Source organism: Biomphalaria glabrata, chromosome 6 (assembly GCF_947242115.1).
Source record: "Biomphalaria glabrata chromosome 6, xgBioGlab47.1, whole genome shotgun sequence".
Lineage (NCBI taxonomy): Eukaryota > Metazoa > Mollusca > Gastropoda > Planorbidae > Biomphalaria > Biomphalaria glabrata.
The window spans coordinates 5,948,156-6,012,055 of NC_074716.1; the positions used below are offsets into that span (position 1 = coordinate 5,948,156).

Genomic DNA, 63,900 nt, shown 5'->3' on the forward strand with positions numbered 1-63,900 from the left:
GGCAAGGGACAGTACTGGCATGAACTTTGCACGTGAATAGCGCCCGTGTTATGGTCATCTGATCATAGGCCGTCGCAGACCAGAGACACAGTGTGGAAGAAAGCGGCAGTTAAAGACCTGAGAGCGTTGAGACTGGGACTGTTAGTCAGCCATAAAGTCGGTCCTGGTGCAGTCCTCCAGTGAAACGTACGAGTCCAGGAAGAGACAGTAGAGTTATGAGTTTAGTACAGTGAGATACAGTCTAACGTTGTAGCAGTTGATGGTGTTGCCAATTGTGTCGTATTGGCTGTTTGATTTGACCTTTATTAAAGTACCAGATTATTTGGAGCCTTGTTGTCAAGTTTTTGATGTGTTGATGTGTTGTGTTTAGGAGGGTTTACAGAATGCTTGATTAGGAGAGAGAATCCTAACAATACCTTGCTGTTAAGATGAGGATTGTGTTAAGTAACTAGCTTACTTAGACTCAGGTCATGGACATGGGCATATTTTGGTTTCAGACAGTTCAGAAGGTTCACGGACGACACTGTGTTATTGCATTTTGGATGGTCTGTAAGCTTTGAAATTGTATGAATATATACATTGTCGAAATACAGGTGAACCTTGATAGTCCGATACTATTTAATCCGACATCTCATTCTCTTCTCCTTGTTACATGCGTAGGTCTTGTTACTTGTTAATTATATCGTGTACACGCGTAAAAGAACCCCAGACATCTCGAGAGTAACCTGTCGAAGTCAGACAGCCATCAACAGCTACATGGGCAAGGCCTATCACACTCAGTGGACAATGACACATCATTGTTTGATAGTTAGTGACATGTATCAGACGGGAAGCAAGGATTACACGGTGTATTCATGTTCATGATGTTTCGCGTGGTAAACAAGCGTCCACAGCGGAATTGTGGGTTATAAAGCTCGTTCTAAAATTTTAACCACATGGGTAGAACAGGGCCGGCCTCAGGCTTCTGCAGCCTATGCGGTCGCAGTGGGCCCCGCGCTTTCATAGGCCCCGCGCTAATTCTAAGTATTAAATAAAACCATTATAGCGTAAATAAATTAACAGGGTTTTCGCGACCTCCTGATTTTCCAGGGCCTCCAGGAAATCTCATGAAAAGGCAAAATATGCGATAAAGTCCTGAACTTTTTTTGAATTTATTCAGATCTCCTGAAGAATAGACCAAATTGACATTTAGGGGTGCCAATAAATAAAAAGTGGCATTGCGAGCTTTCATTTGATAAATATGTATTGCAAAGACGAAAGTAGGCCTATTTTCTAATTTAAAAAAAAAAAATTGACATTATGCTTATCCTTACCCAGACTAGGCCCCGCGCGATCCGTTTTGCATAGGGCCCCGCAAATGCTAGGGCCGGCCTTGGGGTAGAATCAGTGATCGCCATGTTCTTAATTCGAATGGATGCCTTACTTAGATGATCCAAAAATTTAGTATTAATTGTGCTCTTAGAGTATTTCATTGGATTTGTGAAGTATCATATGTAATTCTGTATTGCTGGAACCGCCAGTGAACTTTTTTATTTTTTTATTTCATAGTAAATAAATCTCATCTGCTAACCAAGGTCTTATTTGATGAATTTAATATGTAGTAGCACAAAAGTTCAAAGTGTAACAAGTCATCTTTAATACGTTCCCGGTCATTTCATCCCCGGTCATTTCATCCCCTGGTCACTTCATCCCCGGTCACTTCATCCCCCGGTCACTTCATCCCCGGTCATTTCATCCCCTGGTCACTTCATCCCCGGTCATTTCAAACATGATATCACGAGGATGGGTGAACTCCGCCTTTATTAGAAAAAAAATAAAACCTTATTTTAAGGCTAAAAATGACGTGCCCATTTTCAAGAAAGAGCGATTGAAAAATAAAATAAAGTGAAACATGGTCGTACTTGCACCACACCTTGGCCTTTGATGATAAGTTATCAGCGGCACGGTCAAAATTATTCAAATCGCACTTCTATCTCTCAAATGATTTTTTACTACTTCCACCAAACCTTGGCCTTCGATCCGGATAATATTATGATATTACAACCCCCCACATCAAATAGAAGCACTATAGCTAAGTACACACCCAGATTTACAATATAATATAAGATTTCTCATTAAGAAAACAAAGTGGAAGAGGAAACACAATAAACGCATTAGTAACAAGTCATAAAATGTCAAAACGCATTCTACATAATAATATTTATGTATAAAATATTTAATTGGGGATGAAATGACCGGGGGATGAAGGGACCGGGGGATGAAATGACCAGGGGATGAAATGACCGGGGGATGAAGTGACCGGGGGATGAAATGACCGGTAACCCTTTAATTACACTAACACGCACAATCAAATGTCAACTAATAGCAGTGACAGACACGAATAAAGGGGCTTCAATTAATTTTGTTTCCTAATGAGAATTTCGATCATGACAGTGAATGAATGAATGCGTTTTTGTTTTATAATAATAATATTCTTGCTACTTGTCAGCTGTATTTATGTGCCAGATCTGGATTATGTTGCACGCCTGCTATCAGAAAGCTACTACTGTTTCTTACCGAGTAAAACTGTACAACTATTCTTAACGGATACAGCACAATTGTATTGTCAGTATTCAACGCCGCCAATAGAATATCTCTCATCGTTTTTACAATACTAATTAATGCAACGAATGGTTTCAAGTTTCAATGCGATGCGAAAGCAATGAGACAACTTATCATATGGTCATTGGAACTCAGTTCTTTTTTTCGACTCGAGGCTTATTTATACCGGAGACTTTTACCAGAGTTTACAGCTGCTGTGAAGGTTTCAACTAGAAGCTATTGTTTTACGTAAGTCTTAGTGTTTACAGACCAAATGCAACGCCGTCTATTTCGCTATTCTTTAATAATGTTTTTTTCTCAAAGTTCATTTCAAAATAATGAATTTAAAATAGTTATAATAATATAACATATATAATATTATAGCTGCCTGTTAGTGTGGCACGCGCGCTGGACTGTCGATCGATGGTTTTAGGTTCCAAACCTTCCATTCCGCGTCGTTTTTCGGGAGGTTTAGGCTAGGATGTAATTATCTTTAAATATGAACGAACCTCCGAGAGTTACATAATAAAATAATTTTATTTCTTTCTAAATATTGGTGTATTAAGAAAAGTTTATATAGTTAGTTGTGTTTCCTGTTCATGATATTGTTTTTGTAGAAATTAATGTATAAGTTATTGTTGTTTTTTTTAGAGCCATTCACTGACATTGCTGTTTATTGACACCTGAAAGGATCCAACATGTCTGTCTCAGCTTTTACGTTCCTAGTGCTTAGTGCCATAAATGTCATTTGGGCCATAGGTAAATATCTACCACTTGTGTCTTTTATATTTAGTACTAGCCAGATATTAACTATAGTCACTGATATAGTGCCATAGGTAAATATCTTCCACTTGTGTCTTTTATATTTAGTACTAGCCAGATATTAACTATAGTCACTGATATAGTGCCATAGGTAAATATCATCCACTTGTGTCTTTTATATTTAGTACTAGCCAGATTTTAACTATAGTCACTGATATAGTGCCATAGGTAAATATCTTCCACTTGTAAATTTATTGTTTAACTACGAGAAAGTTAACATTTTTAGGCGGATGTGAATTTTATGATTAAAATGTTATATACGTTTTTCTGACTATTGATTAAAAACTATTCATTTGTGTGGCGATGTCAATTGTTTTCGTTACAGATATTAAAGTGAGTCTGGACAACACTAAGGTATATACCCCAATAGCTTCCAAAAATAAACTCTATTACATCTCTAAGTCTAACTTTGTCAGTTACACCCAGGCCAGCACCTGGTGCTCACAGAATGGAGGAGGCTACCCAGCAGAGATCGATACCGCCGAAGAGCTTGGATTAATTGAACAGTACGCGTCTTCTACTAACTTGGACAGAATCTTCATCGCAGGCACTGATGCCAAGAAAGACGGCGTATTTTTTAGTCAACGAACTGGAGCATTCATACACATTTACAACTGGGCCAACGGAGAACCCAATAATGATGGTGGAGTAGAAGACTGTCTAGAGTTGTACGGCAATGGACAGGGCAGGGTGAATGATACCCCATGCAACAGAGCCTCAATCTCCCACTATGTTCTCTGCGAGCTTGATCTATTTTAGAAAAGTTCCCAAAGCAGATTGATGCAAATAAAAATAAAAAAAATCAAAGATAATCTGTGTTTCTTTTTTTTTTCTTTTCTTTTGCGAGTTTTTTAAAATATATTTTTTTAAATAAATTTCTTTTGTTTCCCAATCTTTCTGGTTGGGCCTGAGCTAAAAAGCTAGGTAGGATATTGTAGTCAGAGTGTTGTTATGGTGTGTGTGTGTGTGTTGCTATGGTGACGGTAGGAGGACGTTAGCGATTGGTTGTGAATGATGCTACATAGATGACCTTGTCGTCGTTTTAGTTAGGACAGACGACTCCAGACTGAAAGTTTGTGTTATTAGAGTGAAATAGATTTTGTTTCAAAAATATATTACTTAAGTGTCTTTTGTGTATTTTATCTCATGTTGACTTAATTTTTGTCTAAATTATACTAAAAGTGTTGTTTTTTGTTTTTTTTCAAAAAAGGAAAATACTCAAGTTATTTATTAGTTAAGATGTAATACGATTAGAACGGTTTAGTTGTCTTCCAGCAGTTTGATGCTACAAGTGAACGACTGGTAACATTATATTGGTGTCAGAAGAAAGATGGAGAATTGAACAGAATATTGTGTTAGAGTGAAGGACAACAAAATACTGGTGTCAGAAGAGAACGTCTTCTATTAAAACGTCTTCTATTAAAACGTCTTCTATTAAAACATTGTCCCTAAAGTGAACAAACACATACATACTTTTCTCTAAATAACAAATCAATGTTAAATCTGAATCTAAAACCACGCTGTTTAGCTAATTTTTTTGAATAAGTATAATGGTCAAACCAGAGTTTTCCCCGTGTGGCCAACTAGCTAGTCATTCTTTTCACAGTGATAGACATCAACTCTTAAATTTCTAGACAAATCGTTAGAGCCGTTTTTGAGATCCGTGTCCAGGTTCCACCCACCCAGAAGCTTTTCCCCGCCCAGGTTTCTCCATGACATTCTGAATTGAAAAATGTATTGCAAAAAAAAATATCAATACTTTTAGATGCCCATCTTTACAATACCTCAATTCAAATAACACTTTCCTAGTGGAAGGTGGACACGGATCTCGAAAAGGGCTCTAACGATTCTCCTAAAAATTTTACAACTGATACAAACCGTTGAGAAAAGAATATTTTTTTTTCTTCATAGACTACATTCTCCAGTTTAAATTTAGAGTTGACCTACTTACAAAAAAACTAGGCTACACTTAATGGAAAGGCATAGCACAGTTGACATTTATATATATATATATATATAATTCTCTTCGTCGCTCAAGAGTTTGGACGACAAGAAGAAGTAAAGGAAAGATCACTCTCTTATTTCTGAGGCTAGTCACCCCACGTAAAAACAAGAGGGGGGAGAACAAGTATTCACTGGTCACTACGGATGGCTGCCTGGTTTAATATAATGCTATAACGTAACTATCAATTAATTCAACAGGGTTGAAAACAAATTCGACATAGTTGTGTGGTGTGCAATTGTTTCATTTTATTTCGAACACACCCTAAAGAATGAAATAAACGGAAATGTAAAAAGTGTTGAAGACCTAATCTAAATTAAAAATGCAAAAGTAACTTTTTTCTATTTTTGGTTGAAACAAAATCTCATTATATGGGAATCCTGATCTAGATTTCATGATTCTAGAAATATTCTTTGCATGATCACGTAAAGTAGTTTTTAAAAAGTTCATTAGTAAACATAATAAAAGATGATTTCCCTTTTAAGCAATCATCTGAAATGTGGGATCCGTGGTGAAAAGGCTAAGTATTAAAGTATGCTTGAACATAGCTTGACTTGGCTACCTATTAAAGGGGCTCCAAGTTCGACACTCAACTCGAGCGGAGTTTTGTTTACTGAGCGCCTAAAGGCAGCACGGAAAACCAACTCCTACATTCCCCCTTCCCCCACTGGTCCACAAATGAGATTGGACCAAAGCGCTCTGAGCATGTTATAAGCATGAAAGTAGCGCTAAAATTTAATAGATCTAGATCTAGATTGAATCTAATTGAAAATATGAATATAATCTACTTATCTAGTCTTAAGTCTCTATCTAGATCTAAATCTAAACCATATAGATCTAACAAGTGTTCTAAATGCAACCAGTGTTAATTTTACATAGTTTATTTGACATTTCATATTACATACACAACAAAGACCAAAAAACTCCGCTGCCTTGCCGTTAAACCCAGAGATGATAAAGAACTCGGCAGACAACTGTGAGAACCCCTGGGCAGCGTACAGCAGACAGTGCTACACTCATGCAGAACAAGCGACGCAGCTGAATCAAAACGAATTGTTCCTTTGGACCCAAAAGCTGTTTTGATAAGAGAAGGGGTGGGATCTTTAACGACCATAAGCATTGCGAAGGCTCTGGTCTCATTACGAGATGATCCACTGAGATGGTCAACAACTATGTTAATAAAAAACACAATCAATCTATGTCTACCTGTGTCCTATAGAGAAGGTAAATGAGAAAACCAGACAAAACATTTATGTTAATGTTCACATTGAATTGAATGATGACTCATAAGTATAAGTCAATTCGAGACACACAATAAGCTGTGAGAGAAACAACATTAATGCTGTGTATTATCATATAATGTCATCCTATTATCTAAACAAAAATTTTCTTTTTCTTTGTCATAGCTGAACTAAAAACCGAAGTATAACAACATGATTACAGTTTTCAGGATGTCTACAAAATCAAAAACTTTTCTGGAAAGAAACGAACAAGCTTAACAAGATTATAATTTCTGATTTGATTCACAAAATAGAGATGCTCTACAACTCACGACCTACGTTGCTCTTTAATTTTAGGCTCCAGTGCTCATTCTTAAAGAATTATTTAAAGGCTACACTTTCGTTATTTTAACTGAATTAAAAGCTTTAAAAAATGACATTTCTTGAGTCGGACCGGGCAAGGTTGATTGACAACGATTCTTTTAATGCATGAGAGTGTACACTAAAGAGGTTTAAACAGGGCATACATTCAATGTTACACATAAAGGGGGAAATAGTTTAAATCTTTTGAGATCTAAACTATTTGATATTCTTACTAAACAACTGCTTGTGTTTTAAGGGTGACCGGTCATTTCATCCCCGGTCACTTAATCCCCGGTCACTTCATCCCCGGTCATTTCATCCCCGGTCACTTCATCCCCGGTCACTTCATCCCCGGTCATTTCATCCCCTGGTCACTTCATCCCCTGGTCACTTCATCCCCCGGTCACTTCATCCCCGGTCATTTCATCCCCAATTAAATATTTTATATATAAAAATGATTCTGTAGAATGCTTGTTGACATTTTATGACTTGTTACTAATGCGTTTATAGTGTTTCCTCTTCCACTTTGTTTTCTTAATGAGAAATCTTATAGTATATTGTAAATCTGGGTGTGTACTTAGCTATAGCGCTTCTATTGGATGTGGGGTTGTAATATCATAATATTATCCGGATCGAAGGCCAAGTTTAGTGGAAGTAGTAAAAAATCATTAGAATAATTATGATCATGCCGCTGATAACTTATCATCAAAGTCCAAGGTGTGGTGCAAGTACGACCATGTTTCACTTTATTTTATTTTTCAATCGCTCTTTCTTGAAAATGGGCACGTCATTTTTAGCCTTGAAATAAGGTTTTATTTTTTTCTCATAAAGGCGGAGTTCACCCATCCTCGGGATATGATGTCGCCTGTATAAGTTTTGCTTTAATTCCTTTTAAACATTAACCTGTTACAATTTTGTTATTTAAATAAAAAATGAATACATTAAATATTGCTCATTTCATAATTTTTAAAATTACAATTTGTTAGATAAAAATGATCAGAAGATGAAAATATCAGGGGATGAAATGACCGGGGATGAAGTGACCAGTTATTCTATGTTTAAAATACTATTTTGTACCACTGATATAGTGATTCGTTACCTTATTTGTTTAGTTTTTTTTAGAAACATTATAAACATGTAAAACATACACATAATATATGAGTATACACGCAAAAATGTATAGTGGACAATATCTGCACTATAATGAATCTTTAATCTTCAAACTTGTAAGTTCACATTTCAGACATTGCGATCTACAGGGCAAATGATGTTACGGTCTTCTGTTTCTTTGGCCAATGGTTAACTAGCAGGGTATCGTGACCAGCACAACGACCAACCGTCTTTCCTTTCCCCAATCCATTGGAGCTAGGTGGACTCAGGAGCGCTCTGAAAATTTCGCAATTCGATATCCCAGTCTTCACTAAGATTCGAACCCAGATTTATAAAATAAAGTATAAAGATAATGCTAAAAAGACCACTGTTCCAATTTGTTAACCGTTTCATGATCTACCATAATTGTGTTACAGTGATTCTTTTATTTTCCTCATCTTCGTGTAACGCAGGGGTACAGAGCACATGGGCCGCGACCCCCTTGGGGGTCGATTGACAATTTGCCAGGGGTCGCCTAAGACCATCGAAAATATGGATTGTCGTTGTCTATTCTTCTTTTGCTGTGTGTGTGTGTGTGTGAGGGGGGGGTCGCGGCAGAGTGGGGGATTGTAAATAGGGGTCGCCAAGCATAAAGGGTCGAGAACCGCTGGTGTAACGAGACTAGAGGATATACACGCAGACCTTTCCAAAATCTATTTCCAAGTCTTGATTCGGCTTGAACTATTTTCATTTTTTTTTATTGGTTCTTATGCAGTAAAGCAAATTAGTCTTTGAAAAAAGATGATACGAAACTCTGAGGTCTATTTAATCAAGACTCATGATTGAACAAGAGCTTCACATTGTCTGATGGTAAGTAACATTTCCTGCTAAATTGACATCATCAAAAAGTTTTTTCCTTAATAAGTATAGTGTCTCTAGAATTAAATCTACCGGGAGTGCACATTACTTGCTTAGACACTCGGCGCAATGGGGCGGCATGCTGTCTCCACAAAGATCTGTCACTAGCAATATCTAAAGCATCTTGCCACCTGGTTTCCACCGTTCTAAGGTCCTGCATGCAACTGTCCCTGTTTGCGCTTTCCTTGTATTGGCCTTCTTGTCATGGCGGGAAGCGTGATCGAGAGGTTCAGTGCGCTTGGCTTGGCTACCTAGAAGGGGGATCGAGGTTCGACACCCGACTCGGGCAGAGTTGCGTTTACAGAGCGCCTAAAGGAAGCACGGAAAACCAACTCCAAGATACCCCCCCCCACTGGTCCACAAATGAGATTGGACCAAAGCGCTCTGAGCATGCTAGAAGCATGAAAGTAGCGCTATATAAAAGCTAAAATAATAATAATGGCAACTTTTGGTATGCGTAGTTCATTCTGTCGGAGGACACGCCCCGCAAACCACAGGCGACGCCCCAATTATGTCAGATGATTTTAATGTCTCGCCTGCATAACTTGCTGTTAGTATGATGACAGTGTTAATTAGGAGGGCACACATTTAAAATTAGTTTGAAATCGTAGACAGGGGCATATATTCCTGACATCTACGCTAAATTCTCTAAAGTACAGCTAACTGTTGATAATCCGACGTTTTTGATGATCCGACACCACCCCAAGTTCAAAGTTTATAAGTTTATGGAAAACAATTATTGCATTTTGGAAAATCTGTAAGCATTGTAGGAATATATACATTGTCGAACCACCTTGATTGTCCGACACTATTTAATTCGATACACTCATTAATCCGACGCGGCACCGATTTAGCGACAATGTATGCTTTAGGTACAGGAAGGTGTTTTGACACTAAGTCTAGACTTTTCTTATATACATATTGCTTACTTAAGTTAAGTGCTGAAAACCTGTAATCAGTGTATGTATTAGAGTAATTAGACAGGTTGGATGACCTATGAGTGCTATCATTTTTTTTTTGTTTCTTGTGAGCACATTTCAGCAAAGTTGGCAAGTTTAAGCTTAAAACTTTCTCTCGTCCTGTAAACTGGGAAATTATTTCACTTCCACTGGCATTTCTTCGATTGAGGGCATCAGGCGACCTTCTGTTATATATATAACATTATATATTAGTGTCCACACATTTGATTTTCATTTTTCTCCCCACATCATTAAACTGAATATGACTATAAAAACATCTTTAAGGTCGTCATTGCGGCACAGATCAGACTGGTTTCTACTTTTTGTTTGTAAATACATAATCAATGTCGGCCGAAGTTTGGAAGGGACCGCATAGCACTGCTTCACGGGCCAGATCTGACCCATTGGACGTAGTTTTTCAACACTAGTCTGAATGTTAGAAAGTAACTTTACTGTATAAAATTACATTGTTGTTATTTACAGGCCGACTATTAAATGAATCGTCTTTCTTACAGACACAGAAGTCCTTTAGTGTGACTCAGATCAATGAACAAGACAATGCAAGTGGGCAGGGGTCAAACGGTGACGCTAGCAGTGGTTCATCTTTGAGCAACAGTGCAAGTAGGTGGTTGTCTGTGGTCATTCTTATTTCTAAGCATTCTTAATCTATATATGTTAGAAAAACATCAAGGAATATGACATCGGCGACATTAAAAAAAAAGGCTTTTGTTTAGGTCCTTTAGCATATCACACAAAAGCATGCTCATTAAGTTATGGTCGAACAATTTTGTAGACATATGGGGTAAGGGCGTGAAGTGGCCCTTCTGTTCAATTCTGTTGGGCCCCAGGAGACTCTTATTTGTACTAACTTCTGTTGATGATCTAGCGTTCCATATAAACACTGTGCTATTATTAAAGTAACAAGATTATACAGTGCATACGTTTTTAGCAGTATTCTTTTTTAGCGGCCCCCGAAAGGGGAAAAGACGCTATTAGTTTTGTGTGGTTTGTGTGTCCGTCCGTACGTCCGTACTTCCGTCAGTCTGTCTATCCATCCTTCCCGTTTAGATCTCACAAACTAGAATAGAAAATGGAAATAGGACATCATGATATTTTAGATCATTCAAAATTCTGATGCAACGGCTTCTTTTTTTCTTTTCCGAAAGTGAATCATTTATTTTTTTTTAAATATCTATGCAAGCAGATTTTTCAAACAATTACACCACTTTTCAATGAAAAACTTCAGGGGAGGTAACCTTTTTAAAAAGTCATGGACTTCTTCATTAATAACTCAAGCTTCTTTCACAGATTCGCACATTTGCATCTAAAGTCACAATGCTAAAAGTGTCAATGGATCATTATAAAATATATTTTCCATTTATCAACTAACTCATTGAATAGAATACTGATTCAAATGTTGTTGTTGTTTTTTTTATTATTTGATACGAACTTCGTTTTATTTAGGTCCTATAAGTTTAAAAAATAACGAACTACTTTTATAGCACGCAGTTTTGACATATACACATGATAGACTATAAAGGACAAAATAGAGCCCCCATCTACATATATTTATAATGTTTGCATAAGGTGAATAATTATTATTTAAAAAAAAAATATACGTGTACGCTAAATGAATATATGGAGATCCTGTGGCTGAGGGGTAGAAGTCTTCGAATCTTGGTGAAGACTCTCGGCGGACCACTTCGGAGGCCGATCTTGAGTTTGTGTTTCCACACAAACTGTCTTTGTAATCTTGTTTTCAAAGGTATACTGCATTTATAAGTTGAACCAGTATTTACACATGCATGACAATTGATTAGTTTGTTTCGGGTTTTCCCGATCTAGCCACCCTATCGTATCAAGATAATCAACCGACAGCAATAAAAAGTGAAACCGAAACTAGGTCTAGGAGAAAGAAAAAGTTGCTTCCCTTGTTCAATTGTTGTGGTTTAGGTAGGAACAGAGAGTCCGACAACAGAACTAACGGTAAGTAGCTTTCTCTGCCAATCTCTTTATAACAAAAAGACTTGTGCGTTTATTTTAAATAAGGAAAAAAAACGGTCAACTTTCCCTTTCAGACCTTGCGATCTTTAGGGCAGACGACAGGGGCGCGGTGGCTGAGTGGTTAAGCGCTTGGCTTCCGAACCTGTGATCCTGGGACGCTCTGAGTTCACTCAACTGTAATGGGTATCTGACTTTAGTTGGGGAAAAGTAAAGGCGGTTGGTCGTTCTGCTGGCCACGTGACCGATAACTTTTAATTTTTTTTACCTGACAACACAACAATACATCAATGAAAATTAACCAGTTCGTTAATTAACTATTTGGTTAATAACTACTTTGTTGAAAAAGGGAAAGAAATTTTACTTGGGTGAAGTGATGGTATAAGTTTAATTAGTCCCCTTTACAGGTCGCCGCTAAACATTGTAATAAACAATTTATAACTATACAGTCTTCTCTGGTCATGTGTACTTCACTAGCAGAGTGGTTAGCACATCGGTCCATGAAGGCGTGAGCCACGAGTTCAAATTCAGGTCATTTCTAACCCCCCCCCCTTTTTTTTTTTGTTTTGGTAAATGCTTTTAAAAACCAATTACGGAAAAATCCACCCAGATATCCCTTTCTTCCCCCCCCCCCTCCTCACCATTTTCCCAACTGATATGATAAGATCATTGCGCATTGAGAAAAGTGAAAGCTTGAAATAGCGCTAAACAAAAACAATTGGTAAAAATATTTCTAATCGCACAGATTTATTGTTGTCGGTCTACATCTATAAAAACATTAATAAAATGCCTGATCAAATTGATACAATGACACAATATATAAGCATTGTTTTTTAAAGGAATTTTTTTTTAGATCTTTCTTGTTATAATCTTTGTTTGACTATCTCTTGGTCCAGGGTTGTCCATTGGACATCTTTTTCTATCCCATCCCATGGTAATTTATGTCTTTACCATTCCTTCCCATGGGATCCCATTATAATATTAATATGGAATCCAGTTCAAATCAATTCATTAAATTTATTAAAGTTTAGATCTTGTGTCTACTAAATAGGACTAAATGTACAAAGAAACAAGCAAAACGACAAAATGTATTCGCTTTATTCACTTGAACCTTCAAAAGTATAATCTAACTATGAAAATTCAGCAATCATTCTGACCATATTGGGTTGCTACGTTTGCACAGCCTTGTACTCAGTAACAACTAAACTTGAAGTGACTGCCTTCCTGCCTTAACAAACTATTTGAAATTAGCAATTCAGAATGAAATTTATTCAGCAACGGAACAGATGGCACCAGATTAAAACTCGCTTTGTCAACAGTCAATTTCAGCCTAAATTTGTTTTGCAAAACCAAGTATCGAATACCGTTGAAATACAAATGTGTGCTGCCCCATCCCATCTCTTGGGACGTTTCTCATTGGACTTTCTCATGGAACGTTTCTCATGGGACGTTTCACGTGGGACGTTTCTCATGGGAGGTTTCGCGTGGGACGTTTCTCACGGGAATCCCAAAGTAATTACATTCCTATAGACAACACTGTCTCTGTCCCTCCAACTCTTTAAATTTCGGTGAAATCAGGAGCCAGGTATCTTCCATTTCGATTCACTCACCCACACGTTAAATCCAGAGACAAAGGTAAAGATCAGATACTCAGTTACAGCACTACATAAACCTAAGTAGGAACAGCCATTACATTTATACGTAAATACATGTAGACTTTTATGTCCAAACCACGTAGACATTTCTAAGTTGGCTTTTGTATCTTTAAATCAACGACCTCTGTACCTTTAAAGGTCTCCTTCTTTGTTCTCATTATTATGTATGATCATTCAGATGACTAGACCAATATATGAGATGAACTGCGCAGTGGTTTTCAAATCAGGGAGCTCTCCATATAGCTTTCTTTCTATAGGGGTTGTTTTGGGGCCAGCGTCTTGCTCAGCATTTTTTCAATTATTTGGTGACACTTCACAAAGGCAGATTTTGCTAGTTCCAATTTTTAGCTTCCCGAACATGTGCTGTTTCATTCTGTTTTGTCTGGTTCTGATGCAAAAGATTAAACGTTGCCATTGAAAATTTGAAAATCAAGAAAATGATAATCTACACTGTGTTTCTTGAGTGTGTTTAAATAGAGAATTACAGTCACCTTAGACTCGCACAACTTGAGAACACTACCCAACAAAACAAACTGTGACACAAGCTTATTCTATTTTTGGCCTCAATAGGCAATATTTTAAAGAATATTTTATTGTGTTTAATAAACAAACTTGCTAAGTTTTAAAGTTTGATAAAAAAATTCTTTTACTGCATTATAAGGCCTGGAACGAAATTAGTAGAGAGGATTATTTTAAACAGATCAATAGGTCAAAAAGTTTTCAGTACTCCATCAGTCAGTATTATGCAATTTGTTATATGTTTTGCTCTGAATTTATTTACAATTTTTTTTTTTTATAAATGTATTCAAATGATGTAGTAAGTAAGCTTTTGTTTGTTTGTTTATTTCAACCAGAGAAAAAAGTTCGCAGAAGAAAATCCAGATCTTTGTGTTGCCACTTTTGTTGCAGAAAGAAATCCAGGGATATAGTGAACGGTAATTGTTAATGGTGAAGTTAAGCGTCCCAATGTATTTTCCCCTACAGTTAAACAAGGCCTGAATAACACTATAACCAGATTTATATAACAACCAATGGAGACTGGCAGCTAATAATGACCTCTGACTTACTCACAATTCAATTCACACACGATTATTTTGCAAACATTTTCTGGAATTTTCTGAATTCTAAAGCTACATAAAAAATAAAACAAAAACATAGCTTAAGATAGTAAATAATGGTAATAAATCAATGACATATTTTCGGAAAAAAAAAGGTGCTGTGAGCGATTAACTGTTTATGTGAATGTGTGAAAGTTGTAGTAGAAAATATTAATACATCGGCTTTTACATTATCTTAATAATTGTAATTAGGATGTAAGCTTAACTAATAACAAGGTTACAAAGACAGTTTGTGTTGAAACACAAACTCAAAATCGGCCCCCGAAGTGGTCCACCCAGGCAGGTAAAAAGGCAGGTTTCAATATTTTCAGAAAGAACATCAGAATTAAATTCTATCAAAGACAAATGACAGAGAAGAATGGAGAAAGAAGGTTGACAGATCTTATGTGGTGCCCCAGCGATCCAGCAGACCAAAGGATAGGTGAAAGTGAATGTGAAGTTAGATGTGAACCTTGCCTAACTGATGTCTTATATTGAATATCTAATTGATCTTATTGTTTTGTAAAGGGTCATCTCAAATTCAAATGCTCAAGAAAAAACATTTCCGTAAAAGAAAATTGCTTTAGTTAAGTGTACTATTTCTGTAGTGCAACTCTGCAGTTCACACGATAGTATGAACAACTGCTTATTAATTGTTGTTTTAAATGATGTCCAAAAAAATTGTCCTTTAGCTTACTGATCTATTGGTGCTATGATAGCATTGCAATTCACACGATAATATGAAAAACTACTTATTAATTGTTTTAAATTATGTCCATACTAAATACATTTTTGCTCTTTAAAAATAAAGTAAACTTTTTTTGTGTGTAAATAAAATAAATTCCAAATAGTATTCTGGTGAACAACGGCTTCGTCTTCATCATGCATGGCAAAATATGCATGTCGAAAAGGGGCTTGCGTGTTCATTTGAAATACTGTACTCTATCTAAATCTTCTCAATCGAAGACAATTCTATATGTGTGTTATGTGTTTGTATGTATTATTTTGAGACCAAAAGACATTTTACCGCAGAGGACAGACGTAGACGGTGAAAAGATAATCTAAATCGACCACCAATGGGTATGTCTGTGCTGGATGTAGCAAAGTATGTAGGTGTAGGTGTGTCAGGGTTCAATTCTATATATTTATGTGCTTTGCTCTTGAGTTGCTTTACTTGGCTCTCTAGGGTTTTCACGTATACGAACAAATATTACTTGATTCTTAAATTCTTCAATACTCAATTACAATTACTTAATACTTGCTTAGTTACTCAAATAAGAACAGTTGCCACTAGATACACATCAACTCCAACTCTAGATCTCCAAGAATATAACAATGATATTTTAATAACCAATATAGCTCAATAATGCGCAATAAATATTACTTAAACAAACACCAGTCCAGGAACATAATACAACTTAAAAAGACTACCAAGGGACACTCCCATTCAAAAACATTATGTGTATACTGTTCACATTCATGCCTGGGAGGGGTGAGGGGGGAAGTGAAGAAATAAACAAAGGGATATAACTGTTTCATACTTAAATAGTACAAAGAAATAACACAATCACTCTCGCCATACCTGCCCCTGACAAGGTGTATTACTAGCTTTTATGTGTGTTGTGTGTTTATACGTATTATGTGAATTTTAAGTGTGTTCTGTGTATTTAATTTACGAGTTATGTATGTGTTAAATGTGGAGGTAGATTGTTAAACTGAAGAGGAATGTACTAAAATCTAATGTTTGCAAGCCTACAAATGTATCACTTCCTTGTTTTCTTCTTAACTTCAGACGCTGATGTAGTCAATGACCGAACCTCATTTCCAATTCTAACACCAATTAATCCTGTGAACGGTAATGACGTGATCATTGTTCAGGAAGTACCGGTCAGTCACGGTAGGTTACAACTATGTCTAGGGTTCTAATCGCGACCAGTCGTTTCAGAAGGCTTCAACACTGACCAGCGAAGTCGCGACCTGTGGTCAGTTTAGACTGATTGCTCTTACAGACATGTTACATGGCAATGAGCTATTGGTCTCCACTGCCCACATGTTATGACGTTGCAAGTCAGTGTTTAGACCTCCTATGGCGACTGGTCTCGTTTTAAGGAACTCACCATTTTTCCAGACGCCTCTTTTTCTCTGTCTCTCTCTCTCTCTCTCTCTGTTTATAGAAAGAGGACTTCATGTGAAGATCAATTTAGTATTCCTGTCCGACATAATGAGTTCATAATCCAGGAAAAGAATTAACTCAAGCAATGGACCTCATTCACCAATCGTAAACAAACAACATTTAGCCACGTGGCGCTCTATCTCTTCTGTATAATTTACGATCTCATGTTTAATTCATGATGGTTGTCACGTGACAGTTTTTTTTACATTGTTTTATCAATAAGATCACGTGACTAAATGTTGTTTGTTTACGATTGGTGAATGAGGTCCATTGAAAAATAATCCAAATTATCTCCTAAATTCTCATTACTTCTTTCTAACTTGTTTCAAACAAAACAGCTATCTTTACAGTTCACACTTCACCTTCGTATCTGCACGAGTTACTCACACATCCACACAAAACAAACACACAATACAGCCAGGTCATCAGGCTGGACGGGAGTGAATGTGGTCAGTAAAACAGAAAAACACATGTATACTCAAATGTTAATCAGGGGGACACTGCAGGCTCACAGACGTTATTTATGACAGCTTATGGCTGAGTTCAAGTGTTGTTAATTGTGGCCATATCTGGGATTGTAAATTGGAAAGAATTATTCTCATACCTGAAACAAACTTGTTAAAAAAAGTATTTAAGTTTAGAAGAAGTAAACGTCATGGGTACACTTACTTGGCCATCTCGCGACGGCGCTTCGGGTTGCAAGCTCTCTCCACGTAGATAATTTCCACAGCCTCTTCCCAGCTGGTGCGCCAAGCTTTTTAAAGGTAAACTACTCCTTTCGGATCTCGCGATCTTTAGAGCAGAGAATGTAAATATCATCCATTTCTATGGCTGACATGACGGTCTACGAGGGTTTCATGTAGATTTCACAACGACCAACCACCTTTACTTTCCAACTAAAGTCAGGGACCTGGGTGCTCTTAGGAGAGTTCTTAAAATCCCGAAACTTAAAATTCTTCACTGAGATTCGAACCTGGGACCTCTTAGTTTGGAAGCCAAGCGCCTTACCACTCAGTCACTTCGCCACTTCACGATTGTAGTTTCAGATCTGTCGATCTATGGGGCAGATGATGTTAAGGTCATCTGTTTCTTTGGTTGACGTATAACGAGCAAGGTGTCATGTGGCCTCCACAACGATCAACGGCCTTTACTTTCCCCTGCTAAAGTTGGTCCTAAAAATCCCGAATTTCAAAATGCCAGTCTTTACCGACTTTTAAATCCACGACCCCAGGTTTGAAAGCCAAGCGCTTAACCACTCGGCCACCCCCCCCCTCAAGGATTTTAGGTCTTTTTAAAAGTCGCTGACTCTTTTCTGCTTCCTTGTTATTACTTCTGTAAACGTGTTTCGTCTTGGCTGAGAATATCTCCCAGCTAAGATTATCTCCCAGCTGAGAATATCTCCCAGCTAAGAATATCTCCCAGCTAAGAATATTTCCGGCTAAGAATATCTCCCAGTTAATTATATCTCCCAGCTAAGAAAATATCCCAGCTAAGAATATCTCACGGCTAAGAATATCTCCCAGCTAAGAATATCTCCCGACTAAGAATTAATATCTCCCAGTTAAGAATATCTCCCAACTAAGAATATCTCCCGACTAAGGATATCTCTCGCAAATCTCACTAATTCACTCAGGGGACAAGTGCCTGTGCAAGAAAGAACTTGAAGACAGCATTTTAAAACTTTTTTTTTTTCTGTTTCATTGCCAGAAGCTGTACAGCCTTCACCTTCTGTGCAATCAACTGATTACTCGAAACCAGGTAATGCCATCGTTGTTTGAACCAAATAGTATAACATTTCTCTGATTCTATTCCTAGTCTGATCGTGAGATTTTGTTTTACGTGGAGTGTTCATTGTTATGAAATGACCATTAACCCATTACTGCCTGGATGACTTTTATGATCGAAATAACGTCATTGCGAAATCAGTTTAACCCTTTAAGAGCATTTTTACACGTTATCTTGTATATCTAAACAATTTTTTGTACCCTCTACCACAAAAGATGGTCCGGTGGCTGAGTGGTAAAGCTCTTAACTACCAAACCGAGGATCCCAGGTTCGAATCCTGGTGAAGACTGGGATTTTGTATATCAGGATCTTTAGGGAGCCTGTGAGTCCACCCAGCTCTAATGGGTACTTGACATAAGTTAAGGCAAAGTATTGGCGGTAGACCACTTCACATGTCTAGGAACAATAGTAATAAATCGCTTTCAAGGGTAGTCGATGATGTCTGGCCAGGTCTAGTAGCGCTTTAGACGCTTACAGGCCACAGTTTGGCGGAATAAATCGCTGCGTCTATTAAGCTGTGGTTCTTTATACCCTTTTATTCGGATCTGAGACATGGATACTATACACAAAGCAGCTAAGATTTCTTGGAAGCTTTCATCAAAGATGCTTGCGCTCCATCATGGACATACGGTGGCAAGACTTTACTACAAAAAACAAGGTCCTTGAGAACGCCTTATGGAGAGTACAGAGGGACTTCTTATGGTCCGACAGTAACACTAAGCAGGGCCCGTATCCTGTTAACATCAATTGTGATTTGTATTTGAAACATTATAAATTATAACTTTTGTTAATTTCAATTATGGTTCTTGCCCGTTATTGTATTGTGTAAACGTTAATTAAAATGTGGTGGCGGGATTTTGCATTCATGAACTATAACACATTATTATCTATCTATATAAAAAAAGTAACATGTCACTTTATGCATCAATGTTGAATATCAAACGTTAGTCTCACGACTATTACTTCACTATAACACTTGAGTTAACTCTTCGAATACTAAAAAAAATGTTTACATTATTACATACGTTTCAGCTATAGCTTTGACTTATCTACACGCACATGAAAAAAAAAAAAAGAAAAACATAAAAAAATTCGGCTTCCTAAATGTTTCAAAGTGTGGCCAAAGAGCTAGTAGTTCTTTACGCAACGATATATAGCAACTGTTAGATTTCTAGGAAAATCGTCATATCGAGATCCGTGTTACCAAAGTTCCACCCCCAACCACCCAGACAGAAGTTTCTACGAAGTTACAAGTTGAATAGAGGTATTGTAAAATAAGATTTGTTTTTTTATTTTTTACCAGAGAGAACAGGTCGCCGAAAAAAATCCAAATCGTCTGGCTGTTGTAATTGTCACAGAAAGAAACATAAGGATCAATTCTATGGTAATTATCTTCTTGTGTTTGGTCAATCCTCTCTGTCACTGGTCACTTACACGTTTATTACATTGTAGAATCTGTTAGAGAACATCAACATGACACGACAGAACCGTTATAGATTTAACTGACTTACTTACTTAATCCTGTGCACTCCCAGGAGAGCATAGGGCCGCAACCACACCTCTCCACCGAACTCGTTTCTAAGGAGCTTTCTTCATCTGCCCCCATGTCATTCCAGTATCCTTCAGCTTCACTGATGACTGACCTCTTCCAGGTTTGCTTGGGTCTGCCCACTTTCCTTGTGGGTTCCAGTCAAGTGCCTGCCTTGCAACATTGGTAGCTGGTTTTCGCAGGATGTGTCCTATCCAGCTTCATTTCCGTTTTGTGATGTCTTGGGCTATGGGCTTTTGTCTAGTTCTCTCCCACAAATCTTTTCTTTTCTGGCCACCTAATTCCTAATATCCAGCGTAGGCATCTGTTAACAAAAGTCTGGAGCTTTTCCATATTTCTTTTAGTGACTCTCCAAGTTAAAGAGCCTAATAATGAATGCAATTCATGTTGTTCTCAGGTTTCTTTTAGATTTTGCAAATTGGTGGCGATTTATAAACCTGCACGTCGGCATGTTATTCGTATGTTCACCTTTTTGTGTGTGCGATAGAATGTTGTTAAAAATACAGTTAACTCTTGCTAATCCGACACAATCAGCAATCTGACGAGGTATACCCGATCTATTACGTATAATAACAAATGTAGGTGGGCTATATTGTAATTTTAGTAAAAGATGCGGCAAATGAAATCACATGTTTTGAGACTTTAGATCAAGATCTTGTTACATTATAAATAGTATGTTAAATTATTGGAAGCACAGCTAAACTTTGGCACGCCGACGTTTTGTGGTCATTTGAACGAATAAGTGTCAACTGTTTCACAGGGAAATAACTCTTCTTTTATTAGTCACGTTTCGCTTTCTTTGTATTCTCCCTTTGCTGGAGTAAGTTTGCAATGGACGAGACTTAACATCCAGTTCAAAGAATGCCTATAGATTTGGTTAAAGTTATTAATTTTTTATCTAAAAATAATAAGAAGGATACGTTAATTTAAAAGAAAAGTTCAATTTTAAATTAGGTTGGAAATATTGGAACCAGTTTTACACCTATAAATAATAACTAAAATAATGTTTTTTATTATATTTATATTATTGTAACCATTCTTATTAGAAATTATTGTATAAATGATAATATATATATATATATATATATCATGGGCGTAGCCAGGAATTTTTTTCGGGGAGGGTTTTGGGGGGGGGGGGATTTCCCCCCCCCCGACCCCCCCCCCCCCCCCAGCGAAAAAAATTATATATATAAATGTGTGTGTGTGTGTGTGTACATAATTAATCTTTATTAGATTTTGACCCTTTCGGAAGACGTTTATTGTTTATTGTAGACTCCCCGCCCTTGATAGCAAGGGGGTCTGGGGGAGTTCGCAGAGCTCCCCCAGCGCGGGGCGAAGCCGCGCCGCCGAACACTATTTCTGGTATTGAAAGCCAACAAAATGCATATTCTGAGGTATCTACAGTGCATTACTTTGCTATTAAAAAGTTTTAATTCAAAAACCTAATGTGCTATTCTTACTGACTTTAAACCCTCTCGCGCCGTTAGGCGCATTAACCGGCAAGCTGTTTCCGCAACTCTTATTTTGCGTAATTCATTTTGTCGGAAAACATGTCCCGCAAAACCTCACGCGACGCTCTGTCACAACCTTACTAAGGATTCGACTCCCAGTTCGGCATATGATTTCTTTGATTTAGACCCGATCTCTATGACTGACTCCTAAAATCTGTCTTAGCCATCTTTGTTGAGACACATTTAATGATTTTCAATTTCGGCAGAAGACTATTCACACTTAATTAATGGAGCCCAAGCCACTGGTAGAAATTTGTAACCTTTCTTGACTACACTCTTGGAATTACATGCCTGTATTTCGCTTTAGATTTTATATCGAAAAACAAAGTTTTTTCGTCAAATCATCTGTTGAGGGGTTTTAAACTAAAAAATCTAAAATGTTTTTTTTTGTTTTGTTTTTAATTCAAAACCCCATTTAGCTACGATCATAGAATTTGGTGACTGTAGTTTGCTTTAAAATAATATTGAAGAGAGAGGTTTTCAACTCTAAACGCTCTGTAGGGGAATTTTAATCTCAAAACTATCTGGAGGGGTTTTAAACTTTAAAGAAAAAGCCATCTGGAGGAGGGGGATTTAAACTCAAAACCCCTTTGGCTACGCTCATAGATTTTATAGTGTGTAATTTGCTTTTTTTATATTGAAGAGGTACTTTTTAGCTTCAAACCCCAACTGGAAGGGGGAGGGGGGTTAAACTCAAAACCCCTTTGGCTACGCTCATAGAATTTTGAGTGTGTAATAAGCTTTTTTTATATTGAAGATGGGGTTATCGTAAATTTTGGATGGGGTTTTAAAATCAAAATCTTCCTCAACTGTGCTGTTGGAATTTGGGGATTGTTGTTTTCATTTTTTTTTTGTTTTGTTTTATAGAAGAGGGGGATTTAACTGCAAAAACCTCTGGTAGGGGGTTTAAAATTCAAAACCCCCTGTAGGGGGTTTTAAACTCAAAGCCCCCTGGTAGAGGGATTTGTATCTCAAAACCCCCTGATAGGGGTTTTTAAAATCTCAGAACCCCCTGGTAGGGGGATTTAAACTCAAACCCCCCTGGTAGAGGGTTTTTAACTCAAAACTGCCTCGGCTGTGCTGTGGTAAGTGATGATTTAGTATTAAAATCTCACCTAAAATAAACAAAATGAAAGCAAAAATCAGTCACTTAATTCCGTCCCCCCCTCTGCGGGGGGGGGGTGGATTTCATTTCGGGGGGGGTTTGAACCCCAAGAACCCCCCCCTGGCTACGCCCATGATATATATATATATATATGTATATATATACATAGTAAATTTAGTAAATTTTTATGTATTTTTGTTAGGTCATAATGATAAGAGGCGAAAATCTTCGACGCATTCAAGACAAGAAACTTTAGGTATTTACATTAGTCTAGTCTAGTTACACAAATATAAGTTTGTTTACATTAAATAGAAAATAGTTTAATTATATCCATCAAACATAGCATGACCTTGACCCCTGATTGGCATCAATGGTTTAAATCAAGCAGAGTTGGGTAACTTTAGATATTTACATTAGTCTAGTCTAGTCACACAAATACAATTTTGTCCACATTAAATAGAATAAAAGTTTAATTATATCCTTAAAACAATTCATGACCTTGACCCCTGATTGGCATCTTGGGTTTAAATCAAGGCAGAGTTGGGTAACTTAAAAAGTAAACAGATTGAGACCAAACTGTATTCAGGAAATTCTTTTATGATACGAATGAAAATAAAGGATAAACGTTTGCTCATGCGTAGCTTTAAAGGGTAGACAAATGACATTGTTTTAGTAAGAGATTAGCAACACGTAAAAGGTTTTCCTGGAAAGACCAAAAAAAAAAAAATGAGTTGTGCAGCTTAAAAGAGGCTTTTCTTTAAGTTAAGTTCAGAATTGATTAAAATTCTGATAATTTATTGCAGTAATACAAAAAAAAAAAAAAAAAAGATAAAAAAAGAGCAAACCCCCCCCCCTTCTTTAAACATTGAAATGTGTGGCTATCACTGAGCGACCAAGAGCAGCATGGAAGTAATTCGGAGAGATCGGACCAGTGTTGACTTGCTTTAGTTGGAAAGACGCGCTATACAAGAGCTATTTTAAGTCTTGGGGGTCTTATTGTTACACGTGCATGAGTTGAGAACAACCTGCAGCTCTCGTGCCCTTCACAACGTTTCTGTTCAATATATTTAGGGTGTATAAATTTATAGCAACTAATTCTGATAATTTCTATTTTTAAATTCTCTAATTATAAGATGAAATAAAAGTTATTAAAATTTGAATAATAAACAATGCAAGTAATTTTTTTTTATCATAAATTCTCTAATTCTCTAAGTTCTAATGCTTGTTGCAAAAAATGACAGTTTTTTTTTAAATTCTTTTCACTTTCCAGTACCAGGCGTTGAGATAGTACAACCACAGCCTCCAGGAATACCGCAAGCATTTTTGAGAATAGGTGGTTCCTTTATTAACTTCTACATTACCTTTACTACTTGAAATCATTTTGTTTAATGTCATCTATATAATAACACGATAGCCACAGGAGGTGCAGTGACTGAGTTGTGTTAAGCGCATGGTTTCCGAACCGAGGTCCCGGGTTCGAGTCCTGCTATAGACTGGGATTTTCACTTTCGAGATCTTAGGGCGCCTCTGATTCTACCCAGCTCTAATGGGTACCTGACATTAGTTGTGGTAAAGTCCTCCTGACACCATGGTTTACTGTGAGCCACAGAAACAGATGGCCTTTACATCATCTGCCCCATAGATCACTAGGTCTGAAAGGGGAACTTCACTATACTTTTTAAAGCCACTTCTGTTTCGAAAGACTATCTATGTGCAGATGGATTTTCCTCAGAATCTGCTGTCTCTAAACAAGCCAGTTCTTAAGCTGAAACTAAACGAAGTAGGACTGATTAACCCTAACTGTTGCCTCCCGTAGGTTTTAGCCGTTTTGCAACAGCATCACGGTTTCTCCTCCGGTCGCATTCCTGAGCCTTAGATAAATGAGTCATGTTCTTACAAAATCTGTCGGAGGTAATAATATTGTTGTGACTCCTAACACATAATTGGCTGATTGTGGATAGAAATATTCCATCCACATAATTGGTGTTTCTGATGTTTTTGTATGTAATTATAGCAGACAGTCTTACTTTTGATTAATCGTTTAAAGCAAAAAAAAAAAAAAAATAAGACTTCTTCAGAAGCTTATTTGATTATTTAAACAAGAACTAATTATCTCCACTAAATCTCACAGTTTTTTTTTTTTTAGTTTTTTTTAAACACTGACAAATCTTGATTCCAGATCACGAACCGGGAAAAGTAAATGTCCAACCTGGCACTTGTTGCAGCTGCTGGAAAAGGAATTTTAAAGGTAAACAGACAGGTAAGTGACGGTATTGATCCAAGAGAAATACAAAAACAGATTAACGAATATATTGAACTAATAAAATGTGGCTTCTAGCCTTAGACTGCTATGCTACAGGGACGGTCTTAGGCCAAAGCAATCTATGCGGCCGCAATGGTCGCCGCACTTTCTTAGGCTCCGCGCGAATTATAGATGTAAATTATAAAACTAAATCATTTATTAAAGGGTTCCTAGTATTCTCCTGAAATTGCAAAATATACGAAAAAGTCATGAAAATCTCCATAAATTATAAAAATGTTCAGAAAACTCATTCAAATCTTCTTAAAAAGTCAAAATTGTCATTTCGGGGTGTCCATCACTATGAAAAATGCCAATACTACTCGTGATTAAAAAAACGGCATTATCAGTGACATTATCAGTATAAAAATGTAATAATAATAAAACAAGAAGTTCAAATACTTAATTTACTTTAATAGTCCTTGGCAATCAAATATCGACCTCTTAAAAAAAAGGAAAAGCGATGTTTTGCTAGTCGATAGTAAATCTAAAAGGCATGATCTGAATGTTTATCGGCTTTTTGTTAGAAAACGACCAACTACTGTAGATGGCTCGTAAAGTTCATTTGACAGTGTGACTAATTAGTACTTAGTAAAGTATAAATAAATGTAAAAATGAATCTATTTTCTAATACCTAATCTTTAATTTTCACTTATTATCCTTATCCCTACACAGACTGGGCAACTCGTTTCACATGGAGCCCCGTGATCTGTAGGACCGGCCCTGCTACGCTATAATAGTCAATGGGACTTTCAGTGTTCAACGTGCTTCCCAAACTGCCTTTTTTTGTAAACATTTCGAAGTTAAAAAAATACTACATGATTGCCATGCATGGGATAATGTCCACTACATATTGATGACATGTAATAAATTAACTAGTATTTGCGTTACAATTATTATAACATTGCTATTTTACTGTGCAACATACAGTCAAGGTAAGAACCCCTTTCAGATCTTGCAATCTATGAGGCAGATGATGTAAAGATCATCTGTTTCTGTGACCAAGGGTGTTGTGTTGCCAGCACTAATACCAACCGCCTTTATTTTTTACAATCAAATCTGAACAAGTTTTTATCAAATTGTTTCTATTTAATGATTTGATTAGACATTGACATTGGAAATAATTACTTGCTTAACTTGAAATCAAATTGAAAGTTGTATGCACAATGGCCTGTTATAACGAGATGGATATTTGTGTAATTGTTACATGTGATTATTTATTTATATTTTTTTTTTGTTTACTTCACAGGTAAAAACGAAACAGGCTATTGTCAGACTCCATCATCTCTTTCTTCGTTGTATTACTCATCTTCCTACGGATCTTAAGGTTAATTCATGTCATTATCGTGTCATTGTATGCACATATCGGAAGCCTAAAAAATAAATAATAAATAACAATACTTCAGAATTTTGTTCTTACTATGACTACTGCAGAGAGCCGTGTACTAATTTTTTTTTAATGATTTGATTTTGATATGGACATTGAGTTACGTGACTAGATGACCTTTGAGGTTGATAACATCACCGCCTGCTTGTCAGAAACGTCATTAGTTGCTTAAGACCAGAACGAGATTACCAGCCACCTAAAAGACACCACAGGATGACAAAAGGATGATATCAATCTCTTATAAAGGAGAATAAATGCAGGCTCTGGGCTGTCTATGTAGGCCTGTTTGATGAAACGTCATTGTCACGTAACGTACGCGTTAAGGTCTCAAAGTTATTTAGAGCTAATTGAATTCGCTAAGACACTCATAATTACGCATCAAGTAAAACAAATACAGGTAATTAGCTTCTAATACGATAACATAGATAACGGAAGTTGTATAGGACTTCAAATAGATTTTCTTTTAGTTCTGAGGTTATATAAACTGGAAATGACAACCACCTTGGTCGCTCATTTTTTGAATGCGTTTATTGTATGTACTTTTGTGAATCTACAAATGAAATTAAATTGTATTGTGCTTTTGTAGTGTGTGTTCAATATTTTCTTTAATTTAAAGCAGAGGTGAAAAAAATATTTAGTTCAGAAGATTTTGGCTTTGTTTCTACTTAAATAAGTACCACCAGCAATGCGGTGGAGTTTTGGTGATCAGTCATCGCTTAACCAGTGGTCAGATATTATACAAATAAATGTAGCCAAATATCTTTTTTTTTGTTTCTAGTCTTTTTATTAATTGCTCTTGTATGCTATAGCACGCTAAACGTGTTTTGGTCTTTGCGGACATGAAGGAGTATTTAGGAGATTCCCATGTTTTGTTAGGGGGCTCATCAAAATCAGCTCAACTTTACCTGTCCTTGAGTCCGTTGGACCATTGGGGGTCTATATATGATATGGAGCCACAGGTGAGAGCTAAGAGTATTGGAAACACGAGATATGACGCAAGAAGAGTGGACATCGTGAAAGAGCGCCGAACTACAGAAAAGGTGAGAGAAGATGCAGGCCTATCTGTCTACTGACCAAACCTACCCATGCCACGTCTGCGGCAGCCTTTTTAAAACAATAATTTACAGTCATCTTTGAGTTCATAGATATGAGAAATGTGCTCATCTTCGACCACGAAGGAGGATCTATATATATATATACACATTATATGTCGATAGTCTATCTCTGTCTTTTTGCCAGGATTGGAGCGTCTTTCATTGATAAAACCACCCGTTCCCTGATGCTGTCTTCCTATTGATTTTTCTGACTCTCCTTTATTTCCCAGCAGATAAGTTTTTAGCAAGCCTCTAAGATCTCAAGATAAAGTCAGACAACTCAGCTGAGTCAAATCCCTATTAAAATTAGCTATCTAACATCAGGACTATTACTTGAGGCATATATTGTTTTGTTGCGTAACCAAGCAAGACCAACCACTCATGTTTCGTTTTACAATTGTAAACAAAAAAAAAATTCGTGTTTTAATTTGACCAGAACATTAACATTCTTTTTGACTTTTCTAACTGCATCGCTAAGATTTATATTAAACATAGACTATTTTGTCAGAGCAAGTTTATTTGATATTTAGCAAACAATACATCAAGATGGCACGTTAAAACGTCTGACCAAAACAGCGAAATAGTCCGCCTGGCCAATGGTGGGGGCGTTCCAGTTCATCTTGCTATCACTCGTAGAGTATTTCAACATAGGGATGCCAGAGTTCTGTTCCCATGGGCATCCGCCATTGCTGTCGACAGCAACAAACCAGCCGACGTCGTTGGGGCAGGTACCGTAAGCTTGACTCATGAAGAAGGTTCGCCTCAGGGTAGGGTCTTGGTGACCGTCTATGCTAAAGTAGTTGGCACTGCTGGTTTTCATGTCAATCCAGCTTGAGTCCTTGACCCTGGCCTTGTCGAACCAATTTATGTAGTTTGTGCCCGAACCATCGAAGATCACCTGCTTGACTTTCACGTTGTTTTTGTAGATGACGAGCGCCACTTCGGATACCCCACTCCAGTTATCAAGTATGTCGTTGTTTCTGTAGTGATTAGCGCAAGGTAGATTCTGCCCAACCTGAAGACATTAATAAATAAATGCATTATATACATATTCCAAAGTGAGATAGTACATATAAAACAAATTAATCATTTTGCATTGCCTGTTAAGCCAGTACTGTAAAAAAAAATATTAAATACACACAAATGGGTCAACCTACAACTGTAATGGGTACGTAACGTAATTTAGGGAAATGTGAGTTTGGTTGTTGTGCTGGCCACATGAAACCCTCGTTAACCGTGGGTCACAAAGACTAATGATTTTTACATCAACAACCCCATAGATCGTAAGTTCTGCAAGGGGTGCCTTAAAAAAAGGCTATCCTTTTCAACAACTCGACCTGTCCAGGGCGTCAATATTTCAACAAAGGACTAGCTTGTATTCACTTGGTCACTACAGTCAGGACACACACATAGCCTATATAAACTGGTCAGTCTGTCACCAATACCGTTACTATAGCAAGAATTATATGAGTATATAGCAAAATGAAAAATGTAACAGTTTAAACATGTATTTATCATTTTAATTTAGCTTCGTTCTTACATTGTCGTATTCTGTCATTGTTTTGGATTGTGTGTGTGGGTGTTTCTATGGTTACGATGGAAAGAAGTTTGCGATTGATTCTGAATGATGTAATACAAGGTGGCATTATCGTAAGCGGTCTTAGTTAAGACAAACGACTCCAGAATTTAAGACTGAAAAGATGTGTTATTGCAATGAGCTTTGGTCTATAATATCATTTTAAATTATAACTAAAGTCAACTACATTTATTGTATTTCGTCACAGGTTGATTTTGTCTATATTGTAATAAAAGTAATATTTAATATTGTTCACAAAAGAAATTATTCAAGTTATTTCAAGATTTACAAATTAAGATATAATACGAATACAGCGGTTTAGTTATCTACCAGCAGCCTGTTGCTACAAGTCAATGATCGTCAATGATAAACCCCACAAAGGAATTTGCCAAACAATGTGTTATTTGCTTTGTTTATTTCCCATTATGAGCTTTTTCTAAATGGGATTAACTAAAGTGTTACTGGTATTGTAAAGCGTGAAGGCAGAATTTAAACTTGACAGTTATTAGGAAATAAAGCTGGATCAAGTCTAGAGAATGTTATGCCTAGACGCGCTTTTGAACTGTACCAGTTTGTATATCCCGTCATTCTGTAGAAGGTTTGAACTAGGACGCTATAGTTAACTCTGAAGGAACGTAAAAGTAACAAACCTAGTGGCCATGGAGTGTGTGTGTGTGTATTTTTCTATGGTGACGGTGGGAAGAAAGTTAGCTATACAGTGTGAAGGATGCAAGATAAGTGTTATTGTTGTCACAGGTGTTAGGAGGCGACTCCAGAACGTCAGGCTGAAAAGACCTGTTTTTATAGTGAGTTGGATTTCATTCAAAATACCATTACTTTACTACATTTAGTTCATGTCATCTCAATTTTAAGTTGTCTACCAGCAGTTTTGGTGCTACAAGTCAACGCCCGTCAACAGCACCTAGTTCGTAACAGATGGAGTTGACAGTTTTGTCATCAGATGAAGACCATTTCATTGGAAATAACTTAAGATTCTGATTTTAACAACGTCGAGAAGATCAATCCGAAAGAGTCAATCACACGACTAGACATCCAGCTTAAATTCGCTGTAAATTTAACACCAATACAAATAGTGTCTTGTTTAACTTCTATACCGATATTAACACAAAACTTAAGTTAAAAATAAAAATGTACACAAGTGATTATTTACCTGCTTGCATCCACTTTCCACTGGCTTGGAACCAAACGTAGAATCCTTATACGCAGTAAGGACAGACTGACGGACACCAGCTGTTCCTCGGAACGCCAGCTTCCATTCCTGGTCCCCACAGCTACCAGAGGCCTGGAATAGAATAATCAGATTAACAGAAGATAAGCGACGGATGTGAGTTGAAACCTCATTTGGTTTTCTTTTCTTTTCAAAACAAAAAATGTGCAACACTTGTACTAAGGTACTCCCACACGACGTCCCTCCAGGGGTCGCGTCTTTCTGGCACGGAAAGGGGGGGATCATAGGAGGGAAAGGAAGTGAAGATGTTCTCTTTATTTTGTCAAAGCTCTAAAATTAGTTTCGTTCCAGTTAGACCTCCTTGTCCCATTAGTAATGTAGTAAAAGGATCTAATTACCAATGAACTAGGAAGCGTGCTGGCTGAGCGGTAAGGCGCTTGGCTTCTGAACCGGGGGTCCCGGGTTGGAATCCTGGTGAAGACTGGGATTTTTCAATTTTTGGGATCTTTCGGCGCCTCAAGTCCAGCACATTAGTTGGGGAAAAGTAAAGGCGGTTGGTCGTTGTGCTGGCCACATGACACCCTCGTTAACCATAGGCCCAAGAAACAGAGTCAAAACATTTATAAGAAAACGTTTCAAAAGGTATCCGCCTAATGACTCTTGTCTATTTCCTTTTAAAGCTAGAACGGTCGTATTTTGCCTTGAGATCTGAGGTAGACCATTGCATGACCAATTCAGTTCGGCTGCCGATTTATTTATTTGACTTAATTTGATCTCCTTTTTTATTTCAATTTATTGTGGGTTTTTTTGTTTGTTGTACATACATGTCAACAGGTGATTACATTCCTACCAACAGGTAACAAATACCTGACTACAATGTACACTTATAAGACAACAAGATGAAACATACCTGTCTACAGATGAGAACATATCTGACAACAGGTGGACACATACAACCGATTGACACATACCTGACAACTGGTGTACACATACCTGACAACTGGTGTACACATATCTGACAACAGGTGGACACATACAACCGATTGACACATACCTGACAACTGATGTACACATACCTGACAACAGGTGGACACATACCTGACAACAGGTGGACACATACCTGCCAACAGATGGACACATACCTCCCAACAGGTGGACACATACTTGACAACAGGTGGACACATACCTGACAACAGGTGGACACATACCTGACAAACAGTTGGACACATACCTGACAACAGGTGGACACATACCTGACAACAGATGGACACATACCTGCCAACAGGTGGACACATACTTGACAACAGATGGACACATATCCGTCAACAGGTGGACACATACCTGACAACAGGTGAACACATACCTGACAACAGGTGGACACATACCTAACAACAGGTGGACACATACCCATCAACTAGTGGACAAATACCTGACAAAAGGTGGACACATACCTGACAACAGATGGACAAATACCCGTCAACAAATGGACACATACCTGACAAGAGGTGGACACATACCTGACAACAGGTGGACAAATACCTGACAACAAGTGGACACATACCTGACAACAGATGGAGAAATACCTGACAACATATGGACACATACCTAACAACAGGTGGACACATACCTGACAACAGGTGGACACATACCTGACAACAGGTGGACACATACCTGACAACAGTTGGACACATACCTGACAACAGATGGACACATACCCGTCAACAGGTGGACACATACCTGACAACTGGTGGACACATACCTGACAATAGGTGGACACATACCTGACAACAGGTGGACACGGTTTTGTTGATGCTCTTCAAAAGGGTGGTCACTTTTGTGTCCAGAGCTGTGATGGCGTTAATAATGTCGCTATACTCTTGGGCAGCAGAAGGTGTCGCTGTCCATAACGCTGCCGAGTTTGAGTTCAAACATATTAAATCATAACTAACAGCTTCGTCAATTCTTTACAATATGTCTTTTAAGATGTAACAAGGGAGGCCATTCAGTTAATTACCTCCCTTGACGTCCTAATCGACCCATTATACTATTAGGCCCAACATCAATGTTAATTATTTATTTGAAGAATCAATGATAATTTCAACATATTTGAATACCTTGTTGATTTTGTGTTTTTCTACAGAAAATGCTGATTATCTGACAATGTGGAAACTCATTTCTAGAGTATTAAAATAAAATTTAAATAAATTTATAAAACTCTCTATAAACTCATAATGCTCGTACAATTATGGCTGCTAAAACTCGATGTTTCTATATGTACATGTCCTGAATTATTAGTTAGCTCTACACTAAAAGATTGTTTTTTTTGTGTTTTTTTTTTAATGTGGAAAATTGTATATTTTTAGCATGTCAATGGTACAAGCTGCCAAATGTGTGAATAAAACTTCATCAAAAGAGTAAAACTGAATGTGAATCTGTGAACCAACAGATGATGGAGGCGCTGATCTTTCATTGAGAGACCCATTAGACTTCTTACTACAGTAAAAGTACAACTGACACATTTCTAGAAGAGAACGATAAACTCCCAGAAGAAAGATCACTTTGGTAATGATAGGTGAATAAGTCAACGTAATGACTAACTTTCTATCTTCAAACCAGTGACAATTTTTTTTTCTCATTAGCGTATTCAAACGAATCTACACCATTTATCTTTCAGTAAAAAAAACTACAATAATTTCAGTCATTTTCCATGAACAATTGTGACTATATTAAATGATTCAATTAGGAATGAAAAAAAAATTAATACCAGGGAAACAAAAGGTTAGGTACCCCTGATTTATATTAATTTCATTACAATGTGTTTGACACCTTTGATTATCAAAATTGGTAACAAAAGGTTAGGTACCCCTGATCTATATTAATTTCATTACAATGTGTTTGACACCTTTGATTATCAAAATTGGTACATTATTCACGGAATGTGTTAATTTTAGGACCTCTTATCGTATAATTATTTTTTTTTAGATCTTAGTGTGACAGACATAGTCGTCACATATGGTTAAAATACATTATGAGAAAGGTTTTCCTTCTACCATTGATAAGACCTGCAAAACGATGATGCGATAAGAAAAAAATGTTTTACCAAAAAGACATACAGCGAAAACAGTTCGCACCATTTCCCACAGATCTGCTCCAACGAAGAAATGTCCTAAAGGTTAGTACTCTGAAAATAAAAAAAATAAAAAGAAACATTATTTACATTTTGTTATAGTCTGATCTAAGAGTCACCAATTGTCTTGTAAGCTTGAATTGAAAGTTTTTAAAGCAGGTTATCACAAGACCTTGCATATACCTTCGGGCGCCTATGGACCAGAATGATATTTTTTTTTCAACATTATTTTAAATTCTGAAAAAAAAAAGATCAGCTTATAATTTATGTTTATATAGTATACAAAGTCTATTGTCAGAACGGGTTAAGAGTGAACAAATCAAAGACTTTGGTGTTATTATTATTATATCTTTTATATAGCTTTTATATAGTGCATGCTCGGAGCGCTTTGGTCCAATCTCATTTGTGGACCAGTTGGGGGGGGGGGGGGGAAGGGGGTATCTAGGAGTTGGTTTTCCGTGTTGCCTTTAGGCGCTCAGTAAACACAACTCTACCCGAGTCGAGTGTCGAACCTCGAGCTCCCTTCTAGGTAGCCAAGACAAGCCAAGTTCAAGCGAACTTGGCCTCTCGACCACGCTTCCCACATGTAAGTAGCAATGATATATAAAGAATGTATAGCATATGTCTTGTGGAGAATACTATGGTACCGAGTAGGCGCTTGTTTGTGCAAGAAAAGCGCGTCATTTTCTTCTTGGGCGCTGTAATTAGGAATCAATTATTTGTTTCATAGAAAGGGAAAGTTTTGAAGCGACGAATTGAAAAAAGAAGACTACGATTTTTTAGAAGTAGTAGCGAAATGTAGTAACGTCTGTATTATATGATATGGTAAGAATGTAAACAGACTACTTTAGATGACTTTATATGGATTGTGACCTAGTATTAGGATAGGTCATAAGACCAGTGACCTGTACTGTACTGGCAAGTTAGTCCAGTGGTATTTTGTGGTCCCAATTATATTACTAGCTAATAACTATAGCCTCTAGATGTACAAACCTACCGAGACAGACAAGTAATAAGTCTGAGATTTCAGTTGCAACAAAAAAAGGAGTTTATTTACAAACAAAAGAAAAAGATCATGGAAAATATAAATGTCAATAAAGACTCACCAAAGAAAATGACATAATGAAACAAAGCAAAGTAGCAAGACAGTTTCCGGTCAATATAATTAAAGAACCACTATCATAGAGGCAAAATAATGTCTTATGCCGAAAAACCAAAAACATGGTTTACAATAATATCATACATTTATTAACAATGAAATGACGTCATTCATGAGACACACTACTGTCTCGTATCTAAACAAAAGATTTCTTTAAAAAAAAACATACAGGAGAGGATAAGAGACTAAGTAGACCTATACCATTTAAATAAACCAACAACTTAGTACTAACAAATAAATAAAGTCTACTTAGCTCATTATCGAAATACTCTTTCCACAACAGTGGCGCACTCCTCTTGAGTAACACACCAATACAACAACAACACAAGTATTAGTTAAACATTATAGAGATTTAGTTCAAACTAAACTTGTCAGTTGAAAGACTCAAGAGAGAGTGGCCATTGTAAACAGTTAACAGGGACTTAAATCAAGCAATAAAGGGGACTAACTCTAATAAAAAAAATAAAGGTAGCTACTCTTATTGTCCCTCTTGTCACATGGATGTTGATATTTTGCTTGACTACATTCGACAGTTCCCTTCTTAATTATTAAACTTGTTAGACATTCGCTATCTAACTCACCTATATTGTTGACCTTCCGCATGTGTAATTTAAGCTCGTCATTGGAGAGTTACCTCCGTTGGACTTATCTGCATAAAGTCCTATGTCTTAAATTCTTATGACGTCACTCTGCTGTTGGCTTCCGTACGGATTGGTTTCGGGTTCAAACCCCTGTGAATACTGGAATTTCGAATTTCGAGATTTCTAGGGCGTCACAGAGTCGACCTTACTCTATTGGGTACCTGACATTAATCGGGGAAAAATAAAGGCGGTTGGTCGTTGTGCTGACCACATGACATCCTCGTTAACTGTGAGTCTCAGAGGACTCGCACAAGAAAACAACGTATAGTTTCATACATTGACTTACTTCAAATGCAATCGTAAAATTATAATACCTAGACATATATATATATACATAAACATTTAATACAATTTATGAACATAAAAATAACATTAACATTTGTATAATTAAGAGTCCTGACATGTATATTGTATAACCATCCACGTATCTGTTTGATAAACACATAGATGCACATTACAAAACTGAGAATTCATTACCTTTATAATGTCAAAATTTGAACGCCAAATTCAGAAATCAGTGGTGGCTGAAAGCTATTGACATTAACTTGGATTTTAAATATATAACGACAATGGAATAACGTGACTCACCTCATTACAAGGTATCTCGAACTTTAGTTTGCAGCGGGCCAAAGAGGAAAAAAAAAGAGGAAAGGCTTGATGGCGTTTTTTTTTTAAATATGAAGCACAAAAAAAAACAACATGCAGTTGCTATGCAATTATACATTAATATTTGAGCTTTAATTGAGTAAAAACGAAATTGTTACTGATTTGTGAAATGGTGACAAAATGTATTCATGAAATCAGGTGACGTCATTTATCATAGTACGAGCTTAGGAATTTTAATTCAAAATTTGTTTTAGAACACATTTCAATAAGTCTTTATAAGACGTAGTCATCTTCTTTTTTTAAAAAAATAAGGCCTGTATATCATAAGATATCAATGCATATTCAGTTTTCTCCCGTTCTTACGACAGAAAGGTCTAATGTTTTCCCTGTGACATGTTGGCGTAAAGAAAACGGACCCGCTACTTAAATATACAAACTCAAGTGTCTGTCACGTTTCAGTATCGTACAGTACATCTTATTTTAACTTTATTTACCTGAGCATTGCTGACTAGGAGGAAATAGTACGTCGTAGATGAATTTCTAAAGAAAAGAATGAAGAAAAACTCTTGAAAATGAGGCTCCGCCCTGGACCCCACTCGGTGAGCTTACAGCATCCGCTCCACATTACTCCAATCTGGCTTATTTTAGGGCAAATATAAAATTGGTTGTCTAAGGGAGGAGCGTCACTACTCAAATAATTTATTATTATTATAGCTTTTATATAGCGCTACTTTCATGCTTATAGCATGCTCAGAGCGCTTTTGGTCCAATCTCATTTGTGGACCGGTGGGGGGGAGGGGGTATCTAGGAGTTGGTTTTCCGTGCTGCCTTTAGGCGCTCAGTAAACACAACTCTGCCCGAGTCGGGTGTCGAACCTCGAGCCCCCTTCTAGGTAGCCAAGCCAAGCCAAGTTCAAGCGCACTTGGCCTCTCGACCACGCTTCCCACAATTTAGAAACACTGAGGCTAGAGTCCAGATGAGTCTTACTTGATAATATAATGTAACTACATGTTTAAACTCATTGACCATACTATTGACGTTTGAGTTGAAAGCAATTAATTTCAGGCCTTGTTTTAATTATCGGAGGTAGCAGATGATCTATACATACTAATTAACTGTTAGTTTGTTTTTTTTTTATTTTAAAAGTTTGATATAATTACGTTACGCTAAATTAATTGTTTGTGTATAGTTCTTATCTTATCTTATATATTACAGACGTTACCTGAAAAAAAATATTACGTCCTTCATATTTCATGTGTTAATCCAGTCATGCGTGTTAATCAGCGACTTTAAATTTGAGAGTCATTTAATTTTTGAATTATAAACAAGTAAAATAAAAAAATATTTAACTCTTAAAGTGCTGAACTGTTTTACAATGAGTGCATACACAATTCTGATGTTTAGAGGCTAAACTACCACACGTGTTTTAAGGGTTAAAATAAACTAAGCTTATACTGATTGAAATTGTATCAATTATTTGGAATCAATTATACAATTAATTTTAAATAGATCTAAACAAACAATAAAATTTTTGTGCCATTGACAACATTTTTAAACAAGGTTACAAAGACAGTTTGTGTAGAAACACAAGCTCAAAATCGGCCCCCAAAATGGTCCTCCCAGGCAGGTAAAAAAGGCAGGTTTCAATATTTTCAGGACTCCAATAAAAAATAGTTAAAGGTTTCCCTTGTTCTCTGAGGGAACCACTTGCCGACAGTTTCAACGTCAGTTCCATAGATGTAGACCATCGAAGTAGCTGGTGCTGTAGAGATAAGCTGTATTCTTATAAGCAGTTGGGGGGAATGTTTGTGGATCATACGGGCTTACTCTGATATCTGAGGAGGAAAATTGAACATTTAATGAATTAATAAAATAAAAATAAATTATGGCTTTTATAGAGCACTACTTTCATATTTATAGCATGCTCAGAGCGCTTTGGTCCAATCTCAGTTGTGGACCAGTGGGGGGAAGGGGGTATCTAGAAGAAGGTTTTTTTCGTGCTGCCTTCAGGCGCTCAGTAAACACAACTCTGCCCGAGTCGGGATTCGAACCTCGAGCCCCCTTCTAGGTAGACAAGCCAAGTTCAAGCGCACTTAGCCTCTCGACCACGCTTCCCACATATACTTATATATGATTATAACGATTTATTTTCTCTACTAAGTTTCAGACAATAGTTAGGGTTGACATTACCTAAAAAAATCATTGGATATCTTAAAACTATTTTCTGAAGTAACAACTAAAGCCTTCACAAGTCACTAGTCACCTTGAAAAAAGTTAAGAAACGACAGATCTTTATTGAAAATCTAGATCTTGGGAAGGCATCGTGAAAAAATAGAGCTCCCGAGTCGAAAAGTAGATTATTCTTAAGATCGTCTGCTGCGATGTCTCTACGATGCAAGAGTAGTAAGAAACATTCGTAAGTCGTAATAAGGGATAATGGAAAATGCTCTTGCAAAGTCGGCACTGGTGGAACTGGCTTGGCTAGACGCGACCTACTGGCATGTTAACCAATGACTAAAATACTCAGAAAGACACAAAGATAAAGGCACATTTCTCGTTTCAAATGCTAGGATAAATTTGTACAAATGCTCCTTCTTCCCTAGTGCTATTAGAGCATGGAATGGGTTGCCTGAGCTAGACAGAAAAAAAACCAACTAATTGACAGAATTTAAGTAATCTGTTAACATGCATGACTAAATTGACCAAGTAACAAGTGTACTGCATAATCATATTTCTTTTTGAAGTAACGTCTGTAATTTATAAAATAAGACATCTCATCTCTTTACCTTGGTCCTTTTTTGGAGTGTTTGCCCTAGATTCGTTACAATATGAAACGTATAAAGGAGCGGTAATGAGTTTGGCTTCTGGATAAAAATCTAGAGATAGAATCCTGGAGAAAAAAGCACTAATGGGTACCTGACATTAGTTTTGGAAAAGTAAAGGCGGTTGGTTGCCAAAAGACACCCTCGCTAGCCATAAGCCACAGAAACAGATGACGTATACATCATCTGCCCCATAGACCAGAAGGTCCGAAAAGGGAAACTTTATATATATTTATATATATATCAGCTCAGAGCATTAAATGTGGCTAGTACGCTCCATTTTACCTAACCAAGCATGACAACTATGTGTTTTAAAGGCTTGAGATGAAGTCTCTCCAACAAGAGATGAAAGTCCCACAGGAAGTGTAATTTGTGTACAACTTGTTCAGTTGAACTTAAAACCTGCACAAGAGCAACATATTGTTTGAATTAAAAGCAATGCCACGATAACATTATTAAATTGAGATATCTATGTAGATATTCGTAACCCAATATCACAGCACTATACAGAGACTTCACCGTTTTAAAACCATTTTCACCATTATCTAGAAAGCCACATCTCGGCTTGGATGTATCAATGTTACAGAAACAGAGCTAAAACAGGTTGCATTTGAAACAAAAATATTACAAGGACATTATCTATTCTAGAAAATAACAAAAAACTTGTGGGGGGGGGGGGCGAAAGGGGGAGGGGGGTGCGAACACCGACTCCCTCCCACGTAAGTAAAAATTAATGTGAACGGTACGAACAGTTGGTCCATCTGTACACTTGAAGTTGCGTGGTAATGTGTTCACGTGTCACGTGACAACACACGCATCAGTTGGTGTATTCAGTACAAAAAATGTAAACGCATTATATTTCCCACCCCCCCCCCCCCCCCACTTCCCATTCTCAGATCAAGTTGAAACTTTGCACAGTTATTTATTCTTCCTAACAAACCATGAACAAAAATAATTAAAATTAATCCCCCAAAAAATTTAAAACAAATATGACATTATATATTTGCATTTTAATTTCGAGTTAGATCAGCCTTTTTGAAGTCTTTTTTTTTTTTTTTGTTTGTTTTTAGACAATCTGCAAAGAAAAGAATGAAAGGTGGATTTTGATCACACCTAATGTAAATGCCTGCCGGACCGAGAAAGCGATATGATGAAAGGAGGAAATCTCCTCACTTCGAGGACCTCAGGTAATTCATGCATAACATTTTTTTTTCATTTGGAAGAAAGTGTATAAGCTTGAATATAATGTCTTTACCAGGGGCGGACTGGCTATATATGCATACGGGCTAATGCCTGTTGGGTCGGTACCCAAATGGTCGGTAAGGGCCAAAAAAAGGGTCGCATGAATGCTAGTAAATTGTTCTAAGATTTTATAATATTCTCTTTAAATGTAGCTCTTTAAAAATCGTAAATAAAAAAAAACCCACATCTTTTATTCTTTAATGTCCAAAATTAAAGCTTTGTGGTAATAACCCTACATCAGTATTATACTGTTTCTTGTAGACGTCAATCCCATATACATACTAATCGATAAACAAGAAGCTTAAGGCATTTATTTCTTATAGAGAACGATGTTTTAGTGAATCTATTCCGATGAATCTATAAATGGACCAACACCAACATTCTAAGTCCTATAGATTACATCCCAGTCGCACGAATTCTTATAGGTTTGCTAGAGTTGTCACAGGTCTGTACTAAACTGGTCTAAACTGCCCACATGTAGTGACGTTGCATGTCAGTGCTGAGGCCTACTTTCACGACTGGTCTTGCCCTTGCCCACGCAACATGTTATCTGAAAGTCAGCAGAAGATAATGCACAAATGGATGTTGTAATTGTGTGAGTATGATGTTACATTACTCGTAATGACCTTATCCCACAACTTGATGGGTGAATTAAACATTCGTACCGACTCGCTAAGTATTGTCTTACGTGAGGAGATGATTATAAAGTCTTTTGTTTCCCCACACAACCCTTCTCTGAGTTCCATCCTCAACCCTAACTCTTCATTGTAATAATTAATTTTCATAAGTAAATTATTTTCCAGCGCAGGCTGTAGTAAGTCTGTCTCTACAGCGACCCATTGAAGTCGAGGTCTACTTCTCTGGCTATCACTTTTAGGGTTTAAGTTTGTTTTTTTTTTTTAAATTCTGTTATTTCACATTCTCTGTTCACATCTGTTGCATTTGTCTTTTTTTTTTGGTCAATATTGTGGGTCTGGATTACAAAATGTTGCTAAGAAAAATGTCTATCATTTCTTACTGTTCTATGCTGCAACGTTTCTTAAAATATCGACTGTCAAGGCATAGTGCCACGACGAACGATCTGGTAAGTAAGTAAGTAAAGTTACCCTTTCAGACCTTGTGGTCTATAGGGCAGATGATGTAAAGGTCATCTGTTTCTGTGGCCTACGGTGAACAAGGTTGTCATGTGGCCAGCACAATGACCAACCGCCTTTACTTTTCCCTAACTAATGTCAGGTACTCATTAGAGCTGGGTGGACTCAAGAGGCGCCCGAAGATCCCGAAATTAAAAAATCCCAGTCTTTACCAGGATTCGAACCCCGGTCCACGGTTCGGAAGCCAAGCGCTCTACCGCTCAGCCACCGCTGCAACGTTTCTTAAAATAGCGACTGTCAAGGCATAGTGCCACGACGCACGATCTAGTAAGTAAGTAAGTAAAGTTACCCTTTTAGACCTTGTGGTCTATAGGGCAGATGATGTAAAGGTCATCTGTTTCTGTGGCCTACGTTGAACAAGGTTGTCATGTGGCCAGCACAACGACCAATCGCCTTTACTTTTCCCTAACTCATGTCAGTTACCCATTAGAGCTGGGTGGACTCAAGAGGCGCCCGAAGAATTTAAAAATCCCAGTCTTTACCAGGATTCGAACCCCGGTCCACGGTTCGGAAGCCAAGCGCTTTACCGCTCAGCCACCGCTGCAACGTTTCTTAAAACAGCGATTGTCAAGGCATCGTGCCACGACGAACGATCAAGTCGTGACAGTTAATTTCCCATTCTTGTGCGCCTGACTTTCTTTGGGCCTGAAATGCGTGTCTCAGAGGATGTAACATAATCAAACGAATGTGTGTAAAAAATGTTATGAGATACGCCCTTTGAAACGGTGTGTCGTCTGTATCATTGTTATGGAGTGTGTGTTTTTCCGTGGCGGCGGTGAAAAGTGATTAACGATTGGTTGTGAATACTGCAACATAGGTGGCATTGTCGTCATTTGTTCTTAGGGGAGACGACTCCAGAACGTGAGACTGAAAGGTTGTTTTTATGTAGTGAGTTAGATTTTGTTAAGATATATTATTACTTAAGTCTACTACATTTGTTTTAGCTTGAATTTCGTCTTCAGTATAAATAAAGTTATATTTGGTATTATTTATTTTTAACAAAGGAATTACTGAAGTCTTTTTAAGTTCAGTTAGTTAAGATACAACAGTGTGGTACTAGAAATCAACAACAATTAAAAACAGTAATGCTGTGACATTAAGATACAAGACGCTGTGGCTGAGCGCTAAAGAGCTTAACTTTTGATCCGGGGGTCCCGGGGTCGAATCTTGGTGAAGACTGTGTTTTAATTTCGGGATCTTGGGGCGCCAACCAAGCTCCAATGTGTACCCGACATTAGTAGGGGAAAGTAAAGGCGGTTGGTCGTGGGCCACTGTAACAGATGACCTATACATTATCTGCCCTATAGATCTGAAAAGGGGAACTATTAGGTTACAAATTTAAATAGATATCGAAATTTAAAGCTATCATTATCGCATTGTTATATCCTCAAACACATGTTGTCCTTTGTTCACATTTTATTTAAGCCAAACCAGTTCTGCACACATGACATTTGTTTAGAGGCTACTCCAAGCTGTCAGGTAAAACTCATAGTTGTTATACTTATTTAGTTAAGTCTAACTGTTTCATCCACGTTCCAGTAAATATAAAGTTGTCAACCACATGTAGGTAAGTTTCATAGTCGACATAAAAGAATTGATAAACCCTTAAGTTGTCAACCACCCTTAGAGAAGTATTACAATTGTCAAACACTTCCAGGAAAGCCTTAAACTTGTCAGCCCACTTTCAGGTCAAACCTCTGAGCTGTTTAAAACATCCCATATTTATTTTTTTCAAAACACATGACAAAGCTTGTATTTCAGAAAACCTTTTTTTCCTTATTAGTAGCTACTTTGTTGTTGTGTTTTAAGGTTAAAATAAATCACTCATTTCGTTTGTCTGTCACGGTAGCATCTTTTACACGGTATTTCTGCCCATTCGCCATTCCTGTAACAAGTTTAAAGTTTCCAAAATTATTTATTGTCAATGACAACACGTGAAAAATATATATATAAAAAACAACAACATTTTGTTAATAATCAATTGGTCGTAATAACTTCTTATTTTCAATCATACCAACGTATTTTCTGTATTTTACTCATTTGTTTGTCTGTCTTAATATTCACTGTACAGTAGGAAGCCAACATTCTTTTTTTTTGTCTCCCTCTAGAGCAGGTTTGTTAATTGCTTCATAAAAGAACATGGCTGCTACTGTGTTTATGTTCCTACTGGCTGGGACAGTCAGTGTCGTCTTGGGCGTAGGTAAATGTCTTATTAAGATTTAATTAGATTTCTAGTGATTTAAATTGACTAATTGATACATTTAACCCTCAGTCTTGTATAGACGATCAGGGTTTTTTAAAAATTGCTTGTACATGGCGCATCTTTCATTCTTGCATCATGCTTCGTGTTCTTCAGTCCAATTTCTTTTGTAGACATGTGGAAATTGAAAGGGGGGGGGGGATATCTGGGAAAAAGTTTCCGTGCTTCTTTTAGGCCAGGGGTTCTCAACCTGTGGATCGCGACCCCCTTGGGGGTCGATTTACCATTTGCCAGGGGTGGCCTAAATATGGATTAGTAATGTCTACCCTTCTATTGCTGTATGTGTGTGTGGGTTCGCGGCAGAGTGGGGGATTGTAAAAAGGGTCGCCGAGTTTAAAAGGTTGAGAACCGCTCCTATTAGGCTTTCAGAAAAAAAACAGCTCAGCTAGAATAGGGTTAGTCGTATCACATCGAGTCATTGGAAATCACGGATAGTGGCGAAACCTATCACTTTATGTCATTGTGCAGAACTTAAACGAAATACGCATAAAGTTATAATTTTTAGTAGTTTGTGATATTAATGGCACATTTCTTAATTTATTATCTTGAGAAGTCTGGAACAAGGGAGAATGTTACGAGTTGGAGTGTCAACAGAAGCAACTCTTTATTACAAGCAGCAATTAATTTCGTCGCGAATTTTTTAGAGTTTGTTGTAATGTGTTGTAATTAGGTAATTAAACATCTAGATTAAGAAGAAAAAAAAGCATTTACTTAAAAATACTGTAGGGTTATAACTCTGCTACATACCGCTCCACACGAGGAATAGACGACATATTAATTTTAGAGGCAGAACTGTATTCGTTCCGGCTGAAAAGATAGTAGGTTATGGGAGTCTGAGCAGTCTGGGACAAAGAGCCGCCCTTTGGGCTACGAGTGAACTGTACTGACACTGGAAAATGTGTCGGTGGTCTGTTTACCCTTTACCTTTACCTATCCCTTTGTCTGTTGGACCGTTGGGGCACCAGGCAAGATTTGTTTACCGTCTTTCTCCATTCCTCCCTTTTTTTTTTGCCTTGTTTAGAACCTCTCTCAATGGCAGGCCCGTCCATTCTTTAATGTTGTCCTCCCATCGCTTTTTCTGTCTGCCTCTTCTTCATTTACATCGCACTGTTCCCTGAAGGAAGGTCTTTGCGAGCCCCGTAGATCTTGTAATGTGGCCAAAGGTTTTAAGCTTTCGTCTTTTTACAATAGTTAGCAGGTCGGCATGGGCTCCGATCGCTACAGCAAACCTGTCTCTGATTTCTTGGTTTGTGATGCGGTCTTTGAATGTGGTCTGTACTGATATTTATGTAGAAAAAGGACTTGCAGAACTTCAGACAAGACTTGATTGCTGACGTCATGTCTCGTTGTGTATATTATAAAAAAAAAAAGTAAAATTCCCCTTTAACTCGTGATCTATGGGGGCAGATGATGTAAAGGTCATCTTTTTCTGTGTTCCACGGTTAACGAGGGTGTTATGTGGCTCCCAAATATCCCAACGTTAAAAAAAAAATTCATTCTACACCAGGATTCGAGCCCGGGACCTCGGTTCGGAAGGCAATTGCTTTACCGCTCAGCCACCGCGCCTCCTGTGTGTTTTATAACTGTAAATAAATACATCGTTTATTATTAGCTCTTTACGTTGAGTGCTTGCACGACTACCTTGGCATTGTCTAATTTCACCAGTTCAAGCTTTCGTTGAGGGCGTTTACTTTTATAGCTGCCCTACGTGGTACGAACCTTCCCACAACAAGCGATCTTAAGAACCTTTCGATCCATTACTCTAGGAGGCGTTACTTCTCTAACTCTTTCTCTCCTAATTGACGATGCCAACGTTGATTAGACCCCACCATTAAACTAAATTGATTTTGAATTCTTAAACGTTCATTTGTGTTGTGCAAAAAGAGCATGTCTTCTCCCTTAATTCGATAACAAATATAACATTTTCTGATGACAATCAAAAAAAGTTATTGAAGTTTAATCATAACAGGATGATGAAATACAAATGAAAAAAAAAAGATTAATACTTTAAGATGAGGAAAATAACTACGGAGAGAAAGAGTTAATATCCGACGTTTGTAAACATTTGTCATGGTGACTGAGTTTCAGAAAAAAAATTTTAGATGTCCTACGATTTTTAAAGTGACGACCGTCGATGACATCTAGAGATCCTTGCGATCATAATAATATTTGTTTGAGTCTTTACATTGAATCTTGGACGTTTACTCATTAGAAAAAAAACAATATACATGCATATTAATTAAATGTTCTATTTTCATCTTCAGATTTAAGAGTAAGCCTGTATGATTCGCAAACATACCCACCTTCTGCTTATAAGAATAAACTTTACTACCTCTCCAGAACGACCTATAACAACTACGATCAAGCCAGTTACTGGTGTGCGTGGAATGGTGGTGGCTATCCCGCTGAAGTAGATTCTACCCCTGAGCTTGCGTTCCTTGAACAGTACCTCGTTGTCACAGCACCATCTACAGCAATGGTCTACATCTCTGGAACTGACGCTAGAATTGACGGCAGGTGGCTCAGTCAGCGAACGGGGTCACCTTTAATTATTTTTGATTGGGCACCTGGAGAGCCTAACAACTCAGGCGGGCGAGAAGACTGTCTAGAAATGTGGCTAAAGAATCAAGCCAGATTCAACGATGGCCCTTGCACTAATGCTCCAGAAAATCGATATGTTTTGTGTGAAAAAGATCTGTTTTAGCAACGGTTGCCTTGCTTTCCAGTGCAAAGTGTTGCAGTTTAGAAATAAATTTAAAATAAGTTAACTTTATCTATGTTTGCTTGATTTTTTTTTTTTTTTTGGGGGGGGGGGGATATAATTAATTAAATAGATCTATATTTTCTACAGCCATTCAATTTTATTAAAAAAGAAACTTTAATCATAAAAAGTAAAAAAGAAAAAAAAAATGTGTCCATTTGTTTCAGAAAATAAGTAGCACTAATATCTTAATTATTGCAGTGCATCTAAAATTGATTTATCTCTAATGTCAGAGAAAAAAAAAGCAAGGCCAATGACACCAGCTCTAGCTGGAATAACATGCCCAGTGTGCAGTCAAACATTACAGGCTCAAATAGGTCTCACCAGCCACATATATATATGGCTCCTTTTGTCTCGAAAGGCAATGGATGCGCCCAAATGAGTCACTGGTTTTGGCTTAATCTTGAGACGGGGCAGAATCTGGTGTGGCTAATCAAGCCAATTCTAGAACGGCAGACTTTGCCATAATTCGTACATGTGTATGCTTCTGATTTAGGGCTAGCAGACAGGGCAGCTTTCTTTTTAACCCTCTTGATTAAAGCCGCTTCAATTCTTTTTTTCTCAGCAAGGGTTGTCCCAGCGCGCACAGTCTGTCTCCATGCACTCCGGTCTTTGGCTATGTTTTCCCACATACTTTCGCTGATGCCTGTGGCTCTCATGTCTCGCTTGCAGACATCTCTATATGTTAGTCTTGGGCGGCCCTTGGGTCTGACTCCTTCCACAAGCTCAGCATATAAGATATCTTTCGGGATTCTGCCATCTGGCATGCGGGTGACATGTCCGAGCCAGCGTAATCTTCTTTGTGTCAGGAGCACCAGCCACATGAGGAGGCACAAAACCCCAGAGCAAAGCCCTCATCCCCTGAATGACAAAATGGTCATCATCAAACAATGGACGAACTATATATTACTATTTTGAAAAATAAAATAAAAAAACCCTTAAAAATTTACATTGAATTTGTCATGAAAAAAACAAAATAGAAAAAAAAAGTAATACTTTAAATAAATCTATTGGGCTGATGTAAATTACATTGATTGACTAATTCTTATAATCTTATTACTAAATTCTTATAATATTATTACTAAAAATATTTCCAATGAGCTTTATTCGATCAAGTTCTACTAGTAACAGTCCAGCTAATCATTTTACAAGGATATGAAAGTGGAACTTTGTAGTCTACTTAAGACGATGCGCAAACTATCTGTTTATATTTTCAGCTCTTAACTGGATACAAAGAAACAGAGTGGTCATTCCCAATGAGGCTGTGTTAAAAACAAATTGCCTACAATAACCAAACAATAAGATGTCCTGAATAACGACAACTGCAATGATTGAATGAAGCTCTCCTTCATGTGTCTCAAAAAATCTGATTCTTCCAAAAGAGACTTGGACGAAAATGAGCGTGGATAAAAATGTGAATGTTTCAAACCTAATCTGCTTTCTATGTCAAACATCAAATTTGACCAAACAGAGAGAGCAGGATACACATTTGAGACCAAAAGAAAATCCGCTGCCGAGGACAGACGCAGACGACAAAAAGAAAATCTAAATCGACCACCTGCGGACAATGGTTATGCTTGCCCTGGGTGTGGCAAAATATGCAGGTCACAGCTGGGGCTGCGCAGCCACGGGAAATGCTGTATTCCTCATTAATCTTCGGACTCGAAGACAAGCCTTATATATATATTGCGTGGGATAAAAAACTTGTACACACTTTTTCATGTGTTGTCATCGGCAATGAATTATTGTGCAAAGTTTTATCTTGGGACAAAAGGAATGGCTTGATATACATTTCGTAAAAAAAAAAAGGAAAAGGGAAACGCAATCCCCCCCAAAGCTCACCGCTCTTCATTCACTCAAAATCTATGAACAAACAAATCCTTTATGCAATATCTCTATTCAAGTTAGAACTTCATTGACGCTGAGTTGGCGGGCAGAGGGTGGAACCTGGACGCTGATCTCAAAAATGGCTCTAACGATTTTCCAAGAAATGTAACAGTAGATGTAATCGCTGAGTAAAGAATGACTAGCTTGTTGGCCGTACTGGGAAAACTCTAGTTTCACCGTTATAATATTTCGAAGTAAAAATAAAAGAAAAACTTTAAATTTGGCTATAAATTTGAGAATTTTTAAAAAATGTATAGTCAGCCATAGTTTACCGATAACTGAGGGTTTTATTTTTTTTTTTCAAAGTGACAGCGAGATGTCAAGAAAACAAGTTTCTTTGGTTATCTTATTGCCCTTTATTCTGTCAAGTTTAAATATAAGGCTTGTGATCGCGTCCGAAGATTAATGAGAAATGCAGTATTTCCCGTGGCTACGCAGCACTAGTTTTGACCTACATATTTTGTCACAAACAGGGCAAGCATAACCATTGTCCGCTGGAGCCTTTACAGAAGTGAGAAATTTTGTAGGTCAATGCTGGGTCCTCATAAAATAACTCTATAAACTTCTATAAACTTTTCATCTTTGTTTAAATGAACTCCATCCAAACATTCATTCAATAATTCACACTTAAGCACTACTTGACATGTATTCTTACAAAATCACTGAAATAATAAATGTACAACGTCATAGCACTTAACTATAAATCTTTTAAATCTTCTTTACTTAAACTTTACTTCCACTAATATTTGACTTTAAAGATACAAAGTACTCAAATACCTATTAGGACTTATGGACAGATCAAATACCTGCGTGAGCTCAACTCACTTTTCCACAAGTTATACATTTTTAAATTCTCTTTTTTATAATCTTAGAAACTTCTAAATATTTCTATTAGCTATGACCTTCTAGAACAGCGGTTTTCAACATTTTAAGCTCGACGACCCCCTTTTTACAATCTCACTCTTCGGCGACCCCCATACATACAGCAATAGAAGAATAGACAAAAACAATTAATATTTTCAATGATCTTAGGCGACCCTTGGCAAATCGTCAAACGACCCCTAAGGGGGTCGCGACCCACAGGTTGAGAACCCCAATCTAGAAACTAATGTTTGCTACTTTTTTCATGACCTCTTTCTCTGATTGGCATGTGCTTACCATAGAAACTTCCTTTAATCTGACCTTTTCTAGGAAGAAGTAGAATGAGGTCGCAGCATGGGCGTAGCCAGGGGGGGGTTCTTGGGGTTCAAACCCCCCCCCCGAAATGAAATCCCCCCCCCCCTTTGGGGGGGGGGAGTCGGAATTTAGTGACTGATTTTTTACTTTGATTTTGTTTATTTTAGGTGAGATTTTAATACTAAACCATCACTTGCCCTAGCACAATCAAAGGGGTTTTGAGTTTAAAACCCCTACCCGTGGGGTTCGAGTTTAAAAACCCCTACCAGTGGGGTTCGAGTTTAAAAACCCCTACCAGGGGGTTCGAGTTTAAAAACCCTTACCAGGGGGGTTCGAGTTTAAAAACCCCTACCAGGGGGGTTCGAGTTTAAAAACCCCTACCAGGGGGTTCGAGTTTAAAAACCCCTACCAGGGGGTTCGAGTTTAAAAACCCCTACCAGGGGGGTTCGAGTTTAAAACCCCCTACCAGGGGTTTTGAGTTTTAAACCCCCTACCTGGAGTTTTTGCTGTTAACTCCCCCTCTTCTATAAAACAAAACAAAAAAAAATGCAAACGAAAATCCCCTAATTCCAAGAGCACAGTTAAGGAAGATTTTGATTTTAAAACCCCGTCTAAAATTTACGATAAACCCCCTCTTTAATATAAAAAAAGCTAATTACGCACTCAAAATGTTATGAGCGTAGCTAAATGGGTTTTGACTCAGTTTTGAGTTTAAACCCCACTTCAGTGGAGTTTGAAGCTAAAAAGTACCTCTTCAATATAAATAAAAGAAAATTACTCACTCTAAAATCTATGAGCGTAGTCAAAGGGGTTTTGAGTTTAAATCCCCCGCCATCTTCAGTGTAAGAAAAAAAGCAAATTACGCACTCAAAATGCTATGAGCGTTGCCGAAAGGGGTTTTGAGTTTAAACCCCCATTCAGAGGGGTTTGGTGCTAAAAATACATCTTCAATATAAAAAAAAAGCAAATTACACACTAAAATTATTTGAGCGTAGCCAAGCCAATCAGGGGTTTTGAGTTTCTTCTACAGATGCCTTTTTTTTTAAAGTTTAAAACCCCTCTAGATGGTTTTGAGTCTAAGATCCCCCTACAGAGCATTTTGAGGTGGAAAACCCCCAACAGAAGATTTTGACGATAAAACTTCTCTTTTCGATATAAAATCTAAAGCAAACTACAGTCACTTAATTCCAAGAGCGTATTCAAGAGAGGTTACACATTTTTACCAGTGGCAGGGCTCCATTAATAAACTGCAGTGAATAGTCATCTACCGAAATCGAAAAACACTAAATGTAGCTCAACAAAGATGGCTAAGACAGATTTTAGGAGTCAGTTATAGAGATCGGATCTAAATCAAGGAAATCCTATGCAGAACTGGGAGTCGACCCCTTAGTAAGATTGTGAGAGAACGACGCATGAGGTTTGCGGGACATGTTCTCCGACAAAATGAATTACGCATAAGAAGAGTTGCAATGATATCCTAGTACAACTTGACGCCACTCATTCATGGAGGTCCTCAAGGTAGGTGGGAAGAGGCTTCAGACATTACCAGTGACAGATTTTTATGGAAACTGCTTGACGGCAAATGCTCCGAACGGCGTGGGAGGGTCTAAGTCAGTAAGAATAGCACATTAGGTTTTTGAAATAAAACTTTTTAATAGCATTAAAATGGACTGTAGATACCTCAGAATATGCATTTTGTTGGCTTTCAATACCAGAAATAGTGCTTGGCGGCGGGGCTTCGCCCCGCGCTGGGGAGCTTTTGGCGCTCCCCCAGACCCCCTTGCTGTTAATGGCGGGGAGTTCACAATTTTATGGAAACAGCTTGATGGCAAATGCGCCGAACGACGAGGGAGGGTCTAAGTCAGTAAGAATAGCACATAATGTTTTTGAAATAGAACTTTTTAATTGCAGGAAAATGCACTGTAGATACCTCAGAATATGCATTTTGTTGGTTTTCAATATCAGAAATAGTGCTTGGCGGCGGGGCTTCGCCCCGCGCTGGGGGAGCTCCTAGCGCTCCCCCAGACCCCTTTGCTGGTAATGTCGGGAACCTATTCTAGGGCACAATAAACGTCTTCCGAATGAAGGGTCAGAATGTAATAAAGATTATGTACACATACACACATAAATACATTAAAAAAATTTCGCTGGGGGGGGGGGGGGAAGAAAAAAAATTCACCCCCCAAAACCCCCCCCCGAAAAAAAATCCTGGCTACGCCCATGGGTCGCAGTATCAACTCATGACACCAGTCAGCTGATAAGGCCGTTCTATCGTATAGTATTGTACACATTTGTCCCATATGCTAGGACTAATTTATACTAATACTCCTTCTTCCCTAGTGCTATTAGAGCATGGAATGGTTTACCTGAGCTAGCCAGGAAAACCAGTGACTTGGCAAAATTTAAATCATTGGTTAATATGCATGACTGAATGCATGACGCTTAGGACGTAATCATCTTCTTTTTTGATGTAACGTCTGTATTATATAAGATAAGATAGTATCTCTTGTATCATATATTGTCTAACTTATCTGACTTTCTCGTTTCTTAAGCAGACTAGAGGTATGTCACCCCCTCAAAGTTGGTGCCATAGAGTAGAAACCCTAATTCTATATTGTAAATGTTAATTCAATATTGTGAATCTTATTCACAACTCATGTTGCCCTAGGGTGAACACTTTTGACCTTAGGTGAACCAGAGAGTTAAAGGCAGTCAGTCAACATAGAGATCTTGTAGCAAGCACTTGATAGAGTCACTTAATACATAAGCAGTAGAGTTAGATGTTTAAAGTAGTTGGTTATAAAATAGTTACTAAGTTGTTATATTGGTGATATTTCTGTTGGATTAATACTGACCATTCCTGGGTCGAATTGTATATCGTATTCACCATGTGATGTTATATTAAACTTATTGTGTCTGCTACATCCAGCGTCATTTCATTATTCTGTGGTTTATATCATGAACCCAATGTCACCACCACACCTACATTAATGAACCGACAATAATAGCACGGCATCAAACATAACTACATCAACATTCATAATATCTAAAATAACAACGGTGACATTTTATAACCAACTACTTTAAACATCTAACTCTACTGCTTATATGGATCTCTCCTCCATCTCTATTTGCCAGAACCCACGGTTCAAATCACAAGTGGTAAATATTTCTGAGCTTCCTATTTTTTCTATCAACTGTTCTGGTAGAGGTAGTGGTTCTGCATCAATCACTGTTTTGCTATTCAATTCTCTAAAATCACAGCACACACGTAGAGTGTTATCTTACTTTTTGACTATTACTATTGGGGACACATATTCACTTTGTTCATCTACCCTTCTGATTGTTCCATCCTTCAGTAACTTATTTAATTCTTCTTTAACTTTGTCACAGTATGCTGTTGGTCTTGTATAATTTTTTTTCTTTATTGCAGAATAGTCTTTCAATCTGATTTTATGCTGAATTGTATATGCTTGAACAAATTAATGTAAACTCAAAGATTGTATCACAACTGACACATTTTCTCAGTTGAACCTTTTGACAAAGATTTTTTTTAACTTTCTACACAATAATTATTTGATAAACAATGTAACATTAAACTTTTGCCATTACTAGCTACAAATTATTTGAACTGGCATATAGAGAAATACTTAATTGAAACATAAGGTGCATGTAACAAGCACTATGAAGGATACTTATCATTTTGATTTCATGTTGATACTTTTGATCCAATATTTTGATACTTGAATTATACATATTTACTTGTGTAATATTAATGCACAACAATTTTTTATGGAGATGTCAAACCTCATATTGAAGTAAACAGATACATTGAAATTGTAACAATGATCATTAAACAATTTGATGTTGAATTTTGACACATATTTTGAATTTTTCTATACTTATCACTTACATATTGAGACTTACTTGTAACATTTTCTACATGATTTGTACATATTGTATTATTGGTGTCAAAAACCAGACTTCTAACATTGCTATAGTGTCAAAGATTTTTTATAAATAGATATTGTGAATAAAAACTTGTATTAATTTTTCACATTGTGACATAGAAGATTGTCATTGAAATTTTTGTCACACTTTGCATATATTATTATGATAAGGACTTGTAAATATTGAACCTTTGAACATTGATGTATATATTAGAACTACATGTAAAGAATTATTTGAGATGTAAAGTATTTGACTCAGAGAATTAATTGAATTGCCTTACAAGAATATGATGGATTAGAGAATTTTGCCCTTGTATGAATTTTTTCGATTCAACAAATATTTTGTGTGACACTATCCTATTATATATTTTATTTCAAGTTTGTAGTTCTATTTGAACTCTGCAATTGTACATTTCATAGACCCCAAGAATTCCAATTGATCCTACTTATGATAATTATGTCGTCAAGCTGAAAAAAATTTCTTCAAATTTTTTTTCAAAAGGGGGGTGATAGGTAATGTCACCACCTCAAAGTTGGTGCCATAGAGTAGAAACCCTAATTCTATATTGTAAATGTTAATTCAATATTGTGAATCTTATTCACAACTCATGTTGCCCTAGGGTGAACACTTTTGACCTTAGGTGAACCAGAGAGTTAAAGGCAGTCAGTCAACATAGAGATCTTGTAGCAAGCACTTGATAGAGTCACTTAATATATAAGCAGTAGAGTTAGATGTTTAAAGTAGTTGGTTATAAAATAGTTACTAAGTTGTTATATTGGTGATATTTCTGTTGAATTAATACTGACCATTCTTGGGTCGAATTGTATATCGTATTCACCATGTGATGTTATATTAAACTTATTGTGTCTGCTACATCCAGCGTCATTTCATTATTCTGTGATTTAGAACATGAACCCAATGTCACCACCACGCCTACATTAACGAACCGACAATAGTAGCACAGCATCAAACATAACTACAGCCACATTCATAATATCTAAAATAACAACGGTGACAAGGTACATCTTTGTATACACAGGGACTGCTAACACGAGAGGAAGAAGAGATGAATAGCAGCTATAATGATATTTTCTAATTGTGTGTATTTAAACTTAAAACGTGACGTTATTCCACTATCTATATTACAGAGATACATTCATGAATAAACATAAAGTACAAAAGTTCGACGCTTTTACTTTCATTCACAATGCACTGACTTGATATGAAATAGATATTGAGTTGATAACACTAAAGACACTTCATGCACATGATAATGTACACGCAAAAGAATGGACGGGCTTACCATTGAAAGAGGTTCTATCCAAGTCAGAAGACAGAGAGGAATGGAGAAGGACTGTCGACGGATATTGCGGGTGCCCCAACGGTCAAATAGAGACTATTTGAGGGTTGAAGGTGAAGTAAAGATTGTCCCCCAGACTGCCACTTGAGAATCAATTATTGTTACCTAAACTAGCAGCAGTTATCTAATGAAGGTAATTCAACTTTGATGGTAAAAGATTAATGGTGTTTATTTACATACGATAAAAGATGTGAGAGGATTAAAAAAAAGATAATTGTCTGTCTTAGTTTTCCTGTTTTCCAAGTCTGGTCTACTGGTTCAACTGACGTTGCTTCTGTCGTCATGTTCCTACAGATTTCACTATTTCACTCTTAACACAGGGTTACAGTCCATGTCGCCGTCTATCTTCTAGTTGTTTAAGAAAGCCTTCACAAACGAAAATGTATATCATCTATTTCTTCCACTAGCAAGAGAACGACCCATCCACAGTTTCCTAGACAACCTTCTGACCAAGACAACCCACAACAGAGAACCAACGCTGCTTCGCACAGGGTTGACTCTCTACTGGCGCAGATCTCTTCTACAACTCTAGGCGGTTCGATTCCATCTCTAGTTCATGTTCTTCATTTACAGCAGTCTTTTCTTGTTCATATGAAAAATCTGTCCCTCACTAGTGTTGAACAGTGCGCTGGTGCAGAGGCAGAACTATTACAGATCCTGTGTATTTAGGACGTAAAATACATTTTTATGGCACATGTTAAACATAAAACTTCGTTTCGCCACTAGTTAGAATATTTTTTAAAGATACTTCTAGAATCATCAGTTTCGTAAAATCTAATTTTTCAAAAGTCAGCTAAGTTAATTTACGAATCAAATCTAATATAGCTCGTTTGCAGATATCTCCATCTTTGGTTTTACACTCTCTGCAAGCTCGGCGTGGAGAATGTCCTTGGGAATTCTTCCATCTGGTAAGAGGGAAAGATTCCAAGCGAGTGTAGTCTTTTTTAGTTTTAAAAGAGCATAGATGCTATCTGTATTGAGAAATTAAAAAACTTCCTTCTGTAGGACTTGATTCCTAAGTCCAGTAGATCATCAATATACGTCGTAAAGACTATTAATCTCTGCTCTTGATGTTTGTATGTTGACCAGCTCTCACCAGCTATAAAAGAGTGCTTACTATTTTAATATACAAGCATTATAGACTAACATTCACTTTTTATTACACGCAAAGGTTCTCTTATATGGACAGCTCAGATTTCTCTTCTAAAATAGATGATGTACATTATTTGTAAGTTTCCAAAACATTCTAAAACTGTTTCCTCTAAATTGCTAACGGTCTCAAAATGAAGAATCACATCACTGTTTTCTATGTCAAACTAAGGGTTCAAAAAACTCTCTGAACTCTTTTTGTTTTATTCACTTGTTCAAATGTTGTTCACACATTTTACTACTAATCTAATTTCTGGTCTATGCCACTGTTAACGCATGCGCCATTGTTTGGTCACCTCAGACCTACGTGAAATAATTACACTTGGAAAACTTACTATCACTACAGTTTAATTACGAGTTTTTTGTACGCAACGAGAAGGGATGCAATGATTTTTGATCAATTTCGGATGCTCTCTGGAGTTCAAAGCTAAAAAGATGTCCTAAAATCAATTTAGATTTCAAATTAGAAATTAATTCACGTGTAGACCTTCTGATTTGTTTCTTCTAATTTGTTTTTTCTAATTTGTTTCTTCGAATTTGTTTCATCTAATTTGTTTTTTCTAATTTGTTTCTTCTAATTTGTTTCTTCTCATTTGTTTCTTCTCATTTGTTTCTTCTCATTTGTTTCTTCTAAACAGGTTTCGTAGAATCTTAGTGTTTAACTCTTTAGATGCGTGTGGTAGCTTAACCTCTGAAAACTAGAATTGTAATTCCATTGTGTATGCACTCTTGAAAAAAAGCTCAGCAATTTAAGGGTTAAGGAAACTCTATTCTGCTATATAGTTAGACGGTATGCTCACTGTGTTTATAAAGCATTAGTTTGGTCATGTGACTCCTAATGTGCGTGAAAAAGCGACCATATTTCGGAATAATGAAGACACAGGAAAAAAATGTAATTCAAATGAAGAAACTGTATGAACATTGTCATGGGCGTAGCCAGGATTTTTTTTCGGGGGGGTTTTGGGGGGTGAATTTTTTTTCTTCCCCCCCCCCCAGCGAAATTTTTTTAATGTATTTATGTGTGTATGTGTACATAATCTTTATTACATTCTGACCCTTCATTCGGAAGACGTTTATTGTGCCCTAGAATAGGTTCCCGACATTACCAGCAAAGGGGTCTGGGGGAGCGCTAGGAGCTCCCCCAGCGCGGGGCGAAGCCCCGCCGCCAAGCACTATTTCTGATATTGAAAACCAACAAAATGCATATTCTGAGGTATCTACAGTGCATTTTCCTGCAATTAAAAAGTTCTATTTCAAAAACATTATGTGCTATTCTTACTGACTTAGACCCTCCCTCGTCGTTCGGCGCATTTGCCATCAAGCTGTTTCCATAAAATTGTGAACTCCCCGCCATTAACAGCAAGGGGGTCTGGGGGAGCGCCAAAAGCTCCCCAGCGCGGGGCGAAGCCCCGCCGCCAAGCACTATTTCTGGTATTGAAAGCCAACAAAATGCATATTCTGAGGTATCTACAGTCCATTTTAATGCTATTAAAAAGTTTTATTTCAAAAACCTAATGTGCTATTCTTACTGACTTAGACCCTCCCACGCCGTTCGGAGCATTTGCCGTCAAGCAGTTTCCATAAAAATCTGTCACTGGTAATGTCTGAAGCCTCTTCCCACCTACCTTGAGGACCTCCATGAATGAGTGGCGTCAAGTTGTACTAGGATATCATTGCAACTCTTCTTATGCGTAATTCATTTTGTCGGAGAACATGTCCCGCAAACCTCATGCGTCGTTCTCTCACAATCTTACTAAGGGGTCGACTCCCAGTTCTGCATAGGATTTCCTTGATTTAGATCCGATCTCTATAACTGACTCCTAAAATCTGTCTTAGCCATCTTTGTTGAGCTACATTTAGTGTTTTTCGATTTCGGTAGATGACTATTCACTGCAGTTTATTAATGGAGCCCTGCCACTGGTAAAATGTGTAACCTCTCTTGAATACGCTCTTGGAATTAAGTGACTGTAGTTTGCTTTAGATTTTATATCGAAAAGAGAAGTTTTATCGTCAAAATCTTCTGTTGGGGGTTTTCCACCTCAAAATGCTCTGTAGGGGGATCTTAGACTCAAAACCATCTAGAGGGGTTTTAAACTTTAAAAAAAAAGGCATCTGTAGAAGAAACTCAAAACCCCTGATTGGCTTGGCTACGCTCAAATAATTTTAGTGTGTAATTTGCTTTTTTTTTTATATTGAAGATGTATTTTTAGCACCAAACCCCTCTGAATGGGGGTTTAAACTCAAAACCCCTTTCGGCAACGCTCATAGCATTTTGAGTGCGTAATTTGCTTTTTTTCTTACACTGAAGATGGCGGGGGATTTAAACTCAAAACCCCTTTGACTACGCTCATAGACTTTAGAGTGAGTAATTTTCTTTTATTTATATTGAAGAGGTACTTTTTAGCTTCAAACTCCACTGAAGTGGGGTTTAAACTCAAAACTGAGTCAAAACCCATTTAGCTACGCTCATAACATTTTGAGTGCGTAATTAGCTTTTTTTTATATTAAAGAGGGGGTTTATCGTAAATTTTAGACGGGGTTTTAAAATCAAAATCTTCCTTAACTGTGCTCTTGGAATTAGGGGATTTTCGTTTGCATTTTTTTTTGTTTTGTTTTATAGAAGAGGGGGAGTTAACAGCAAAAACCCCAGGTAGGGGGTTTAAAACTCAAAACCCCTGGTAGGGGGTTTTAAACTCGAACCCCCCTGGTAGGGGTTTTTAAACTCGAACCCCCTGGTAGGGGTTTTTAAACTCGAACCCCCTGGTAGGGGTTTTTAAACTCGAACCCCCCTGGTAGGGGTTTTTAAACTCGAACCCCCCTGGTAAGGGTTTTTAAACTCGAACCCCCTGGTAGGGGTTTTTAAACTCGAACCCCACTGGTAGGGGTTTTTAAACTCGAACCCCACGGGTAGGGGTTTTAAACTCAAAACCCCTTTGATTTTGCTAGGGCAAGTGATGGTTTAGTATTAAAATCTCACCTAAAATAAACAAAATCAAAGTAAAAAATCAGTCACTAAATTCCGACTCCCCCCCCCCCAAGGGGGGGGATTTCATTTCGGGGGGGGTTTGAACCCCAAGAACCCCCCCCTGGCTACGCCCATGAACATTGTCTATTCTACAAATCATTTGTTATGACGGTTATCGATTTTAATATTTTGAAATGTGTGTAATATGCAAGAGTATTTCGACCACATATCAATTTAATTGTGTCTTCATTTCCGTGGTTTAAAGAATGTAGTTAGTCCACTTCATACGGTGTTGCGGCAGTCAAAAACTATAATCGTCTTGGATTATCCTGTATCTTCCGAGGTAGATTCAAGTTTTGATTTAATCTGCAGAATCGTTCACCTATGGGGGTTTCTCTGATGGTCTTAAAGGCATTTTCCTCTATGTTTCTAACACCCCAACAGATATTATTTGTCAGATACCTTTGCTTAGTGTTCCACTCTTGTTAGATATTTTAATCAAATGTCTGGACTCTTCGAGAAGTGCCTTTTTTTTTATTTATTTCGACTACAAAGGCTGCTATTCGAGATAGATGCTCCTTTCAGCAAAATAAATTGTGCACCTCTACATTGTGCACCAACAAGGGCCATGACATTATTAATGATACGAGTGAGATTTTAAAGAAACTGCTAGCCACGTAACAATATTTTGTATCTTCTATTCGCAAGTAAGGTTAAAATGAATTTTTTAAATATCCGGTGCTCCGGTCAGGCATATGACAAGAACGAAGAATAATGTCCTCTAGTCCTCCAAGTGTTGTCCAGCCTAATCAAAGTTTTCTTGTCCTTCAAGTGTTGTCCAGCCTAATCAAAGTTTTCTTGTCCTTCAAGTGTTGTCCAGCCTATTCAATGTTTTCTTGTCCTCAAAGTGTTGTCCAGCCTACTCAAAGTTTTCTTGTCCCTCAAGTGTTGTTCAGCCTACTCAAAGTTTTCTTGTCACCCAAGTGTTGTCCAGCCTACTCAATGTTTTCTTGTCCTCCAAGTGTTGTCCAGCCTACTTAAAGTTTTCTTGTCCCCCAAGTGTTGTCCAGCCTACTCAAAGTTTTCGTGTCCTACAAGTGTTGTCCAGCCTACTAAACAGCACACTTTTTTCCTTGGCACAGTCTGCAAAAGAGCTCACAGCTTAGCAGCAATAAAGCTGGCTAGAAGAAGAAGAAGAACTCCAGTCTACTAAAAAAAGCGTACAACTTTAAAGGAGTGCTCTTTAAACAACAACAGCAAATAGAGTTGCAGCTTTGTTTCACTTAATGTACACGTTTCCACTTTGAACAGAATGAGTTATTTTATTCCTAAGAGTTCAAAGTTTAAACGTCAATAATGTGTCATTCTTTAAGAATATATATGTATATATATATAATTTAGGAGATTATATGGCGAGAATCAACGATAACATTACTTTGATTGGTCTTTGAAAAGTTCAGATTTAACAGCTTCTTTTTATTAAATCATTGCTCCTCCAAGACAAGGATGCTATAATTAGATGAAGAATTGGATCTAAAATTAATCGCTTGGGGTTTCATTCTTTCTCAATTTAAAGAAACAAAAGATTAATCGCTTTGAAAACGTCAACGCTAATTATATAGTCTACACTTAATAGAACACGAAGCGATTTTCCCCTGTATTTATTAAGGGAACTTACAATTATAGCTTTAGCTCTTAGATGTGTTTACTTTTAATAACTAGTTTGATTTTTAAAACGAGGCAATAGTACTCTTATTGCAGTTAGAAAAAAAAAAAAGTATATAAAATTCTTTTGGGTCAATAGAAGAACTAAATCTTTCTTTTATTAGTGTGTCGTAGCGAAAATGTGAAACCATGTTTTATCCTTATAAGAGACGCAAAATTAAAGTGACAGCCTATTATATAGTGTTTATAATGATTTCTTCTCGTGTATATTTTGTATTAATAGAGTACAATGTGATATTATAATATATAGTAATCTTTAAACAGCCAAACGTCGGCTGTGATCCAGGCCATTCACTTTGCAAACCAAAATCTTTTTTCGACGAAGTGTTGACTGTGACATCCTTTAAGGTGTTGTTGCTTTCTGTGCATTATAGAAGACATGTTATAGCAGCAGTTACAGTAGTTATATATATATATATATATATAGCGATACTTTCATGCTTATAGCATGCTCAGAGCGCTTTTGGTCCAATCTCATTTGTGGACCAGTGGGTGGGGGGTAGGGGGTATCTAGGAGTTGGTTTTCCGTGCTGCCTTTAGGCGCTCAGTAAACACAACTCTGCCCGAGCCAGGCTACGAACCTCGAGCCCCCTTCTAGGGCCAAATTCAAGCGCATTTGGCCTCTCGACCACTTAGACCGGTTAGCCTTTGCAAGGAAAATTTAATGTTAAAACAAAGCTAATTAGCCTATTTGTGACACTGTCATTGATATCAGTAGAACCCCAATAGGCCTATATGTTTTATAAAGTAGGTCACTACGTTATATTCATATAGCTTTAAAAATAAATATTTCAATTAAGTCTTTGTTAAGCTGCAGACAAATAGAGATGCGAAACTTTGCGACTAGTCGAGTGGACTCCACCTGGCATTACCAATCAAACGTGAACCTCTTTAACATCCATGTAAGAACCCATAAGCACAGCCACACAGAAACATTCGCGCATGAATAGATACATACAAATTTAAATTAAATTTAAGCTTTTATATAGCGCTACTTTCATGCTTATAGCAGGCTCAGAGCGCAATGGTCCAATCTCGTATGTGGACCTGTGGGGGGAGGAGGTATCTAGGACAAGGTTTTTCCGTGCTGCTTTAGGCGCTCAGTAAACACAACTCTGCTTGAGTCGGGTGTCAGACCTCGAGCCCCCTTCATAGGTAGCCAAGCCAAGTTCAAGCGTAATAAGCCTCTCGACCACGATTCCGATAGATAGATAGATAGATAGATAGATAGATAGATAGATAGATAGATAGATAGATAGATAGATAGATAGATAGATAGATAGATAGATAGATAGATAGATAGATAGATAGATAGATAGATAGATAGATAGATAGATAGATAGATAGATAGATAGATAGATAGATAGATAGATAGATAGATAGATAGATAGATAGATAGATAGATAGATAGATAGATAGATAGATAGATAGATAGATAGATAGATAGATAGATAGATAGATAGATAGATAGATAGATAGATAGATAGATAGATAGATAGATAGATAGATAGATAGATAGATAGATAGATAGATAGATAGATAGATAGATAGATAGATAGATAGATAGATAGATAGATAGATAGATAGATAGTAGATAGATAGATAGATAGATAGATAGATAGATAGATAGATAGATAGATAGATAGATAGATAGATAGATAGATAGATGCATAAATACATTGGTAAATATATATAGATAAACACATAGACACATAGATTAATACGTATATGTTTCTTAATAGTATTTGCGTTTTAAGATATTTACAGAAGTTTGAAATACAAAGTCAACAAGTCATTGTTTCTTAAACATTTATCTAAATATCTCATAGATTTAAAGGGTATGACGATTGCAGGTCTACTCTCAGACTTTGACCTGATGGATGCCTAGCCTAAACAAATATAAAAAAAAAGAAATGTCCAAGTCACAAACTTCAAAGAATCACGCGCCCACACCCAGACTTATCACACGTCCTGGAATGGTTGTGTCTAAGCAAGAGTTAGAACCAGGTGGCTTGGTTTTCATTCTGATGGTTTCGGGCTCAAATCACAACAACAGAAGAGATTTAGGCAAAGCTTAGTATGCTATCAGGGAGACAGATTCAAATCAAAACAACAGAAGAGATTTAGGCAAAGCTTACTATGCTATCAGGGAGACAGATTCAAATTAAAACAACGGAAGAGATTTAGGCAAATCTTAGTATGCTATCAGGAAGACAGATTTAAATCAAAACAACAGAAGAGATTTAGGCAAAGATTAGTATGCTATCAGGAAGACAGATTCAAATCAAAACAACAGAAGAGATTTAGGCAAAGCTTAGTATGCTATCAGGGAGACAGATTCAAATCAAAAAAACAGAAGAGATTTAGGCAAAGATTAGTATGCTATCAGGAAAACTGATTCAAATAAAAATCTAGTCATATTATTTGTTGAGTCTACATCAACATATCTCAGTTATGGCATTTTTAAAATTTTGCGTATGATGACTTTAGCTAATGAGATTTAGTAAGAATACTGACTAAAACCTGATACTTAAATGTTTTTAGCGTGTGTACTTAGGTCGACATTGCTTCAGACTGTCAACAGTATGGCCCCGAATTAAACCCCCCCCCCATCCATCCCACCCCCATCTTCTGATGGTTGCTACAAGGCCGTATTTGTATTTAATTAACGAAGTAAAATTCGAAACTTATAACAACAAAGTGAAAAATGTAATTACGGTGAGACAGTGTGCTAAGTAAGTACTTCTTTTTATCAATGGACTAGATTTAAACACAATAGCTCTAACTTCCAGACATTAATCTGTATACACCTGTCATTCAAGCGACTGAAGATTAGGAATACAAGTTTTTAATGACTAAAGGAGGTGGATGTGACAAACGAATAGTTTCTCTTTCTGCAAGGATATTGATTTTCGAAAGCATTTTTTTTTATGCTGCGGTTCCCTTATCCTTTAAATTACAACTCATTTCCAGGCTAATAACCTGTTGATGGCTACTAACTATATTGTTATTTTCCTGTACAGTTGTATGTTGAAAATGAAATTGGGGGGCTGTGTTTATGCTGTCTGTCCGTCCACTGTCATTGAGCTGTGTGCATTACAAGACTTAAAGAAGATTGATGTGTTATTACAAAAACAGGAGAAATGTTACTAGATCGTAGCTCAACCCAACTAGGTCAACTATAAGATTTATTATACATTTTACATGTCTAATAAAAGAAACAGAAAGTTCACGGGGCTTTTGATGTTTAGCGGAAAAAAAAAGGGGGGGGGGTAACAGTATGCAGGACTCTGGGCAATTTGAAATAAAAGACCGACATGAATCAATGAGCATACATTCCTTAAGCTCTATATTCTCTCTAGTGCTATTATTTTTGGTCCAATCATTGAAATGGAAGTACACACTATCTTATATCTTATCTTGATTACGTTTGAATAGACTTCAACAATTCCTGGCAGATGAGAACTGTGTACGAATTTATCCGGCACACTGTTGGTAAGACAATTCTGTGTACACTGTTGGTAAGACAACTCTGTGTACA

General features: G+C 37.2%; 4 protein-coding genes across 9 annotated transcripts; 3 read left to right on the forward strand and 1 right to left on the reverse strand.

The window, feature by feature from the left end:
- Positions 1-2,789: 2,789 nt before the first annotated feature.
- Positions 2,790-4,198, forward strand: LOC106070022 (pulmonary surfactant-associated protein D-like). The gene is made up of 3 exons (XM_013229831.2): positions 2,790-2,829; positions 3,232-3,339; positions 3,728-4,198. The coding sequence occupies exons 2-3, from the start codon at positions 3,279-3,281 to the stop codon at positions 4,159-4,161; spliced, it is 495 nt and encodes a 164-aa protein (XP_013085285.1). The 5' UTR covers positions 2,790-2,829; positions 3,232-3,278; the 3' UTR covers positions 4,162-4,198.
- Positions 4,199-5,680: 1,482 nt separating this feature from the next.
- On the forward strand, positions 5,681-27,073 carry LOC106072152 (uncharacterized). 4 transcript variants are annotated; one of them, XM_056033794.1, is made up of 12 exons: positions 5,681-5,734; positions 8,852-8,946; positions 10,469-10,574; positions 11,799-11,939; positions 14,464-14,544; positions 16,499-16,603; positions 18,587-18,637; positions 19,968-20,048; positions 23,032-23,085; positions 24,100-24,162; positions 25,009-25,089; positions 26,378-27,070. In XM_056033794.1, the coding sequence occupies exons 2-12, from the start codon at positions 8,944-8,946 to the stop codon at positions 26,452-26,454; spliced, it is 843 nt and encodes a 280-aa protein (XP_055889769.1). In that variant the 5' UTR covers positions 5,681-5,734; positions 8,852-8,943; the 3' UTR covers positions 26,455-27,070. The 4 variants fall into 4 exon arrangements, with proteins under 4 accessions (XP_055889769.1, XP_055889767.1, XP_055889770.1 ...); XM_056033792.1 differs by having other exon boundaries at positions 5,693-5,829; XM_056033795.1 differs by having other exon boundaries at positions 5,703-5,829; positions 25,009-25,077; positions 26,378-27,073.
- A 1,035-nt stretch (positions 27,074-28,108) lies between these two features.
- On the reverse strand, positions 28,109-35,904 carry LOC106072155 (uncharacterized). 3 transcript variants are annotated; one of them, XM_056033797.1, is made up of 5 exons: positions 35,779-35,904; positions 33,475-33,555; positions 32,156-32,283; positions 30,357-30,488; positions 28,109-28,624 (listed from the first exon to the last, which is right to left on the reverse strand). In XM_056033797.1, exons 2-5 carry the CDS (start codon positions 33,506-33,508, stop codon positions 28,151-28,153), a joined length of 768 nt encoding a protein of 255 aa, XP_055889772.1. In that variant the 5' UTR covers positions 33,509-33,555; positions 35,779-35,904; the 3' UTR covers positions 28,109-28,150. The 3 variants fall into 3 exon arrangements, with proteins under 3 accessions (XP_055889772.1, XP_055889773.1, XP_055889771.1); XM_056033798.1 differs by lacking the exon at positions 35,779-35,904 and adding an exon at positions 35,242-35,264; XM_056033796.1 differs by lacking the exons at positions 32,156-32,283; positions 33,475-33,555; positions 35,779-35,904 and adding an exon at positions 31,451-31,684.
- Positions 35,905-42,547: 6,643 nt separating this feature from the next.
- On the forward strand, positions 42,548-46,147 carry LOC106072153 (C-type lectin 37Db-like). Its single transcript, XM_013232470.2, has 3 exons — positions 42,548-42,604; positions 43,234-43,325; positions 45,650-46,147. The coding sequence occupies exons 2-3, from the start codon at positions 43,265-43,267 to the stop codon at positions 46,087-46,089; spliced, it is 501 nt and encodes a 166-aa protein (XP_013087924.2). The 5' UTR covers positions 42,548-42,604; positions 43,234-43,264; the 3' UTR covers positions 46,090-46,147.
- The last annotated feature ends 17,753 nt before the right edge of the window (positions 46,148-63,900 follow it).

Coding starts and splice junctions, on each gene's coding strand:
- LOC106070022 (XM_013229831.2), top strand. CDS start 3,279: ATGTCTGTCTCAGCTTTTACGTTCCTAGTGCTTAGTGCCATAAATGTC. Junction 3,340..3,727: donor AAATGTCATTTGGGCCATAG/GTAAATATCTAC, acceptor TTTTCGTTACAG/ATATTAAAGTGAGTCTGGAC.
- LOC106072152 (XM_056033794.1), top strand. Junction 14,545..16,498: donor ATCCAGGGATATAGTGAACG/GTAATTGTTAAT, acceptor TCTTAACTTCAG/ACGCTGATGTAGTCAATGAC. Junction 18,638..19,967: donor AACTGATTACTCGAAACCAG/GTAATGCCATCG, acceptor ATTTTTTACCAG/AGAGAACAGGTCGCCGAAAA.
- LOC106072155 (XM_056033796.1), bottom strand. CDS start 31,669: ATGTGTCCACCTGTTGGCAGGTATGTGTCCATCTGTTGTCAGGTATGT. Junction 30,489..31,450: donor ATGTGTCCACCTGTTGTCAG/GTATGTGTACAT, acceptor ATTCTATTCCAG/GCCTCTGGTAGCTGTGGGGA. Junction 28,625..30,356: donor TGGAAAGTGGATGCAAGCAG/GTAAATAATCAC, acceptor TAATGTCTTCAG/GTTGGGCAGAATCTACCTTG.
- LOC106072153 (XM_013232470.2), top strand. CDS start 43,265: ATGGCTGCTACTGTGTTTATGTTCCTACTGGCTGGGACAGTCAGTGTC. Junction 43,326..45,649: donor CAGTGTCGTCTTGGGCGTAG/GTAAATGTCTTA, acceptor TTTCATCTTCAG/ATTTAAGAGTAAGCCTGTAT.